This window comes from Saccopteryx bilineata, chromosome 2, assembly GCF_036850765.1.
Source record: "Saccopteryx bilineata isolate mSacBil1 chromosome 2, mSacBil1_pri_phased_curated, whole genome shotgun sequence".
Taxonomy (NCBI): Eukaryota; Metazoa; Chordata; class Mammalia; order Chiroptera; family Emballonuridae; genus Saccopteryx; species Saccopteryx bilineata.
Window position 1 is genome coordinate 255,575,860 of NC_089491.1, and position 60,948 is coordinate 255,636,807.

The 60,948-nt window shown below is 40.8% G+C and overlaps 1 protein-coding gene and 1 non-coding gene across 2 annotated transcripts; one reads left to right on the top strand and one right to left on the bottom strand.

The window, feature by feature from the left end:
* Positions 1 to 12,218: 12,218 nt before the first annotated feature.
* On the bottom strand, positions 12,219 to 12,294 carry TRNAF-GAA (transfer RNA phenylalanine (anticodon GAA)). Its single transcript has one exon. It is a non-coding gene; the product is annotated as a tRNA-Phe (tRNA).
* A 16,263-nt stretch (positions 12,295 to 28,557) lies between these two features.
* Positions 28,558 to 60,714, top strand: LOC136323209 (solute carrier family 5 member 4). Its single transcript, XM_066255025.1, has 15 exons — positions 28,558 to 28,708; positions 29,403 to 29,474; positions 30,780 to 30,884; positions 33,532 to 33,591; positions 35,335 to 35,439; positions 38,892 to 38,997; positions 45,663 to 45,743; positions 48,335 to 48,555; positions 50,160 to 50,299; positions 51,833 to 51,936; positions 53,344 to 53,494; positions 55,908 to 56,076; positions 58,125 to 58,340; positions 59,836 to 59,938; positions 60,321 to 60,714. Exons 1-15 carry the CDS (start codon positions 28,574 to 28,576, stop codon positions 60,533 to 60,535), a joined length of 1,983 nt encoding a protein of 660 aa, XP_066111122.1. The 5' UTR covers positions 28,558 to 28,573; the 3' UTR covers positions 60,536 to 60,714.
* Positions 60,715 to 60,948: the final 234 nt, after the last annotated feature.

Here is a 60,948-nt window from a genome sequence, read left to right on the forward strand (position 1 = left end):
TGCCTTTAGCTGTGCAGAGGCTTTTTAGTTTGCTACAGTCCCATTTGTTTATCCTGTCTTTTATTTCACTTGCCTGTGAAGACAAATCGGCAAATATATTGCTGCGAGAAATGTCAGAGAACTTACTGCCTATGTTTTCTTCTAAGATGCTTATGGTTTCATGGCTTACATTTAAGTCTTTTATCCATTTTGAGTTTATTTTTGTGAGTGGTGTAAGTTGGTGGTCTAGTTTCATTTTTTTCAGGTAGCTTTCTAATTTTCCCAACATCATTTGTTGAAGAGGATGTCTTTACTCCAATGTATGCTCTTGCCTCCTTTGTCAAATATCAGTTGTCCATAAAGGTGTGGGTTTATTTCTGGGTTCTCAGTTCTGTTCCATTGATCTATATGCCTGTTCTTATGCCAGTACCAGGCTGTTTTGAGTACAATGGCCTTGTAGTATAACTTGATATCCGGAAGTGTGATACCTCCCACTCTATTCTTCCTTTTCAAGATTGCTGAGGTTATTCGTGTTCTGTTTTGGTTCCATATAAATTTTTGGAATATGTGTTCTATATCTTTGAAGTAAGTCATTGCTATTTTAATCGCTATTGCATTGAATTTATAAATTGCTTTGGGTAATATAGACTTATTCTTTCTAACCATGAGCATGGTATATGTTTCCACTTGTTTGTATCTTCCTTGATTTCTTTTATCAATGTTTTATAATTTTCTGAGTACAAATCTTTAATCTCCCTGGTTAAATTTATTCCTAGGTACTTTATTTTATTGGTTGCAATGGTAAAGAGGATTGATTCCTTAATTTCTCTTTCTGACAGTTCATTGTTAGTATTTAAAAATGCCTCTGATTTCTGAATATTAATTTTATATACTGCCACCTTGCTGAATTTATTTATCAGGTCTAGTAGTTTTTTTACTGTGAATTTAGGGTTTTTTATATACAATATCATATCATCTGCAAATAATGATAGTTTTACTTTTCTTTTCCAATTTGGATGCCTTTTCTTTCTTGCTGTGGCCAGGACTTCCAGAACTATGTTGAATAAGAGTGGTGAAAGGGGGCACCCCTGCCTTGTTCCTGATCTTAAGGGGATTGCTTTTAATTTTTGCCCATTGAGTATGATGTTGGCTGTGGGTTTGTCATAGATGGCCTTTATCATGTTGAGGTATGTTCCCTGTATTCCCACTTTGCTGAGAATTTTGATCATGAATGGGTGCTGGATTTTATCAAATACTTTTTCTGCATCTATTGAAATTATCATGTGATTTTTCTCCTTACTTTTGTTTATGTGATGAATCACATTGATTGATTTGCGAATATTGTACCAGCCTTGCCTCCCAAGAATAAATCCTACTTGATCCTGGTGTATGATTTTTTTTCATATATTGCTGGATCAAGTTTGCTAATATTTTGTTGAGGATTTTAACATCTAAATTCATCAGGGATATTGGCCTATAATTTTCTTTCTCTGTGTTGTCTTTGCCTGGTTTTGGAATCAGAATTATGCTCTCCTCATAAAAGGAGCTTGGAAGTCTTCCTTCCCCTTGAATTTTTTGAAATAGCTTGAGAAGGATAGGAGTTAGTTCTTCTTTGAATATTTGGTAGAATTCACTTGTGAAGCCATCAGGCCCAGAACTTTTCTTTTTGGGGAGTTTTTTGATAACTGTTTCTATTTCATTTGTTGTAATTGGTCTGTTTAGGTTTTCTGATTCTTCCAGATTAATTTTTGGAAGATTTTATGTTTCAAGGAATTTGTCCATTTCATCTAGGTTATCTAGTTTTTGGCATAGAGTTCTTCATAGTATTTTCTTACAATAGTTTGTATTTATGTTGTGTCAGTTGTTATTTCTCCACTTCCATTTCTAATTTTATTTATTTGAGTCCTCTCTCTCTTTTTTTTTGGTGAGTCTGGTTAAAGGTTCATCGATCTTGTTTACCTTTTCAAAGAACCAACTCCTGGTTTCATTGATCCTCTGTATTGCTTCTTTAACCTCTATGTCATTTATTTCTGCTCTGATCTTTATTATTTCCTTCTTTCTACTAACTCTGGGCTTTACTTGCTGTTCTTTTTCTAGTTCTTTTAGATGTAGGGTCAAGTTGTTTATTTGCGCTTTTTCTAGCTTCTTGAGGTATGCCTGTAATGCTGTGAACTTCCCTCTTAAGACTGCTTTTGCTGTGTTCCATAAATTTTGAGTTGATGTATGCTCATTATCGTTCATTTCTAGGAATTTTTAAATTTTTTCTTTGATCTCATTGTTTACCCATTTGTTATTTAATAATGTGCTATTTAGTTTCCAAGTGTTTGAGTATTTTTCAGTTTTTCTGTTGTGGTTGATTTCTAGCTTTATGCCATTGTGATCAGAGAAAGTGCTCAATATGATTTCAATCTTCTTATATTTGTTGAGACCGCTTTTGTGCCCTAACATGTGGTCTATTCTAGAGAACGTATCATGAGCACTTGAAAAGAATGTATATTCTGCTGCTTTAGGGTGAAAGGTTCTAAAGATATCTATTAAATTAAGTTGATCCAGTGTGTCCTTTAAGTCTGCTGTTTTTTTGTTAATTTTCTTTCTTGAGGATCTATCTAGTGATGTTAGTGGGGTATTGAAATCCCCTACTATTATAGTATTGCTGTTGATCTCTCCCTTTAAATCTTTCAAAGTCTACTTTATATATTTAGGTGCTCCTATATTAGGTGCATAGCTATTTATAATGGTTATATCTTCCTGTTGGATTCCTCCCTTTATCATTATATAGTGACCTTCTTGATCTCTTACTATAGTCTTTGTTTTAAAGTCCATTTTGTCTGATATAACTATTGCTACCCCAGCTTTTTTTTTCATTTCCATTTACATGAAATATTTTTTTCCATCCATTTATCTTCAGCCTGTATGCATATTTTTTTAAGGTGTGTCTCTTGTAGACAGCATATGTATGGGTCCTGTTTTCTTATCCACGCAGCTACCCTATGTCTCTTGATCGGATCATTTAATCCATTTACATTTAAGGTTATTATTGATATGTAATTGTTTATTGCCATTTTATTCTTTAAAATTGTATTCCTCTTTTGCTATATTCTTTTTTCTCCTTTCATCTGTTTACTACAGGCCCCTTAGCATTTCTTGCAGCCTTGGTTTGGTTGTAGTGAATTCCTTGAGGGTTTTTTTTTTTTTTTTTGTCTGGAAAGCTTTTTATTTCTTTTTTAATTTTAAATGATAGCCTTGCTGGATAAAGTAATCTTGGTTGTAGGTTCTTGTTCTGCATTATTTTGAATATTTTTTGTCATTCCCTTTTGGCCTCAAGTGTTTCTGTTGAGAAGTCAAAAGTCATCCTTATATGGGCTCCTTTGTAGGTGATAGTCTTTTTTTCTCTAGCAGCTTTTAGTATTTTCTCTTTATCACTTAGCTTTGGTATTTTCATTATGATGTGTCTTGCTGTTGATTTCTTTGGGTTTCTTTTTAATGGAGTTCTCTGTGCTTCCTGAACATGTGAGATGTTTTCCTGCCTTAATTGAGGGAAGTTTTCAGCTATGATATGCTTGAACAAAGTCTCTATCCCTTGTTCTTTCTCTTCTTCTTCAGGAAGACCTATGATGTGGATGTTATTTCTCTTCATGTTGTCACAGAGCTCTCTTAGAGTTTCCTCAGACTTTTTGAGTATCTTTTCTTTTTTCTGCTCTGCTTCCTTGCCTTTATTTATCATGTCCTCTAACTTGCTGATTCAAATCTCAGCTTCATCCATCCTGCTTTTAATTCCTTCCGTTGTGTTCTTCATTTCTGATATTGTATTCATCATTTCTGACTGATTCTTTTTTTATTTCAATGTCCGTTTTTATATCTGCTATCTCTTTATTTAAGTGTTCGTAATGACCATCTATTATTGTTCTAATATCTTTGAGCATCCTAATAATTGTTATTTTAAACTCTGCATCTGGTAATTTGGTTATACCTGATTTGTGCAGGTCCTTTTCTGGGGATTTCCCTTGACTCATTTGTATTGCATTTCTCTGCCTTCTCATCTTCTCTGTGTAAAAGAAGGTCTTGGCCACTGGAGTCCACTGGGTGTGGCCTCTGTCTACAGGCCCGCCACCCCCTCTGCTGTTGCTGCTTAGGGCGTTTGGGTATTGGCATTGCCGGTACCTGCCCACTGGGGCTGTTGCTGTGGTTTCTGCCTTTCCTTCATGGGGTGTGACTGTGATCACATCTGCTCGGGTATACAAGCCTTGGTGCCCTTGGCCTTCGCCCTGCCCCCGTGGGTGGCATTATGCTTGGCCCTGAGGACAGTGACAAGCACCTTTGCTCAACTGTGGGTCTCCGCCTGATTCTGGGCTTTCGCCCTGCCCTTGCAGGAAGAGCCAGCTTGTGGGACTGCTGCAAGCCTTAGCTCCACAGGCCAGGTGGGACTGCATGCCCATGCTCAGTAGCAGGACTCCGCCTGTTCTGGGCTTTTGGCTCCACCTCCTGCGCCCTTGCTCAAGGGCCTGTCTCCACCCCTTCCAGGGTTCCCGCCCTTCTCCCACAGGCTGGATTACAGGCAGCCCACAGCTGAGCTTGACCACTTTTGTACACCCCCTCCTCCCCAGCCAGGCAAGACTGATCTCACACTTGGGCCCAGTGTTGGCCACCCAGCTTCCGCCCTTCTTGAAAGGACTTGCCACCGCCCACCCTCGGGTGAGCCCTCAGTCGTGTGGGTGTGGGTGATGCAGCTCAGACCCTAATATTCACTACTGTCTTCCTGCTACTCCGGTCCTCTCCTCTCTCCCCATTCCCCGGAGTCCCGGGTGAGTGGTTGTGAAAGAGGTGTTCTGTGCAGTTCCTTTAAGAAGAATTCTGTGTCTTAGAAGTCAGTTTCTTTTTCACAAACAGTATCCTGACTTGTTTCCAGCTAAATACTGCCCATACACCTCTTCTAGACTCTGGGGCTGCAGGCTGGGGCCTTGTTCCTGGGATTCAGAACCCTCCCCTCTCTACTAAACTCACTTCCTACCACGTGAGTCTCTCCTGGCTGCCATTCACTCTGGGGAGCTGGGCAGCCCTCTCCACATTTCCACTTTTCTCACCAGTCTTGGTGTGGCTTCTTCAGTGTTCCTTGGTTGAAGAGTCCTCTTGATTTTCTGTGGGTTTTTTGCTTTTAATGTTTTTCTCCAGTTTCAGTTTTAGATTAATGCTGGTCTCATAGAATGAGTTAGAACAGGGGTCCCCAAACTTTTTACACAGGGGGCCAGCTCACTGTCCCTCAGACTATTGGAGGGCCAGACTATAAAAAAAACTATGAACAAATCCCTATGCACACTGCACAGATCTTATTTTAAAGTAAAAAAAACAAAACGGGAACAAATACAATATTTAAAATAAAGAACAAGTAAATTTAAAGCAACCAACTGATCAGTATTTCAATGGGAACTATGCTCCTCTCACTGACCACCAATGAAAGAGGTGCCCTTTCCAGAAGTGCGGCGGGAGCCGGATAAATGGCCTCAGGGGGCCGCATGTGGCCCGTGGGCCATAGTTTGGGGACCCCTGAGTTAGAACATATTCCATCTGCTTCTATTTCCTGGCAGAGCTTGTAGAGAATTGGTATAATTTTTTTTAATATGTGGTAGAATTCATCAGTGAAACCATTTGGGCTTCGTTCTTTCCATTGTGGAAGGTTATTAATTTTAGAATCAATTTTTCTAATAGGTATAAGCTTATTCAGATTGGTTTTTTTCTTGACTGAGTTTTGGACCAACTATATTTCAATCACTTATTTATAGTATTCTTTTGTTATCATTTCAATGTCCATGGGATCAGCACTCTTTTTCTTTACTAATATTAGTAACTTTTTTCCTTAATTAGCTTGGCTAGAGCCTTATTAATTTATTGCTCTTTTCAAAGAACAAGCTTCAGATTTTGTTGATGTCTCTACTAATTATTCTCAATTTCCTTGATTTCTGCTTTAATTTTTATTATTTATTTTCTTCTGATTATTTTTTATTGAATCTGCTCTTCTTTTTCTAGTTTTCCAAGATGGAAGCTTATATTATTGCTTCTGGATCTTTCTTTTACCTAATATATGCATTCAAGCAGTAAGTTTTCTTCTAAACACTGATTTTTTTTTTTTACAGAGACAGAGAGAGAGTCAGAAGGAGGGACAGATGGGGACAGACAGACAGAAACAGAGTAAAATGAGAAGCATCAATCATCAGTTTTTTGTTGCGACACCTTAGTTGTTCATTGATTGCTTTCTCATATGTGCCTTGACCGTGGGCCTTCAGCAGACCGAGTAACCCCTTGCTTAAACCAGCGACCTTGGGTCCAAGCTGGTGAGCTTTGCTCAAGCCAGATGAGCCCGTGCTCAAGCTGGCAACCTCAGGTTCTCGAACCTGGGTTGTCCGCATCCCAGTTCAACGCTCTATCCACTGCGCCACTGCCTGGTCAGGCTAAACATTGATTTTTGCCATACACATAAATTTTGTTATATTTTTGTTTTCATTACTGAAAGCCTTTTTTTCCTTTTTTCTTTTATTTTTTTTATTTGTTTAGCAAGAAAGACAAAGAGAAGGACAGATAGAAACAGACTGGAAGAGAGAGAGATGAGAAGTATCATTGTGGCACCTTAGTTGTTCAATAATTGCTTCCTCATATGTGCCTTGATGATGAGGGGGAGGTGTCCAGTTGAACCAGTGACCCCTTGCTCAAGCCAGCAACCTTGGGGTTTTGAACCTGGGTCCTATGCATCCCAGGCCAACACTCTATCCACTGTGCCACCACCTGGTCAGGTCTGAAAGTCTTTTAAGTAATGTTTTGATGGGACTATTAAGCAGGAAGTTACATAAATACAAATAAACAATATATTGCAAATCTCATTTCTCTACTTTCTACCACCCATTTTAAAATGGTAAAACCATTAAGAAATCTCATTGCTCCAGTTGCAGAATAGTCTATCTTCTTCAAAGTAAGAACCATTTTCCTTATTAAGTAAGCAAACCTTCCAGCTCCATCACCACTACCACTACTCCCGCCACAGATGAAGGTCTGGAATACAGTGGACACTAAAGACATAGATTGTAGAAGATAAGATGGCTTTCTATCTTCCCAGAGATAATGGGGTCTGTGGGTTTTCATCTGTATTTTCACCAGTTAGAATTCCCCTAGGAGCCCTGGCCAGTTGGCTCAGTGGTAGAGCGTTGGCCCAGCATGTGGAAGTCCCGGGTTTGATTCCCAGCCAGGGCACACAGGAGAAGTTCCCATCTGCTTCTCCACCCTTCCTCCTCTCCTTTCTTTCTCTCTCTCTCTCTCTCTCTCATCTCTTCCCGCAGCCAAGGCTCCACTGAAGCAAAGTTGGCCTGGGCATTGAGGACGGCTCCATGGCCTCAGCCTCAGGCACTAGAATGGCTCTGGTTGCAACAGAGCAATGCCCTGATAGGCACAGCATCGCCCCCTGGTGAGCGTACTGGGTGGATCCTGGTCAGCGCATGCAGGCGTTTGTCTCTCTGTCTCCCTGCTTCTTACTTAAGAAAAATACAAAAAAGAATTCCCCTAGAAGCTCATGAGTTATATGAGAACCTCATCAATATCTGCACAAATGTCTACTCTGTTCTTCTATCCATTCAAATAAACCTCCCCTCTGAGGCCAAAATGTCTGTATCATTGACAAGTACTTCCTCCAGGCTCTCTGCATAATGGAGCTAGTGCTACTCAGGCTAAACAGAAGAGTACAGCAACCTTTTGTGGTCATGAAAGGGGGACAGCATAACCCATTCTTGTCACTGCCCTATGCTCAGATATGCACTCAATGACCTGTTTCCTTCATCCCATGTACTGTACCCACAAGGTTGATAAGGTAAATATTGTATGTCCAGTGCTGCAGGTAATAACACTGACACAGAAAAATTCCAAAACATGTCCATGATATATATCTAGTACTTAAAACATCCAGGTTTTTTATTTACATTTTTCACATGGAAAACAAGGTCTCTTTAAATTTTCTCCATCAATGGGTGAATCTTGGAAATGAAAAGAAGGAGAGGAGCAAGAGTTAGAGAAGAAAGAGGAAGATAATGTCTGAGGGATCTGTTCCTAGAATAAGCTGAGTTGGTGGTAACAATGATCACAGCAGCTATTCTTAGGCACACACTATAATGAATAGATATTATAATTTAATTTAATCCTCCCACAACCCTGTGAAATAAATAATGTTCTGATTTTCCTTTCACAGGTGAGGACCCAAAGATTAAGTGCTTATTGGAGCTGGGAAGTAAACTCAGGTCATCAAGGAGATAAAGTCTGTGGGGCCAGCATCTCCGCTGACTTGGATGTGGCTGAGCCTGAGGGTCTCTTTCCCAGGCCTGGGGAATGTCTATGAGACTCTGTGCAAGTCTGAGAGCCCACCAGCGCTGAGGGAGGTGGAGAAACCTCCCAGGCATTTTTGTGAGCAGAGCAAAGCAATGAGGAGGTTTTTGTTTCAGTTCTGCATGAGTCTGCAGCACTGTGAAAGCCTTTGACCTCCCATGATATGTAGCACAGTAATAGTCAGCCTCGTCGTCAGGCTGGAGCCCAGAGATGAGCAAAATCCCAGCATTGGTTGACACATCATTGGATCCAGAGAATCGGCTGGGGACCCCGGTTCCCTGGTGTTTGTCTGAATCTGAGTGGAATGTAAGAAGATACCGGGGAGGGCTCCCTGGATTCTGCTGAAACCAACCTATCCAGAAGTCACCAACATTGAAGCCACTGTTCAGGGTGCAGGTGAGTCTCACAGATGCCTTCAGGGATTCAGAGAGGGAGGCCGGCTGAGTCAGCACTGGCTGAGACAGGGAACCTGTAAACACAGATACATGTGGGTGCTGGGGTAGGGACCAGAGCTGACCTGAGATTCTGAGCCAGAGAGACTAACACAGATTGCATAGCTGCTCTGAGTTTATGAGGCATGCCCCTACCTCTGCAGTGAGAGAGGAGCATGAGGAGGAGAGGAGTCCAGGCCATGGTGAGAACAGTCCTCCTGAGCTGGAATTGGGCGGCCCCAGGCACCTCTTATCTCCTTCAGTGACCTCAGGGAGGAGGGGCTGTTCCTGTAAATTTGCTTTCCCTACCAGAGATCTTTGCTCCACCTACAGAACTAGCTGAAGTCTGCAACTAGGTTCTTTAGACAAAGGAGGCTGATGGGTGTGTCTCAGAGTTTGCCCCGTGGGAGGGTCTCGAAAGGAATCAGCTGCTGGGACCTTACACAGACCTGTGAGCCAGAAACTGCCCCACCCAGAGAAGAAACAGCTGCTGGGTCCCCACCAGCAAATACAGGCATCAATACCATAGATCTGGGGCACTGGGAGATTTCACAGCAGCGGGCACCCACGGTGCCTATCCTGGGAGAGACCCACAGCACCTCCTGCTGTCCACTGGAAGAACTTCAGTTTCTCCCTAGAAACAATGTTAATGGCGTTGGCCTGGGAAACTGGTCATTGTCATTCCAGAAACATCTGTTGACCATGACCTTTAGTGTCTCGTGGTAATTGATTTGTAGATTTTTATGTAAAAGAAATGTGAAATTTTTGAGCACCACGCCATGTGACCAAGGCTGCCGTGAAGCGAGTATACAGAGGACTCTAGGAACAGACATGAGCAGCCATTCAACAGGCAGAGGTGACTCAGTAATCTAGGTTTGTATAAAGACTGATGGTCCTATTGTTGAACAAATAAAGAAAATGAGATGTGGTAAAGTGTTCAAATATTCAGAGACATCAATAGTGTAAAGTGTTGGGAACTTTCTATGAAAGTAAGAAACATCCAAACTTGTACAGAATTTGTATAAGAGTTTATTTGCACCAAATTGATGGCAATTGCTAGGAAGCAAGGTCTCAGATGCTTCTTAGAATAACAGTTTGCAGTTTCTTTTATGCATTTGATTTTCAAGAGAGATGTAAGGAAAATCATATGAAGGTGGGAGAAAGCAAGGTGGGGATCAGATTATGGGATAGTTATGACATGTGCTTTCTTGAGGGTAATAGAAGGAGAGACACTGTGAAAGTGTGTTAACCTAGAGCCACAGAAACAATGGAAAATGGAGAGATCTTGCTCAAGGCAAAGGTAATCCATTCACTACAGAATTTATATGACTGGAGTGACAACCCACCGTGACCTGCTGAGTTAGGATTTTATGATCAGATCACACTGTGAGGTTACTCTTTTTCCTCCACACTTCTCATATTCCTGGGCCTCACATTTCTTGGAGGCCTTTGTTGTCAGGTCACACCAGGCTTCTTTGTTGCTGCTTCTCCTGATCAGAAGACGCTGTTCCTGACACCCTGACACACACCATGGGTCAGCACATCCTAGACAAAGAACCTTGAAAGTTCAGCATAATGGCTACTTCTTATCATACTTGGAAAAATACTTCCACCGTTTCAGAGTTTCAGAGCTATCGATGAAAAGCACAGGACAAGCTGTTACCACAGAGATGTGAAAGATGGGACGATAAAAGCCTGCTGAGGCTGAGGCAGGGGTTAGAGGACAGAGGGGGAGATGTCCCAGGGGCATTACTAGGCTTTGTCAACTGAGGATACAGTTCATTCATTAGTTCACTTCATCAGTCCCCAGATGTTCACCAGGTGAAAGCTAACCACTGTCTCTGGGGGAGCACTTCCAACAGCCAGGCTCTCTCCTACTTCCTCTCCCCTGGCAACCCAGCTTCCAGAGGAGCTTCAACACCACACTCACTGAAGAGCTCTAACACAGGGGTCCCCAAACTTTTTACACAGGGGTCCAGTTCACTGTCCCTCAGACCATTGGAGGACCGGACTATAAAAAAAACTATGAACAAATCCCTGTGCACATCTTATTTTAAAGTAAAAAAACAAAACGGGAACAAATACAATATTTAAAATAAAGAACAAGTAAATTTAAATCAACAAACTGGCCAGTATTTCAATGGGAACTATGCTCCTCTCACTGACCACCAATGAAAGAGGTGCCCCTTCCGGAAGTGCGGTAGGGGGCCGGATAAATGGCCTCAGGGGGCCGCATGCTGCCCGCAGGCCGTAGTTTGGGGACCCCTGCTCTAACACCTTAGGTTTCCTCCTATTGTGGACATTCAGTCAAAGTCCAACACTTGAATTTCTCTTCATTAGGTATCACAACAATGACTGCTCCTCTAAAATGTAATATGGGACGTTCACTTCACTCCATACTTTACTGAATTAGGAACTGCTGTAGAGATTTTTCATCTCATTTTTATCAGGCAGCCTTCTTGTTAAAGCAGCATCTCTAGCTTTTTAGTTAAGGGGCAGAATGTACACTGGGACTGTTTATTATTCAAAGGAACATAAGAGTTGACTGTCCACATGAGTCTTTACTTCTGATAAAGATAGAGCATAAACAATACAAATAAAAGGGAGGGCAGTACCTTGTGTTAAGGATTTCCATATTGAACATAATCAAGGTTTGGAAGACGCCCATGTCCTTCAATTAATTTATAGTCAAAGATTTACACAAGAAAGCTTGACAAAACATAATGAATGTGCATAATTCCTGTGGAAAATGCAAAAAGAAGCAATAAATCATAAGAAACCCTCGTAAGACTTATACGGTCCACTGAAATCACGCACAGGGAGGGAGTCCTGTGTGGTCTCACCACGTTTCACGAAAAGCAGACATCAAGATCTAACCCCACCAATGTACACCCTCCACGTTGCGCCTCCCCTCTCTTAAAGTATTCATCATACTGCTCTTTTTCATCAAATTTCTCCAAATCTTAGAACCTTAAAATAACTTACATGATTCCACAGTTTCTGAGAGTCAGGAAATTAGAGATTGGAAGTCCAACTACTACAGTCTCCACCACTAGTTAAGTGCGGGGGAAATCTACAACATTTTAGGATCATAATTTATGTACAATATTACCTTCATCCTTCTTGGATATTTCTTTTTTTTTTTTTTTTTTTTTTTTTTTTTTTTTTTGGTATTTTCTGAAGTTGGAAAAGGGGAGGCAGTCAGACAGACTCCTGCATACGCCCGACCGGGATCCACCTGGCATGCACACCAAGGGGTGATGCTCTACCCATCTGGGGCATTGCTCTGTTGCAACCAGAGCCATTCTAGCGCCTGAGGCAGAGGCCATGGAGCCATCCTCAGCACCCAGGCCAACTTTGCTCCAATGGAGCCTTGGCTGCGGGAGGGTAAGAGAGAGACAGAGAGGAAGGAGAGGGGGAGGGATGGAGAAGCAGATGGGTGCTTCTCCTGTGTGCCCTGGCTGGGAATCGAACCTGGGACTCCTGCACTTCAGGCCGACGCTCTACCACTGAGCCAACCGGCCAGGGCCCTTCTTGGATATTTCAAACCAAGAAAAAGAATAAACTTAATGGGAAAATAACCTACTGTTTTAAGACCACTCCTCACTTTATTGAGCAAAAGTTCAGCACTTTTCCATAGTGATTAATTTTTTTTTTGACAGAGACAGAGAGAGAGAGACAAGTAGAGGGACAGATAGGGATAGACAGACAGGAACGGAGAGAGATGAGAAACATCAATTCTTTATCGTGGCACCTGAGTTGTTTATTGACTGCTTTCTCATCTGTGCCTTGACCAGGAGGCTACAGCAGAGTGAGTGACTCCTTGCTCAAGCCAGCAACCCCACGCTCAAGCTGTTGAGCCTGCACACATCCGGTGACCCCGGGGTTTTGATCCTGGGTCCTTTACATCGCAGTTCGACACTCTATCCACTGCACCACCTCCTGATCAGGCTTGTGGTTATTAAGTTTAATGTATAATTAAATTTACAACACAAGTAAACAGTATTTCTCCTCTTTGCATGATATATTTAAACTTAAATTCCATTCAATAACTAACAGCAAGTGTTGATGACAGGTGAAGTGCAATCGCTGGTATCCTACATGCTTAACTAGACACGAAAATCTTCCACCTACAGTGGCCCTCCGCGGACCCCTGAACTCTCCTTAACTCTGTAAACTTGGGTGTCAACATCCATCATTTCCAACCTCCACAGCTACAGTTTTGAAGAGGAGGGTTGTTGTTTTTTGGTTTTGGTTTTTATTTTGCCTCCTATGCCCGTTCTCAAAATTAAACTTTGGTACTTACTGTTCCATTTCCCAGAATGCCATGGGCAAGGCCATCCCTGCTGCTATCACTCTGGGGACCCTAGAAGGGCAGGAAATTGTCCTTGAGGCTGACTGGGGACTCTGTGACGGAGGCACGAGGGAGGCCCGGTGGCCACTCACTCACTGACTGGGCAGAACAGTGCAGGCAGCTCTCCACATGCAGCACCGCCTTCGTCCACCTGCAGATAACCTGCTCAGATTCGGGCTATGGACTAACTATGTTCCTTTAAAACTATTGTTCTGAGCCTTTATATTTACTTGAAAATAAAACTGGGAGAGATTTCTGAATAGAGTTTTGAAAATTGGTTTGGCCTGACCTGTGGTGTCGCAGTGGATAAAGTGTTGACCTGGGAACGCTGAGGTTGCCGGTTCAAAACCCTGGGCTTGCCTGGCCAAGGCACATATGAGAATTGATGCTTCCTGCTCCTTCCCCTTCTCTCTCTCTTTCTCTATCTATCTCTCTCTCTCTCTCTCTCTCTCTCTTAAAAAAAAAAAACAAACAACTGAATAAAGTTAAAAAAATAAAATATTTTAAAAAACTGGTTTGGTTTTCATAATAACGTAGGTATATTTCAACTTTAACAAACTAAGAAGCATAAGCCAACACCTATAGTGCTTGGAGGTTTATGTCCCACTTCCCCATTTGTGTGTGTCACTGTGGGAAGCACCATTGTGCCAAGTCATACAGTAATAACCCGCCTCATCCTCAGGCTGGAGCCCAGAGATGAGCAGGAGCCCCGCATTGGCCGAGATGTCTTTGGATCCAGAGAAGCAGCTGGGGACCCTGGAACCCTGGTGCTTATCTGAGTCTGATTTGTAACTCAGAAGATACCGAGGCGAGCTCCCTGGCTTCTGCTGGAACCAGACTATCCAGTACCCCCAACACTGATGCCGCTGCTCAGGGTGCAGGTGAGTCTGGCTGATGCCCCAAGAGACGCAGAGAGGGAGGACGGCTGAGTCAGCACAGGCTGGGACAGGGAACCTGCAAACAGAGACACTTGTCAGTGTAGGGAGGGACCAGAGGAAGTTTCTCAGGAGATTGAGCATGAAGGGAATAAATTTCAGAACTGAAGCCTGGTCCTCAGACCTGTCCCCACCTGTGTAGTGAGAGAGGAGCACGAAGAGGAGAGGGGTCAGGCCATGGTGCTCACATGGGGCTGGGCTGCCCCAGGCCTCTTTTATCCCCTCCCCATTGGCATCACAATGGAGAAGTAATTCATGCAAAGGTGTCACCACCCTGATGTGCCTTATACAGGGTCTGTGACCTATAGATAGTGAATTCTCTGATGGGCAGGGCTGCAATGGCACAAGTGCTGGGACACACAGAAAGGACACAGCTGGAAGTTTGGGGTCTGTCGCCCTGCTTCCCTCCACCCAGAACTGCAGCCCTGGGGGAACTCCTCCATCTGTGCTCACCCTATATGGGCCTCCACTAACTGTCTCATGATGCTCCTGACAACCATAAAAAAACTTCAGTCTCTTCCCCAGGGCCTGAGTCTCTGTCATTCATCTTTCACCTGGGATTCCACACATACTGACTGAGACATCATGAGCCAAGCATTGGGTTCGGGTCACTGTGACAAAGACTAGCTGATTGTCCGTGTTTTTGAGGGCATTGCAATTCAAAAGAAAATCTTACAAGAAATCAATAACACAGTGAATATATAAAGTACCGTAGGGCAGAAGAGTAGCCTTAGAAATTCTCATAATTTGGAGTTTTAGAAAAATCCTCATAGAAGGCACTTTTTCAAAGTATTCTCAAAGGAAGCTGAGAGTGGTTCTCGTCATAGTGGAGAGAGAAGGAGGGGCATTTTAAGAAGAGAAAGAGGGACCCTGTCTCAGAGCAGGAAAGAGCACAGGAGGTTCCCAGAATGCAGAGCCTCTGAGTAGATGAGAAGGAGGAGGAGGGGTGAGGGGAGGTAGGGCGCTGCCCACTGAGAAGAAGGTGGAAGGTAAGAATTAGGTGAAAAATCATAGGAAAGGGTGGATTTGAGAGCTGTTAAGTAGACTCCGCCTGCAGTGGACCCTGGAGTGAGGAAGTAAGAAGATAAGGAGTGCACAGTGGGGCAGATCACAGGACAGGGGACAGCAGTGAACACGTGGGACACAGCTCCCTGCCCGGTGAACTCAGGCATGTCTATGTGCCTCCCTTTGGACAGTGAATGTTTAACACACAGCATTTCCCATTGATCTTTACATGTATGGGGTTGAGAATAATATGTCTTCACAGCTGTATCATTTCTGGACTCTCTTGCTTTTTCTCTTGTTTGGGAAAGAAGCAGCTCTTTTCTAAGCACATTTCTGAAGAGTAGTAAGTTATAAAATTTCTCCAATGGGGATTGACTCATGGTTCTAGATGGTTTTCCAACCTTTTAACCCACAGCCATCAGCTCATTGATGTTATTTTTCCTCTCCCGTGTTTCACAGGTGATAACAATTAAATATATGCCAATGAATAAAATGGAAAAGCATATCTGTTACCTCCATAGACATCTACTCCGTGTTCACTGTCCAGCACAGAAGTCAACGTTATCTATTTAATTATTTTTGAAGCTACATCACCCGTTTTCTGATCCTCATCCCTATAGCAGTCAGGATGGGCTACGTTGTACTATTATGATAGTTCACACCAATCTCAGTGACATACAAAACAAAACTTTACTTCTCACTACGCACCATGATCACCCCTGGCTGGTCATGGCTCTGCTCCACATAATTATCATCCCAGGAGGAGCTGACAAAGAAGATTCTACAGAAACGCTACTGCCCTCACAGCAGAGAGACCAGAGATCTTGGCAAAGCTCATGCTAGTTCTTCATCTCCTGCTCATTAATGACATTGGTCACTTCTGCTCATGTCATTGGCCAATGCTAGTCACACATCAACCTGAGTTCAGTGTGGTGGGGAGGTACAATATAATACCCCCACAGAGAGATGTGATAGAGATTGTGAAGAGTGGTGGAGTTTTACATGTTTGCATTTTACAGGTGGGAAAACAGAGTAAAGAAAATGGTAAGTGATTGTCGAAGTCAACACTGCCCAGTGCACTTCCTGCCGTGGTGGGCAAGTTCTACCGCCGCACTCCCAAATATGGCTGCTACGAGGCACAGAAAGTCATTAGGCAGTTGAAGTGCAACAATGTTAGTGAGAAATAGAATTTTAATTTTACTCAATTTAAATCAACTTAAGTTTAAGCATAAATACCTACATTCTGCTAGTGGAGACCATACTGAACAGTGGAGGTCTAAGGACCAAAATTTGAACAGAACCGAACAAAGGCACAGCTAAAATTTGAACCTGGCACACTGGTGAAAAAAAGGACATTATTATGCATTCATCTATGCTGCTGTTCTTGCCTGGGTCTCAATCCCATCTAGTCTGGCCACAAATTGTATTCCATACTCTGGTGGACAGAGTCCACGTGACTGGGTCACAGGCTGTCTGACCTTACGTAACTGTCTATGTGTAACCGTCCTGTCAGATGGGAACGCGGAAGCACAGAGAGATGACACATCTAGTTTCTAACCAGCTGAATGGCATAAGCAGGACTGAAAGTCCAAGGTGTCCAAGAGCTGAGAACATGTCCCTTTAAACCAGTGGTTCTCAAACTGGAGTAGTTACCCACCGCCGGGAGATATTTGGAAATATCTGAAGGTATTTTGTTGGTAATGACTTAGAGAGTAAGGTGCTACTGGCTTGTGATGTATGGAGCCCAAAAGATGTTTCTAAGTGTCCAACATACACAGAACAGCCCCCTCCACAGACAGTGACCCTGCCCTCATAGTCAGTACTGTCAAGCCTCAGAAACCTGTTCTGAACTAAATCACCTCCATGAAGTGATTTCAAAGAGATTAAGAGATTGTTCACCAAGATGCAGAATGAGCTCCTCTTTACTTTTTGGAAGAGTTTGAGAAAGATTCACATTAATTATCCTTTAAATATTGAGTAGAATTTACCCATTAAATTCTAATGTTACTATATCTTTTGAATTTCCTTTTGACTCCTTCTTTGACCCATTAGATTTTCAAGAATGTGTTTTTTAATTTCCATATATTTATAAAATTAAAATTTTTTCTCCTGATCTTAATTTCTAGTTTCATAGTATTGTGGTCAGAAAGATACTTGATACAATTTCAATCTTATTAAATTTGTTAAGACTTGTTTTGTGCCCCTGATACGATACATTATGCAGAATGTCCTGTGTGCAGTTGAGAAGAACGTGTATTCTTTGGATGAAATGTTCTGTGCATGCCTGTTACGTTTATCTGGTCTATATGTTGCTCAGTCTGTTTATTCCTTATGATTTTATGCCTGGATCTATTCATTGTTATGGAAGTATTAAAGTTTCCTAGTCTTAGTGTATTGCTATTCCTCCCATCAGTTCTGTTAATATTTGCTTTATATATTTAGATATTCTGGTGTTAGGTTCCTGTATGTTTATAATTGTTATATCCCATGGTAAATTGAGTACCTTTATCATTATATAGTGACTTTCTTCATCCCTTGTGATGGATTTTGACTGAAAGTATATTTTGTCTGCTGTAAGTATAGCCACCCCCACTCTCTTTTAGTTACACTTTGTGTGGAATAATTTCCCTATCCCTTCACTTTCAGTTTATATGTGTCTTTAAATCCATAAGCTTAAAGCAAGCCTCTTGTAGGCAGTAGTATTTTGCTGGATCTTGTGGAGGGTTTTTTCTTTTTCTTTTTTTCTTTTTTTGTTTTGTTTGTTTGTTTGTTTGTTTTGTTCAATCAGTTCCGCCACTCTATGTTTTTTGTTTGGGGAGTTTAATCCATTTAATTTAATTGGTAGAATTACTAATTATTTCAAATGACTTGTCTTTGAGTTCCCTGACTTTTTCTTCTGTATGATTAAGCCTGCTGTTGATTATTTTTTTCTTTTTTGGCCTTTGAATTTTTCAATTCAGTAATTATATTCTTTAGCTCCAGGAATCCTGCTTGGTTCTTTTTTAAGGTTTCTATTTCCTTGTTAAATTTCTTATTTTGTTAACTCAAAATGGATCAAAGATCTAAACATAAGACCTGAAACAATTAAGTACATAGAAGAAGACATAGGTACTCAACTCATGGACCTGGGTTTTAAAGAGCATTTTATGAATTTGACTCCAATGGCAAGAGAAGTGAAGGCAAAAATTAATGAATGGGACTACATCAGACTAAGAAGTTTTTGCTCAGCAAGGGAAACTGATAACAAAATAAACAGAAAGCCAACTAAATGGGAAATGATATTTTCAAACAACAGCTCAGATAAGGGCCTAATATCCAAAATATACAAAGAACTCATAAAACTCAACAACAAACAAACAAACAATCCAATAAAAAAATGGGAAGAGGATATGAATAGACACTTCTCCCAGGAAGAAATACAAATGGCCAACAGATATATGAAAAGATGCTCATCTTCTTTAGCTATTAGAGAAATGCAAATCAAAACGGCAATGAGATACCACCTCACACCTGTTCGATTAGCTGTTATTAGCAAGTCAGGTAATAGCAAATGTTGGAGAGGCTGTGGAGAAAAAGGAACCCTCATACACTGTTGGTGGGAATGTAAAGTAGTACAACCATTATGGAAGAAAGTATGGTGGTTCCTCAAAAAACTGCAAATAGAACTACCTTATGACCCAGCAATCCCTCTACTGGGTATATATCCCCAAAACTCAGAAACATTGATACGTAAAGACACATGCAGCCCCATGTTTATTGCAGCATTGTTCACAGTGGCCAGGACATGGAAACAACCAAAAAGCCCATCAATAGATGACTGGATAAAGAAGATGTGGCACATATACACTATGGAATACTACTCAGCCATAAGAAATGATGACATCGGAACATTTACAGCAAAATGGTGGGATCTTGATAACATGATACGAAGCGAAATAAGTAAATCAGAAAAAAACAGGAACTGTATTATTCCATACGTAGGTGGGACATAATAGTGAAACTAAGAGACATTGATAAGAGTGTGGTGGTTACGGGGGGGAGGGGGGAATGGGAGAGGGATAGGGGGTGGGAGGGGCACAAAGAAAACAAGATGGAAGGTGACAGAGGACAATCTGACTTTGGGTGGTGGGTATGCAACATAATTGAACGACAAGATGACCTGGACTTGTTATCTTTGAATATATGTATCCTGATTTATTGATGTCACCCCATTAAAAAAATAAAATTAAAAAAAAAAAAAAATTCTTATTTTGTTCATGTACTACTTTCCTGGTTTTGTTTAGCCGTCTATCATTGTTCTCTTGTTGCTTATGAAGCTGATTATTTTGAATTCTTAGTCAAGCAGTTCATGGATTTCCTTTTCTTTAGGAATAGTTACTGGAGCTTTTATTTTCATTTTTATTTTTTTGGTGGTGTCGTCTTTGCCTGATATTTTTCAATCCATGGAACGCAGCATTGGTTTCTATGCATTTGAAAGAGCAGCTGCCTCTCTCAGTTGATATGACTACTTTTGGCAGGTAAAGACCTGTTAGCCCAAGTCCTTAATCTGATGGGACCATCTCCAGGATTTCAGTCAAGCAGGGCTGAAGCCCAGACTCACAGCTATTTCTGATTCCACATTTGGGGTCATGAATGACAGGCTTATTCCCAAAGGTGCAGTCAGGTGTGCCTCATACCAGGTCCCTGAGAGTGTTCCTATCAGGTCACTGGGCTGGTTCCTTGTTGGACAGGCCTGCCTCTGGACCACAGCAGGGCAGGGCTGGAGCTGGGTCATGGGACTGCTTCAGGGACCACGCAGTTGGGGCCAAGGTTGGTAAGCCTGTTACCAAGGGTGTCTAAGGGTGCTTCTGCCAATTCCCCTGAGCAGTCCCCAGGGAAGACAAAACTGCCTCAACCACATTACAGCAGGGCTGAGCCAGGCCTTAGTACTGCTTCACGAACCACAGTCAGGTCCAAGCTCAGTGGGACTGTTAACCAGCGGCACTCGGAGGCAGGGCTCCTTCCAGGTCCCCTGATGAAAGGGGCCAGAGACACAGTCCTGCAGACAGCCGGGCTGAATCTGAGTCTCAGTTCTCCAGCAGGGACAACAGATAGCAGCCTGCCTCTGATGCATGAATCTGCTTTCCAAACTGACCCTCCCCGGTCTCAGGCTCCACTGGGGCTTTCAACCTTTTACCAGGATTCCAAAGCTCCCACCAAAGCACTTTTCTCTGTAGATGACTGCCCAATACCTGTTTCTGTGGGGCAATGTGGGTTGTAGATTTCCCATCCACCATCTTGCTTATGACACTCTCCTTTTTCCAAAATTTAGAATAAAAAATTCTGGGAAGCTGAGATAATGTCCACCAAGGAAATTTGAAGTACTTGCTATATTTCTTTAAAAATCCATGCTCAAGAAAAAGGTAAAGGGATTAAGCAAAGAAAAATAAAGCACTTATAGACACAAACCACAGTGTGGGGTTGGAGAAGGGAAAGGGGGTGGAAGGAGCTGGAGGAGGGGAGAGGGGGGTCGATGGTGATGGAGGGAGACTTGACTTGGGGTGGTGAACGCACAGTGCACTATACAGATGATGTGTTGTAGAACCGCTCACCTGAAACCTGTATCATTTATTAACCAATGTCACCCCAAGAAATTCCATTTAAAAAACTTTAATACATGCTCAATAAAAAAAAGAAAGAGGACAAATGAAACTACACATCACCCACATTCTCACTAAAACAATAAGAAAATGTTTAGACTTCAAATTACATGTAAGAGAAATGCATTAATAATTAAGTGGATACACAGATACCAAATGCCTGCAGGCTCTCTTTCATTCTTCCACCATCAGCCACAGTCGAAGCAGAAAGCAAGGTCAGTCAAGAAATCTGTGGAAGATAAAAGGGGAAAGCTAGCCGTGAGCAAGTCTAATATTAATTCAAAACCACTTTGAAAGGGGGAGATACAGAAAAAGAAGGCGGGGAAGCCAGAGCGTCGACATTACAGTAAAGGACGGTAGGAGACGTAATGCTTTAGGTGAAGAGGTAATTAAAAGGAAAGTGAGAGAGCTCTGTGAGAACCATCAAAATGAAGCAAAGGGGAAAGTTTTAGAGTTCTTCTCAATACAAGATTTTAAAAAGACAAGTGAGAAACAACCATCTCCCCATCACAATAAAAGCAACAGTTTATGGGGTAGAGGCTAGGAAAACATTAGATCAAACTGACACATCAAAATTCTTTTTTAAATGATAGAATACGAAAATTATTTACTAACTTATTCAGTGAAAATGGATAATGCAAATATATGAAAAATATTGAAAAATGAAAAAAATCCAAATGTTAACTTCTGTTCTTAAAAAACTACTGGATGAAATGCATACCTTTTTTTTTGGAAAAAATAAAACTGGTTTTATTAAAGGTAAAAAAAAATGGCCCTGGCCGGTTGGCTCAGCGGTAGAGCGTCGGCCTGGCGTGTGGGGGACCCAGGTTCAATTCCCGGCCAGGGCACATAGGAGAAGTGCCCATTTGCTTCTCCACCTTGCTTCTCCACCCCACCCCCCTCCTTCCTCTCTGTCTCTCTCTTCCCCTCCCGCAGCCAAGGCTCCATTGGAGCAAAGATGGCCTGGGCGCTGGGGATGGCTCCTTGTACTCTGCCCCAGGCACTAGAGTGGCTCTGGTCACAGCAGAGCGATGCCCCGGAGGGGCAGAGCATCGCCCCCTGGTGGGCAGAGCGTCCCCCTGGTGGGCGTGCCGGGTGGATCCCGGTCAGGCGCATGCGGGAGTCTGTCTGACTGTCTCTCCCCGTTTCCAGCTTCAGAAAAATATAAAAAAAATAAGGTAAAAAAATTTAAGCAGATCAATATCTTCAGAAAAAAAAATAAGGTGTTATCATTGAACTACTCTACAGAAAGACATGCGACTCAGGCAATTTAACAGGACATTTCTGACCAATCTTCAAAGATCAGATGATTCCAATCTGTTTGCTTCATAATTTTTTGCAAAGCACTAAAAAATGAGAGGAAATTTTCTCATTTTCATTAAAAAAATAAACATATAACACATATTTAAGCAAAACAAAGAAATATATAAAAAGTACATTTTAAGACCAAGTTATTAAATATTGATATAAAATTTCTAAATAAAAAATTAACAAATAAAATTCAATACCAAAATAGTAATACCACTACCAAGTGGGATTTATTTCAGAAATGCAAGTTTGGCTCAATATTAAGATATATTTGATTATAAAATACCATATTAATAGATCAAAAGATAAAATCTTATTGTCTCAACAGATTCAGAAAGAGATACTTATTAAACTTAACAACTATTCCTAATAAAAAACAGTTAAGAAAATAGAAACAGAAAGATGCACTTTTAATATGGTAATATATGTTCTCTCCCACACACATATAATTTGGTCCTAAAGTCAGCATCTCTGTTAATGAGGGATATTCTCACTAAGATCAGGAAAAGGGAAAACTGTCCATTACCTTCATTATTATTCAATATTGTTGGTAACTATTATTAGACAATGCAAACAAAAGTTATCAATGGTCAGGTCTAGGCCTTGAGGGGACCGCACAAGTAGACATTGCTAAAGACCTAAGATGCCTTATATCTTCAGGTGCTGGTGGCAGAAGTAACAGCAAACATACCCCCAGTGACCTAGTGTTGCTCATAAGTTGTGACAGGGAAGCAAATGGCTAGGCAAAGGATGCCAGGGGAGGGCTTGGCCCGCCTCCCTGGGGCCAAGATCACAGTATAAGCTCTGAAGCTATTATTTAAGATCTATGATAATAATTAGTCTCCCTCTCGGGCTGAAGTTCAGGGAACAACAATTGTCTCATTTATAATGCTTCTTGATGCCCAACTGCATCAAAATTACCTATGTTTCTAAGGCTTCCATTGCAGAAAGCAGTGGCCTTCTAACCAAGTGACCAATACAGTGAGACAGAGGCTTGTGAGTCTAATATCACAGCCCACCTGCTTCCTGGGGGCCAGAGGAGAAGACAGATCCTGTGTGCTCCCAGGGCCCCCTTTACTTTAACCCCTTGCAAATGCCCCGTTTATGAAGGACTGAGGGTGGGAGCTCTAGAGAAAGTTAAGGATGCCTCAGAGCTCTGCCTCCAGAAACCTGACTGTGGGGATAATGCCCACCAGCTGTGCCTTACAGACCCGCCCCCCCCAACCAGCAGCCAACTTACTCTACCCACATGTATTCTGGATCTTCACCATCTATCAGCCCTTCCTGGACCCGATATGGGCAGGCTCCATATAAAAAAAGACCCAAATCTGCAACCAGACCCAGGAGCTCATGGGGTGATGAGGGTGAGGGTATCACAGACAGAGGAAAGTCACACACCAATGAGGATACAGTTTGCCCAAATCCCCTAGAGCCCCTGAGTGGTTTACCAGCTGTCACAAACCTGCACTCTCAGAACATCACACAGTGCCCCCTGCTGGCCACAGGACCCACATTGTCCAGACACTTGTGATAACACTAAGCATGTGGGTAGAGCGTCTTTTCCGAACTGTAATTATTCCTGATGTCACTGCCCAAGACCACGGAATGAGAAGAAGCCTCATTAGATGCACCATTGTAACAGTGATACGCTCACACCTGGGTTTTTATCTTATAGGAAAACTATCTTCTCTTTTCAAAATGTCAATCTCTGTCAACTGTAACCCTGCAGCCCCAACTTTGCCTGCTGTTTCCAGATGCTGCACATGTATGTAACAAGACAGTTAAGGAGTGCAACAAGAGCACACCTATGGGGAAATGGCCCTGTGTGCATGTTGAGGGGTGCAGGGAAGTTGGGCCAGAGACTCCAAAAAGTCTGATGCATAGGTTTGGATCTGTAGGGTGAGTCAAGTGATCTCCTTGGCAGAGAGGAAGAGCAAGCCCTTGGATCAGAGGTCAAGGCAGGTGCCAAGACCAAGAAAGGCGTGGAGGCCAGATGCCAGTGACCTTGGTGATTGGTTAACCAAGTCAGAGAGGTGGGCCCTCACAGCGTGTGAAACCAGCACCTTCAACTGGAATAGAAAAAAAAATCTGGAAAAATATATATTCCCTTAGTTAACTCTATATTCCTTTTCACCTTTTTTATGAGTATACATATTTTAATCACCACAAATATATTTGCAATGGTGTTAGCTATATACATTTACCGATTATGTGGTTCCAGACATTTTAACATATTGTTTTTAATATTCCTGAATAGCATACATCATTGTCATTTGAAACCCAGCCCTTGTCCTTCCATGAGCCAGTTAAATGGTGCTCTGTGAGGTCCCCACATGCTAGGTGAGGCCAGGGGAGCTCAGGGTTTGTGTCTCACTTCCCCACCGGCCTGGAGCACTGTGTGAGTCCTGAGGCTCCTGTCCCATGCTGAGCAGTGGTCATCAACCTCCACCTCAGGCTGGAGCCCAGAGATGGTCAGAGAGGCCATACTCTGATCCAAATGATATCGTATTATGTCATATCATATCATCATATCATATCATCATATCATATCAAGTAATACATTAATGACGCATTTGGGAACCCAAAGAAAGAGAATTCTGAACCACAGAAAACCACAGAACCAAGTTGCTTATTTTAGAACCAGTAAAAGCTCGAGAAAAATTGAGTAGAGCTCCCAGACTTCTGCTGGAATTCAGGCTTCTGTTATCCAATTCGAAAAATACCACCTATGATTCCATTGATGCCCCTCCTCAGGGGACACAGCTGCAAAGCCCCCAACAGTGAACAAAAGTCTCTGCTTGCCACTGTCTTGGAATTGATCCAACTGGGAGTGGCCACTAGCCAACTCTCCATGGTTAGTCCCACAGCGCCCCCTGCTGGTTCCATTAGAGCTGTCTTTCCTCAAAAACTCTTACTCCTGGGACTTTCCTGGTTTTAACTGGGTTACCAGAGTTTGCAATGCACATTATTTTTATGATTCCAATGTGCCCACCACTATCTTAGGCCTTAATGTTATGATGATCAACACAGCCTTTTACTACGTGACTCTTAATATTTGGGTCTTCCAAAGGAGGAGGAACTTGATCTAGCTCTAAAGGAATAGCAGAAAAATCATTGTATGAAGAAGAAACAGAAGGCATAAAACCCCTGTAACATTTAAGATCAAGGGACATCCAAGAGGTGGCGGAAGTCCTCTGTGCATGCCACCTGTAGAAGGTGGTGAAGTGGGAAAGACTAGAAAGAAAGGAAAAGAACAGAGAGAGTGCAGCTGAGAGGGGGAAGGATGCTTTATATGCCCTTGGGATCTGGGGCTTCATATACTTGAAAGACATTGAACACTTTAAACATAGCAGTGACATTCTCAGGTTTCTGTATTTAAATATTCTTTTAATAACGTAATTTTTTTTGTTCATTTTTCTGAAGCTGGAAACAGGGAGAGACAGTCAGACAGACTCCCGCATGCGCCCGACCGGGATCCACCCGGCACGCCCACCAGGGGCGACGCTCTGCCCACCAGGGGGCGATGCTCTGCCCATCCTGGGCGTCGCCATGTTGCGACCAGAGCCACTCTAGCGCCTGGGGCAGAGGCCACAGAGCCATCCCCAGCGCCCGGGCCATCTTTGCTCCAATGGAGCCTTGGCTGCGGGAGGGGAAGAGAGAGACAGAAAGGAAAGCGCGGCGGAGGGGTGGAGAAGCAAATGGGCGCTTCTCCTGTGTGCCCTGGCCGGGAATTGAACCCGGGTCCTCCGCACGCTAGGCCGACGCTCTACAATAACGTAATTTTTTAAATAACATAAATTGGAGAAACTCAGCAAGGAGAGGGTGTGGTTGTGTGCAAGTGTCCATGGCAGGGAAACCACGAGGACGTGAGCTTGAAATGTGATTAGGAGTAGAATCTAGCAGGCTGGTGAGCACACGAATCTGGCAAGTAAGGGGAAGAAAAGGTGCTCAACATCACTAATCATCAGGGAAATGCATATCAAAACCAAAATGAGATATCACCTTATGCCTGTTAAGATGGCTATTATCAAAAAGGCAAGAGGTAACAAGTGTTTGCAAGAATGTGGAAGGTACACTGTTAGTAAAAATGTGAACTGATTCTGTCATTATGGAAAATACTATGGAGCTTACCCAAAAGCTTTAAAGTATCGATAGATCTAACATGTGATCCAGCAATCCCATGTCAGGGGGTGCATTTAAAGGAAACAAAATCAGTATCTTACAGAGTTATCTGCAGTACCATGTTCATCACAGCATTATTCACAATAGCTAATATGTGAAAATGATCTAAGTGTCTGATGACAGTCGAGTGGATAAAAAAAAATGTGACATACACAATGGAATATTATTTGGCCTTAAAAAATAAGAAAACCCTCCCATTGTAATAACATGGATAAAATTAAAAAACATTCTGTTAAGTAAAATAAGCCAGACACAGAGCTACAAATACTATATGATCTCACTTAACATATGGAATCTAAAAAAGACAAACTCAAGTAACATCATTAAAATCTCCATATTACCCAAAGCAATCTATAGATTCAACACAATTCTTATCAAGATACCAATGGTATAACTCACAGAACAAGGCCAACTATTCAAAAAACTTATATGGAACCAAAAAAGACCCCAAGTAGCCACAACAATCTTGAAAAAGAAGAACAAAGTTGGAGAAATCACATTTCCTGATATCAAACTATGCTACAATGCCATAGTAACCAAAACAACATGGTACTGGCATAAAAACAGACATATAAATCAATGGGACAGAATAGAGAGCCCAGAAATCAACCCACACCTTTATGTTCAATCAATATTTGACAAAGGAGGCAAGAACTTACAATGGAGTAAAAATAGTCTATTCAATAAGTGGTGTTGGGAAAATTGAACAGATACATGCAAAAAAAAAAAATGAAAGTAGGCCATCTTCTTACAGCCATACACAAGAATAAACCCAAATGGATTAAAGACTTAAATATAAAACATGAAACTATAAAAATTCTAGAAAAAAGACATAGGCAGTAAAATCTTGGACCTTTCTCATAGAAATATTTTTCAGATATATGTCCTCAGGCAAGGGAAATAAGAAGAAAAGATAAACAAATGGAACTATATCAAACTAAAAGTTTTTGCACAGCAAAGGAAACCATCAACAAAATGAAAAAACAATCCACTGAATGGGAGAACATATTCACCAATACATCTAATAAATGCTTAATAGTTGAGATTTATAAAGAACTTATAAAACTCAACATCAAAAAACAAACAATCTGATTAAAAGATGGGCAAAGGACTTGAATAGACATTTTTCTAAAGAGGACAGACAGATGGCCAATAGACATAAAAAGATGCTGAACATCACTAATCATCAAAGAAGTGCAAATTAAAACCACAATGAGATATCACTTCACACCTACCAAAATGACTATTATCAATAAATTAACAAACAACAAGTGTTGTTGGCAAGGATGTGGAGAAAAGGGAACCCTCATGCCCTCTTGATGGGAATGCAGATTGATGCAGGTACTATGGAAAGTAGTATGGAGTTATCTCAAAAAATTTAAAATGGAGCTTCCTTTTGACCTAGCAATCCCACTTCTAGGAATATATCCTAAGAATCCCAAAACACTAATTTGAGAAAATATATGCACCCCTATATTCATTGCAGCATTATTTACAATAGCCAAGATCTGGAAACAGCCCAAGTGTCCATCAGTAGATGAGTGGATAAAAAAGCTGTGGTATATTTACACAATGAAATACCTTGCAACCATATAAAAGAAGGAAATCTTATCTTTTGTGACAGCATGGATGGACCTGGAGAATATTATGCTAAATGGAATAAGCCAGTTAAAGAAAGACAAGTACCTTATGATTTCACTCATATGTGGAATCTAATGAACAATATGAACTAACAAGCAAAGTAGAGACAGACTCACACATGGAGAGCAGGCGGACAGTTGTTGGGGGTAGGGGATTGGGTGAGGGAGGTGGAGGGATAGAACAAAAAAGGACCAAAAGAAGGAAAAACTCATGGACATGAACAATGTCATGATTGCCAGAGGTGGTAGTGGACAAAGACTTGACTTGTTGACTTGGGAAAGAGAGATAGGTAAACACACAATATTGTGTACAGATATGTTGTATTTTGCACCTCAAAACTGTATAATTATGTCAACCAGTGTCACCTCAGTAAATTTAATCTAAAAAATAAATTTAATAAATTTAAAAAGTCAAGCTCTAAGAAGCAGAGACTAGAATTATGGTTTTCCAGGGGGTGGTCAAATTCTCATAAAGACTCTGTATTTCCACCCAGTGAAAACCCCACTCTCCACCTCCAATTGTCACCTGACTTCTTGTCTCTCTCCTTTCATTCTCACACTGCACTTAGCCCAACACTGACTGCTGGAGGCCAGGGTCTCCGAGCTCCGGATAATAGGTTTAAAGGTCCCATGCCCAGGAGCTAGTTCTGATAGTGTACCTCACGTGCTCAAGACTGATCATTAACCCAGATCCTATACAAGGAAAGAGCCATTCCTGGGCATGGGGATAGCACCACCTGCAGTCATGGCTAGCACAGTAAGCCCCAGCACCGTGAATGGGACTCCTGACCCTCCTGAGATGTCAGAGCGCCTCAGAAATGCCGCCGACATCTCCGTCATTGTCATCTACTTCGTGGTAGTGATGGTTGTTGGACTGTGGGTATGTAGAAGTCCAATAGGGATTTAGGGTGGGCACACGGCTTGAGGGTAAGCATCTAAGGGAGGCAAAAGTGTGGTGTGACAAAACTCAGATAACAGTAACTACTGTCACAGATTTTATTGTCTTTCTCAGAATCATTTTCTTGTGTGTGACATCAATAACGCTTACACTGACTTAATTTATTCTCCCTAACAGCCCCATTGTATGAACGGGGCCAGCACTAGGTACATTAGACTTAATCTGTTCAGTATCTCCAACATGTGGAATAATGAATAAGGACATTATTTTTCTTCTCTCACTTCTTTTCCTTTGTTATTTGCTCACTTTCTAACTTAGTTGAGTTGGATACTTAATTCACTGATGTTAACTCTTTCTTTTAGTAATGAATGAATTTGGGGCTACAGATCTTCTTCCACCAAGTTTCAGTAATACCTCACATTGTTTTCATAAATGAAAGTGAATAGAACAATTAGGACAAACATTGAGAAATATAATTTCCTGAAGTTCCTGGGTTTCTCTGAAACTATGATTTGGAAGTTCTTTAAAAATTGATGCTATATCACAGTTTCCAGGAAAATGTTTCTCTCTTCAGGAGAGCTGGAAATGATCACTTTCATAAGCACCATGACCACAGTATTTGGGGCATCTTGGGTACATTGGATGTCGTCTGTCATGTGTCTTCCCTTCTGCCCAGGCTATGCTGAAAACCAACCGGAGTACTGTCGGAGGCTTCTTCCTGGCTGGTCGAGATATAGCCTGGTGGCCGGTGAGTGGTCAGAGTTTCTAAGAGATGAATTTCCTGTGTGTGTGTCTAAGAGTAAATAAAGAAAACATTGGGAGGCCCTGGCTGGTTGGCTCAGCGGTAGAGGATCGGCCCGGTGTGTGGAAGTCCTAGGTTCAATTGCCGGCCAGGTCACACAGGAGAAGCAATCATCTGCTTCTCCACCCTTCCCCCTCTCCTTTTTCTCTATCTCTCTCTTCCCTTCCTACAGCCAAGGCTCCATCGGAACAAAGTTGGCCTTGGTGCTGAGGATGGCTCCATGGCCTCCACCTCAGGTACTAGAATGGGTCCGGTTGCAATAGAGCAACGCCCCCTGGTGGGCATGCAGGTGGATCCTGGTCAAGCATGAGCAGGAGTCTGTCTCTCTGCCTCCCCCCTTTCACTTCAGAAAAATACAAAAATAAATAAATAAAACTGGGTGAAGAAAACGTTGGTTATGTTGATCATTTCTGATATGTGTTGGTTGCCTACTTGTTAGTGTCTCTTTTCCTGAATCCCTCACCTCGGGGCTTTACCCCATCATTCCATTAGATGACAGTGTGTCACCAATTATGTGATCAGGTATAGTGTGGCATTGAAATATATTAGAATTTATGGGCCAATATGCAACTCCGCCACTAAAGCACAGAAGCAGCCCTAGTCAATACATAAAAACAAAGAGCATGGCTGGGCTCCAATAAAACTATTTATGGGCACAGAAATGTGAATTTCATATAACTTTCCATATGACAAAATAATATTTTTTCAATTTTTTTTTTTTTTTTTTTTTTTACAGAGACAGAGAGTGAGTCAGAGAGAAGGAGAGATAGGGACAGACAGACAGGACCAGAGAGAGATGAGAAGCATCAATCATCAGTTTTTCTTTGCGACACCTTAGTTGTTCATTGATTGCTTTCTCATATGTGCCTTGACCGTGGGTCTTCAGCAGATGGAGTAACTCCTTGCTGGAGCCAGCGACCTTGGGTCCAAGCTGGTGAGCTTTCCTCAAACCAGATGAGCCCGCACTCAAGCTGGCGATCGCAGGTTCTCGGACCTCTGCATCCCAGTCGGACGCTCTATTCACTGCACCACCACCTGGTCAGGCTTGATTTTTTTTTTAACTACTGTATTCAAAAATGTAAAAGATGTTTTCAGCTTACCAACCCAGAAGCTGGATTCAGCTCACAGCTTATAGTTTGCTGGCTCCTGCCCTAAGCAGTAGTGAAGGAAACATCTCAGCATTTACTTGCTTTTAAGAAGTCTGATTTGAGGCTCATAACTCTGACCCTAGTCTCTTCTCTTGGATTCCAGATGGGCGCCTCTCTCTTCGCCAGTAACATCGGCAGTGGCCATTTTGTAGGTCTGGCTGGGACCGGAGCCGCTTCCGGAATCGCCATTGCAACATTTGAATGGAATGTAAGTGACATCATAAGCTTTTTGCTTAAATGAAAAGAAAATCTAAATAATTTATAAACCTCTATCCAATGTTTTCCTAGGAGTCTGCATGAGATAAACTCCTCTTGAGTGTGATTTCTATACTTTTCTCTTTGAGCACATTCCGTGTTTGAACTTCCTGCCTGGGCCACTCCAGTCGCGCTCCTGCCTCTGAGATTTCGCTGAAGCAGTTATTCCCCCAGGAATGTAACTTCTATATGAGTCGGTTCCCACTTTCACTTGACTCCCTTGATCATTTTAGCTCTCACCTGTTTCTCTTCTCCTCGAGCTATTACACTATGTGTCCGGCTCTGATTTGGATGCAGGCAACAACAAAAACTGTAAAAGCAACAGTCCCTTCTTTTGATAACTTACACCCTCGTGGGAGAGACAGGAATGCATTTACTACTGTGTAGTAAGTACACGGAGAGCAGCACGTGTAGAGTCCTGAGAGATCTCACACAGGACAGTGTCCATCCCAGATAATGGGTAGGGCTGGGCACCTGAGGAGGGAGCTTCCAGGTGCTGATGCCATAAGGATGCCTAGAAACTGACCAAGGGGGGCCTAAGGAAGTGACAGCAACAGTAGGGTGATTCTACAAGACTTTTTGTAATTGAGTTCTTAATCATTCTACTGCCATTTATTTCATCAGTAGGAGCTATGTCCCCTTAATTAGACCTTAAGTGTTTTAAGGACAGGGACCACCTCCTCTCATGTCACTTATATCACCCCATCATCTAACACTTGGCTGAACACATGCCCTAAATATTTCTTGAGCTGCGTGAGTTTTTTCTGTTCTTCTCTCTTATCCTTTGTAGTGTGTGCATGCTCATGTGTCTGTGTATCAGTCAGAGGAAGGTGCTTATGTGGAAGAAAGTTGGATCATAGTAGTAGTGTGGACAGACAATCTCTGGATGAACTCTGGAAGTGACCTTGAGTCCTTCCAAATACCAGTGCCCCTCCTTTGTTGCAGATTTTGCCCCTAGTTTTACTCCAGCAGTATCAGGGACTCCAGAATGGAGCCAGTCTCCAGAGATAAGAACAAAAGGCACTATGGCCCCAGCAGGTGTAATTATAAGGCTGCCAATAACCTGGCTCTTTTAGCCTGTGACCTTGGGCTTTTATAACCTCTTTGAGGCTCATATTTCCCTTCCATAGGACAGGATTAGTTGTGCTTGTCATATCTGCCTCACCTGGTTGTTTCACGAGCAGCATGAGTGATATCTGTGAAGACTTTGTAAACATTAATATTAATGTGAGATTATGCCACTATCATTATTATAAGGGAAAAGACTTGGGAATCACCGGAATATCCTGTATCTTCAAATTTCTTTCTTATTGTGTTGTCACACTATATGTAATTCCTGCCATTCAATAATAATTCCTTTTGACAAAGATGGTATGACCTTCCAGTGCTCTCTTACCTTCTGTTTATTTTTCACTTTGCATCTTTTGTCACATCCTGAGCCCCAGGAAAATGGCCTCTGGATCATGAAAACAGAGATGGGCTCTGTCTGGTTGGCTCAGTGGTAAAGCATGGACCCAGCAAGTGGATATCCCGGGTTTGATTCCTGGTCAAGGCACACAGGAGAAGCGCCCAACTGCCTCTCCACCTCTTCCCTTCTTCCTTCTCTCTTTCTAGCTCTCTCTTCTCCTTCCACAGCCATGGCTCGGTTGGAGCAAGATGGCCTTGGTGCTAAGGATGGTTCCATGGCCTCGCCTCGGGCACTAAAATCGCTCCATTGCCAAACAACATAGCAATGCCCCAGATGGGCAGAGCATCTCCCAATAGGGGGATTGCTGGGTGGATCCCAGTCGGGGTGCATGCGGAAGTCTGTCTATCCGTCTCCCTGCTTCTCACTTAAGAAAAACTTTTTAAAAGAAAACTGAGATGAATCATAATTGGTTGAGTGGGATAGAATCTGAGCAAACTTATAGCAAGTCATTGAATAACATCATTTTGTTCAATGTTGCTTCATTGTGTTAATGAAAAAAAATTGATCCCCGGCAGAGGTTACTGTCTGTGTAGAGTTTGCATATTCTCCTCACATCTGTGTGGGCATTCTTGGGGCACTCCTGTTTCCTCCTATGTCCCAAAGATTTGAGGTGAATTGCTGTGTTTACGTTGTCCCAGTCTAAGTGAATAGGGATGGGTGTGAGTGCACCCTGTGACAGAAAGACGTCCTGTCTAGGGTGGCGGTCCCTCTCAGCACCCCAAGCTGCTGGGACAGGCTCTGGCCACCTGTAACTCTGAACTGGAATAAGTGGTTTGGAAAATGCTGATCTTACTCATGTTTATTCATTTTTCTTAAATATACGTATAGCTCACATTTATTTTAATGTTTAATATTAGAAGCATTTGGAATCTTTATTTAGAAGCTTGGTGGTGTTTTTGTGACTAAAAATATGCCATAGGAACTTAACTCTTGTGTATATCAGTTAGCCTGTGGGAAACTTGATACACTTCAAGTTATATATCATTTTGTTTAAAGTCACAGTTCCAAGAATCTACCTGTGACATCAAGTAAGAACTTAGCATATTTTATTTTCAGACTCAGAGGTCATGAAGTGACAAGGTCCACAAGCCAAACCTCTCTAAGTTCACACTCTTTTGTTGGTTTCTTGTAGGCCCTGCTGCTGTTGCTGGTCCTAGGGTGGGTCTTCGTCCCCATATACATCAAGTCAGGGGTGAGTGTCCGCAGGTGTTCTCAGCACATCCGGCAGGAGTTCATGTATTTGTTCATTCCTTCTACTCCTTCATGAAACCTGAGTAATGCCATTTGTACCAGGGTGTCTGGGCTTACCTATACAAAAATCCACTAAGTACTGCTGCTGCCAGCAGTGCCCTGGCCATCCCTACTGTAATGGTACCCTTTTTCCCACAGCCGCACCAACACATGGCATTTGGACATTTGTAAAGAGGTTTCTTTTTTAATGATGGGCGGGATAGACTACAGCTATGGTGGCTCCCCTTCAATCTGGGTATCTCTGTCTCCATGAGCCTCGCTCCTGCACTTATTCCTTCTGCTCCGGTGCTCAGACCATGGGTGCTCTAGCCTGAAATAAATCCCGAGTTTGAGGGTATTGGTGGGCAAGCCTTCTGGCTAGTCTCCTGCAGGAACCTGTATATTCCCTATTTGCTCATCCCAAGTCTCTTCTGGCTCCAGGCTTAAACAAGCTTTGTGTGATGGTGCTGTCCTTGGTGCAAGGACCTATAAAAATAATCATGACTGGAGCCACCTTAAAGTGGAGTTGGGGCTGCCATCCCAGAGGAACCGCCTGCCCATCTTATGCCTCAAACCTTTGGGATGTTCAAACAGGGCAAAATAACCATTGGACTGGGCCTAAAGCAACTTTGCATCCCAAAGAACTGTTTGCAAAAATAACAAGAAAGCAGATATTCTGACTACTGGACCGATGACTATGGGACTGAAAACTAAAAACATTGTTTAGAATTAGGATCACTGTTATATTAACAGCAGCGCCAGTAGAAATGCATTCCTTCTATTTATGCAATTGTTCCATTCCCTTTCTCATAAATACCTATTGCCTTTGTCTCTTAATCAGAATACTGTTTGGGCTTCTGCCTGTATCAGTGCTTCCCAAGTAGCTTTTCTTTAATCGCAAATAAATGCTTATTGCCTCTCACTTCACAGGACTCCTGCATGTGTTATTGGCTTACCACCTTTTAGGGGTTCCTCACAGTTTTGAGCCACCAGGGATTCCCTTTCTTGTTTTTGGTGATATTGTATAAATATTTATTTAATGTCCTTTTATACTGGGGAAGATGATGACATCATGAGCTCAGTCTGCTGTGATGCAACCAGAAAGCTGTACCTTTTCTGCTACCCAGTCACAGTCGCTCTCATATTTCAGTATTGACAACCACAGGCTTTTCACTAAGAGGGAATTTAATGTAAATCTCTTCCTGCCAATAAAAAAAAAATCACAAAAATATATAGCCAAATGTATATTGGCAATTTGTTCGATTATCAATTTACTGTGTAACCATAATTGTGGCTTATTATTTACAAGTAATGTTTTTACTAAACCATCACATTATTGGTGAAAATAATAAAAGTTATTTGTTGCATGTTTACTATGCATTTGGCAGTGGTATGGATATTTTACATCTTCTATCATATGAAAACCCTACTTTACAGATGAGATTGTGGAAATTCAGAGAGAGAGTCATTTGGCAAATGTTATACTTGTAGTGAATGTCAGCCCTGGAAATATATCCCAAGAAGTTTGATTTCAATGTCTATGTTCATTCTAGGCTTGCAGCTCTCTCAAGACATTGTACCTTTTTACACTGATTTCCCAAGGTGCCACACTCAAGCTTACCTGCCCAAAGGTGCTTTCTAAATGCTGAATAATCTGAATGTGCTTGAATCTGCAGGTAAATCCCGGTGATGTCTGTCTCTGCAGGTGGTGACCATGCCGGAATATCTAAGGAAGCGATTTGGTGGGAAGCGACTCCAGGTCTACTTCTCTATCCTCTCCCTCTTCAACTGTGTGGCTTTGAACATCTCAGTGAGTTCAATGCTCCTGGCCTTTTAACTTCCTGAGATTGAGGTGATGGGATCAGAGTGCTAAAATCACAGAGCTGGGCGCGTGTGTGGTCTATCAACTATAGACAGGGGTAAGCAAGATGAATGTCTTAAACTACCTGTGGTGTCTCTACCAGGTTTTTATGGGGGGAAAATAGCTTCAGAGATCCTGCATACATAGAGTAAAAGACTTATGATTCATGAAAGGCTGCAGAGTGTAAAGCCATCCTTGTATTAAGGATATGAAAAACTGGATGTACAGAAAGAACAATTGTCTCATTCAAGTAGCACAGCTATTTAGCACAAAAGAGGAGGATCCCCTGGTCCCCTGCTCCTCCACTGCACATTAACTTCTTTGCTTTCTTTGTCTATGTTTTCATTTTCAGCTTGATTTCTGACATGTGAGAAGAAGTGCTTTATATTATTATACTGACTTTTCTTACATTTATTTTATCTAAGACTGCCTTTGTACAAACCATGCATCACGAATAAGTGTTAAAAGAATTCTAAAATTCATTTAAATTAAATTCCTTGAAGATAATCATTGAGGAAAGAAAGGGAATCTAAAGATTCAGCAGCACGTGAGAAGACAAAGAGTAACTCATTCGCTTTCATATGTCAGTGACTAATGGAATAATCTCCTCAAGTTCATAGTCTATGCAGCTCATGAAAGAAGCTGACCCTCACTATTGCTGTTGATCCGAGTCATTGGAAATAAACCAGCTGCTTAGATTAGATGGCATGAACCTTCCTAATGCAGAGTGAGCATTTCCTAGTGCTTATCGCATATTGTTGAGCTCCAGGTCAGGGGTATCAAAGATTCCTGTGCACGAGGAGTTCACAGTGTGGCTAAGGAGATAAGAATTTAACCGTGAAATTGTTAGCGCTTTGTGACAGTATCTGAAAATATTTCAAATGTGAGCTTGAGTAGAGTGTGGACAAGTGTAAGAGATATGCTACGGATACCCAGGAAAGGGGTAGGAATGGAAGTCATCCTCGTGGAGTGCTGGGGGGTGGGCATTACACAATTGCCCAGCAAAGGAAAGAGGAGAGGCCAAGGGAAGCAGAGAAGCTTGTACTCTTCCACAAGTGGGTGAGAATCACTGATCTACCAGTTTTCTCTGGCTTGGACCTCAACAGCTTTGTGGTCCTAAAGGTCATGAACAAGGTGCTAGAACAGGATGAAGCCCTGGGGATGCAGCCTCTTGTGGCAGAAGAATCCTGGTGGGAGGGAGGGATGCAATGACAGGGAGCTGAATGGAGGAGCAGGGAAGGCCACGGGCATATGTGTGACTGACTGTGCAGGCCCTGTGGTCAGCTAAAGAGATACAATAGCAGGAGTCCATTCTTACCTACAAGGTTATGCTTTAAGTGATATTAATAATAATTAATCATATATACAACCTTTTGTGTACTATTACACTCTGATACAGAATCTGTCCTGGTTACTGATTAAACAGATCATTATAAGGAGTTAAGACAGGTCAGTTGTCACAGTCCTCCCCTACCCCAGGTTCAAAAAAGATCATCTGGTTCATTGGTTCTCAACCTCCAATAATACATATATTGAGAATTTATTGCATACAGATATTCTTTCAGAAAACCACACTGCAAATTTTAAAATCAAGAAATTAACTTTAATACTAACTATTATGTATCTTACAAACTTTGTTCAGAAATTGACAATTGTCCCAATGTCTTTTAAAAAAAAAAAAGAAAATCCTGGATTAAAAATGGTCCTTTTTATTAAAAATATTTTATAATCATAGTGAATATAATTAATTCCATCAAATTGCACAGGATAAAATGGCTACAATAGCAAGTTATGTATAACCAAAATTTTTTTAAATCACTGGTAATATAAGCTACTTACATATAATTTCAAAACCATAAATTTAATGCCTTAATTATATTATATAAAGAAACAAATTTAAGAAATACATAATAAGATAATGTTTGTTAATATGTAAATGATTAGACATGAATACACAAGTCCTAATGCTGTGGTTAAATAGTTGCCCCACCCCCACCGCCATCTAGATCAGTATAAATGCATATAGATGCAGGTACATTTCATGGTAGCTCAAATACAATGAGTGACATCTCAGTAGGTGATATCTTTTCTAAAAAGGGAAATAATTTTTTTGGTAAATATCCAATTTTGTAAAAATTTTTTCTCTGTTTACACAGTCATTTCATTTCTTGAAAACCCAGAGATAACAAAGTTGTAGGAAGTTCTTTGTGTATGTAACACAGAGTTAGGTTCTAAGCACAGATCATCAAGAACAGACTTTTCACCAACATGAACATCCGGTGAGATGATAAAAAGACAGATTTTATTTCAAATCTAAGAGAAGAAAAAAATCTACCATTGCCTCTGACACCCTTTCCAAACCCAAGTTCTACAAGGAAACCTGCCTCTAATTCTGATTCTGAATCCTGCCACCTTATTCCTGTCCCTCACCTCACTCATGCTTTCCTGCTCCTTAGATTTTATGGCCCATCAGCACATCGTTTCTCTCTCCTTCCATTGAACTCCCCAAGCAGAACTCTAACCCTGGCTAAACCTTGTTTCCCACGTACTCTGTGCCTGCACCCAGGGATGTTACTTCTGTGTCTCTAGCTAACATGCTTATATGCTACTTCTCAGGTTTTGCTTTGGTTTGGTTTTTGATATAGAACCTGCGAGGATCAGAGTTGAAGGGACAAATCCAAGTGCCACCATCACAAGTTGCTGAAGAAAGATCAGGGAAACTGGAGAGGACACTTTGGGGACCCAAGGGTCCAGACAAAGCTGGGTGGACATTACCTTTCAACTTAGTACTCTTCTGTAGAACTCCCTACCACTCTTTAAACCTCAACCAATAATCCTTTAGTCTGTGTTTTTTAATGATATTCCTCCCAACACATACTCCATCCTCTCAATGACCATCTCAAACTCTCCACATTTTTTAGCTCTAGATCTTTGGCCTCTTATCAAAAAGCCTTGTCTCTTGCTTTACTTAGAAAATTTAAGCATGAATCACTCATCCCCTCCCACACCCTATTTAAATAATCTACATTTGCCTCATTCTTTTCTTCTTCTACTACCCTAAACATGCTCAAATATTTACTGAACAATAACCATTGTTTACTCTGTGACTCCTCTGTCTATTACCCTAGTTCTAATTGGTGTTTCTCTGCTGACATTCATAAATAGTAGTCTGTACAAGCTGGGGTGTAGACGTTTCTCACTTTCCATTCACTCACTCATCATTCCTCTCTATGGTCAGTCCTACAATGATCCTCTGAAGATAAGATCTGGCTACCAAGGAGTTCATAACTAGACTTTAGCAAGAACATGCATGGCTATAGTAAATGTTAGTGGGAGGTCATCAGTGAAGAGTTAAGTGATGCAGTGTGTTTTTTTTTCATTGCTGCCTATTCCCTTAATAGTCAAACATATTTTCTGGAGCCATATTCATTAAACTGGCCCTGGGCTTGGATCTTTACCTGGCGATCTTCATCCTCTTGGCTATCACCGCCATCTACACGATCACTGGTGAGTTCACCACATATTTAGCTCAGTCATGCTATCCTCCACTCATGTAACCCAACCTGCAATTAGCAACCTCAGCCTTAGCCTTTTCACTGTCAAAGTATGGATACCCCTTTATTCCCACTCAGAGTCAGGCACAACCTAGAAACACAACTAGAGCAAAAGAAACAGAATCCTCAGTATTAGGTATGAACACCTTGGTCGAGGATAATGATGTGGTAGGTGAGGCAGGGAAACACTAATTTGGTTCAATTATGTGTTCACTACCCAGATTGGCATTTGGAGTCCAGTATATCTTACCAATGGGGGAGGGGGGTCAAGATGAAATAGTAGCTCAAACATGTGACTAACAAATCCAAGGCAGGGCCCAAATGAGTACAGGATACCTGGGCAAGGTGATGGGCTCTGAATGGCAGAATCAGAAAAGGAGAACTGGAACCATGGGCTGGTTGTAGGGAGCTGGTGGCAACAGTCCAAGCAGGTTTTCATGAACCAGATACACTGGGGTAGTGACCCATGCATACTAACTTATGAAAATTAAACTATCCCAGTTCATTTGGGAAAAAAGAAAGAAAACTTGAACAATAAGACAGTTCTGGGGCTATTTTCATGGATTGAGCATATGTTTCAGAATAAGTGAGAGATGAGGGCATGAACCTCCTGTTTTCAGGATCGAGGAAATTCTGGTTGACTAAAGAGTCTAGCGCAGGCATGGCCAACATACGGCCCACGGGCCGCATCTGGTCCGCGTAATGAGTTTATGCGGCCCGCGATTAAATTTTTAATACTCTTCGCTAATTTAAAATCTCAGCTACTCAGAAGCAGAAGAGTCTTTGATTATTGGAAATCGAGATATTTGAGAAGATAGTGATATGCAGAAAAGAATTCTTCATGTGCCTAATCTAGGGTTAACTTCCAATAATTGGTCGAATGGATTCGCGATACTTCTATTTTTTTAAAAAAATTTTTTCATTATAAAGATTTACAACTTTTGTACTCATCTGTACTCGATATGAACTGTTTGACATTTAGCAGCGACGTGAAACCCACATTCTTTTAGGCGGAGTTTGCCAGTGTGCACCCAAGGTCAAACAATTCGTTATTTTTGTGGTAAAGTGTGCTGAATCTGGGTTCTCTGTTCTGTTCCATTGATCTATATGCCTGTTTTTATGCCAGTACAAGGCTGTTTTGAATACAATGGCCTTGTAGTATAACTTGATATCAGGAAGTGTGATACCTCCCACTTTATTCTTCTTTTTTAAGATTGCTGAGGCTATTCGTGTTCTTTTTTGGTTCCATATAAATTTTTGGAATATGTGATCTATATCTTTGAAGTATGTCATTGGTATTTTCATTGGTATTGCATTGAATTTATAGATTGCTTTGGGTAATATAGACATTTTAATGATGTTTATTCTTCCTAACCATGAACACGGTATATGCTTCCACTTGTTTGTATCTTCCTTGATTTCTTTTATCAATGCTTTGTAATTTTCCGAGTACAAGTCTTTAGTCTCCTTGGTTAAGTTTACTCTAGGTACTTTATTTTTTTGGTTGTAATAGTGAAGGGGATTGTTTCCTTAATTTCTCTTTCTGACTGTTCATTGTTGGTGTATAAAATGCCTCTGATTTCTGAGTATTGATTTTATATCCTGCCACTTTGCTGAATTCATTTATCAGGTCCAGTAGTTTTTTGACTGAAACTTTAGGGTTTTCTATATACAATATCATATCATCTGCAAATAAAGATAGTTTTACTTCTTCTTTTCCAACTTGAATGCCTTTTATTTCTTCTTCTTGTCTGATTGTTGTGGCTAGGACTTCTAGGACTATGTTAAATAACAGTGGTGAAAGAGGGCACCCCTGCCTTGTTCCTGATCTTAAGGGGATTGCTTTTAATTTTTGCCCATTAAGTATGATGTTGGCTGTGGGTTTTTCATAGATGGCTTTTATCATGTTGAGGTATGTTCCCTGTATTCCCACTTAGCTAAGAGTTTTGATCATGAATGGGTGCTGGATTTTATCAAATGCTTTTCTGCATCTATTGAAATTATCATATGGTTTTTCTCCTTCTTTTTGTCTATGTGATGAATCACATTGATTGATTTACAAATGTTGTACCAGCCTTGCCTCCCTAGAATAAATCCCACTTGATCATGGCGTATGATTTTTTCCATATATTGTTGGATCCGGTTTGCTAATATTTTGTTGAGGATTTTAGCATCTATATTCATCAGAGATATTGGCCTATAATTTTCTTTCTTTGTGTTGTCTTTGCCTGGTTTTGGAATTAGAATTATGCTCACCTCATAAAAGGAGCTTGGAAGTCTTCCTTCCTCTTGAATTTTTTGAAATAGTTTGAGAAGGATAGGAGTTAGAATATTTGGGAGTTTTCTTTGTTGGGAGTTTTTTGATAACTCTTTCGATCTCATTTGGTGTAATCGGTCTATTTAGGTTTTCTGATTCTTCCAGATTGATTTTTGGAAGATTGTATGTTTCAAGGAATTTGTCCATTTCATCTAGGTTGTCTAGTTTTTTGGCATACAGTTCTTCATAGTATTTTCTTACAATATTTTGTATTTCTGTTGTGTCAGTTGTTATTTCTCCACTCTCATTTTTAATTTTATTTGAGTCCTCTCTCTCTTTTTCTTGGTGATTCTAGTTAAAGGTTCGTCAATCTTGTTTACCTTTTCAAAGAACCAGCTCCTAGTTTCATTGATCCTCTGTATTGTTTCTTTAGCCTCTATGTCATTTATTTCTGCTCTGGTCTTTATTATTTCCTTCCTTCTACTACATTCAGGCTTCACTTGCTGTTTTTTTCTAGTTCTTTTAGATGCAGGGTTAAGTTGTTTATTTGAGCTTTTTCTAGCTTCTTAAAGTGTACCTGTAGTGCTATGAACTTCCCTCTCAGTACTGCTTTTGCTGTGTCCCATAAATTTTGAGTTGTTGTATGCTCATTGTCATTCGTTTCTAGGAATTTTTTTATTTCTTCTTTGACTCATTCTTAATCCATTTGTTATTTAACAATCTGCTATTTAGTTTCCATGTGTTTGAGAATTTTTGAGCTTTTCTGTTGTGGTTCATTTCTAGTTTCATGCCATTGTGATCGGAGAAAGTGCTATGATTTCAATCTTCTTAAATTTGTTGAGAGCACTTTTGTGCCCTAACATGTGGTCTATCCTAAAGAACGTACCATGAGCACTTGAAAAGAATGTATATTCTGCTGCTTTAAAGTGAAAGGTTCTGAAGATATCTATTAAATTGAGTTGATCTAGTGTGTCCCATAAGTCTGGTGTTTCTTTGTTAATTTTCTTTCTTGAGGATCTATCTAGTGATGTTAGTGGCGTATTGAAATCTCCTTCTATTATAGTATTGCTGTTGATCTCATCCTTTAAATCCATCAAAGTCTGCTTTATATATTTAGGTGCTCCTATATTAGGTGCATAGATATTTATAATAGTTATATCTTTCTGTTGGATTACTCCCTTTATCATTATGTAGTGGCCTTCTTTATCTCTTACTATATCCTTTGTTTTAAAGTCCATTTTGTCTGATATAAGTATTGCTACCCCAGCTTTTTTTTCATTTCCATTTGCATGAAATGTTTTTTTCCATCCTTTTACCTTCAATCTGTGTGTATCTTTTGTTCTAAGGTGTGTTTCTTGTATACAGCATATGTACGGGTCCTGTTTTCTTATCCACAGAGCTACCCTATGTCTTTTGATTGGATCATTTAATCCATTTACATTTAAGGTTATTATTGATATGTAATTGTTTTTTGCCATTTTATCCTTTAAAGCTGTATTCCTTTTTTGCTATATTCTTTTCCCACTTTGATCTGTTTACAACAGGCCCCTTAACATTTCCTGCAGCATTGGTTTAGTTGTAATGAATTCCTTGAGTTGTTTTTTGTCTGGGAAGCTTTTTATTTCTCCTTCAATTGCTGGATAAAGTAGTCTTGGTTGTAGGTTCTTGTTCTGCATTACTTTGACTATTTCTTGCCATTCCCTTCTGGCCTCAAGTGTTTCTGTTGAGAAGTCAGATGTCATCCGTATGGGGGCTCCTTTGTATGTGATATCTTTTTTTTCTTGCAGCTTTTAATAGTTTCTCTTTATCGCTTAGCTTTGGTGTTTTAATTATGATGTGTCTTGGTGTAGGTTTCTTTGGGTTTCTCTTTAATGGAGTCCTCTGTGCTTCTTAAACTTGTGAGAGTTTCTCCTGCATTAATTTAGGGAAATTTTCAGCTATGATATGATTGAACAAAATCTCTATCCCTTGTTCTTTTTCTTCTTCTTCAGGAACCCCTATGATGCGGATGTTATTTCTCTTCATGTTGATGTTGTCACAGAGCTCTCTAAGAGTTTCCTCAGACTTTTTGAGTCTCTTTTCTTTTTTCTTCTTTGCTTTCATGCCTTCATTCCAGTTTTCCTCCAACTCGCTGATTTGATCCTCAGTTCTACCTATCCTGTTTTTAATTCCTTCCATTGTGGTCTTTATTTCTGATATTGTATTTGTCATCTCTGACTGATTCTTTTTTATACTTGCTATTTCTTTGTTTAGGTGTTCATTATGACCATCCATTGTTGTTCTACGATTCCTAAGCATTCTTACAATCATTATTTTGAACTCTGCATCTGGAAGTTTGATTATTTCCATATCACTCAGTTCATCTCCTGAAGGTGTCTCTTGTGGTTTCATTTGGATTGCACTTTTTTGTCTTCTCATTATGTCTATGTTTGGGTGTTTTGCTTATAGAGCTGGTTGAATCTAGGCTTAGTGTTGTCTGCCTCCAGTTTTTAGCTGTGTTATTTCTAGGTCTTCTTGGGTTGGTATCAGCTATTATTTGTAATCCACTTTCGGACACTTTCGGATTTGGACAGCTTTGAAGTCTTGATTTGTTTGTTTTCTTTTTTCTTTTTTTTTTCTTTTTTTTTGTATTTTTCTGAAGCTGGAAACAGGAGAGACAGTCAGACAGACTCCCGCATGCGCCCGACCGGGATCCACCCGGCACACCCACTAGGGGCGACGCTCTGCCCACCAGGAGGCGATGCTCTGCCCCTCCGGGGCGTCGCTCTGCTGCGACCAGAGCCACTCTAGCGCCTGGGGCAGAGGCCAAGGAGCCATCCCCAGCGCCCAGGCCATCCTTTGCTCCAATGGAGCCTCGGCTGCGGGAGGGGAAGAGAGAGACAGAGAGGAAGGAGGGGGGGTGGGGGGGTGGAGAAGCAAATGGGCGCTTCTCCTATGTGCCCTGGCTGGGAATCGAACCTGGGTCCCCGCATGCCAGGCCGAAGCTCTATCGCTGGGCCAACCGGCCAGGGCTTGTTTGTTTTCTTAACAGGTGATAGTCTTGTTTACTGATCTCAGCAGGGGGCTTCCTTGAAACTGTATCCAGGAATGCGATAGGTGTAACCTGAGACTCTGAAGGCCTCTTTCACCAACTAATCTCTCTGGGGGCAGGGCGTTTTCTCAGCTTCAGTAGGGGGAGGTGTATCTCAGATCTCCATGGAGACCTGAGTTACTGTCCCTCCTCCCCACTTCTTGTTTTCAGCTGTGTCTTGTTGCACTGGGGGAGATGTCTGGAGAGCTTTGATCTGGAAGCAATTCAGTACTGTTTTGTGGGGAAGGATCAGTCCCTCCCCCAGCTATGGCACAAATGAGTCAGCTTTTTTTAGATCATCTCCTGCATTCCTTAGCCCCTCACAGTCTGTCCCTCTCTCTTTCCTTTCCACTTGGGAGATAAGCTGGTCTTTTCAACACACCTCACTCCCTGGTCACCAGGCAAGTAGCTGTGAGCAGTATTTTCTGCTCTTTTCCCTGAAGTGAGATTCCCTCTGGGCTCTCAGCCTCACCCTTCCCCTCCATTCCTGTAAGCAGGGGAGATTCAGATGTTCCCTACCAAGTTTTTGTGGCTTCTTCTTTGCTCTTTGGTTTTTGAGAGCTGTTCTTGTAGTCCAGAGTTGGTTTTTCATGCTGATTTTCCTAAATTGATTTGTATTCCAGTTTGGTGGTGAGAGCTGGGCATCTGTGCATCAGCCTACTCTGCTACCATCTTCTAGAGACCAACATTTTAAAATTTTAATATTTTGTCCAGCCCATGAAAAAAGTTTTCTTTCTAATCTGGCCCGGGGGCAAAAACTGTTGGCCATGCCTGGTTTAGCGAGTCTACAGTTGAAAAAGAAGTTGTGGTCAGTGCTGAAAGTTGTACAGCATTGCAGCAAAACACAAGTCAACAATAGTATCTGATATTTAACTAATGAAACAATGATATGTCCCAACACTAGAGCAAAAATGGCTTCACCCAATATTTAGAGAGCAAGTATGCTGCGTGAAGTAGAGCAAACTGAGGGATTTTTATGGGAAACTTTCACAATATTAAAACATTTCTTTTTCCCCTACTTAATATCCAAAACTCACACAAAGGGAGAACTCCTCTATCATTCATAGAAACTTTGAGCCAGAGTTAGGCTGGGAAGACAGAAGAATCAACAAGAGAAAACACTTCTAAGGAAATAGTGATGCCAAGAGGAACTTGGTAGCCCAACCAGGAGCTTTTGGTGTGTTCTCTGCTGAATCATTTCCAGGGTTTGGGAAACAGAGGACCTAGGGGTGAAGGCAAGTAGGTGAGGGCACATGAATAAAACATTCTGGTTCTTTTGTGCTCTCCACAGGGGGCTTGGCCTCAGTTATTTACACAGACACCCTCCAGACCTTCATCATGCTGATTGGTTCATTTATTCTCATGACATTTGGTAAGTGAATGACAGTGTGCCTCAGCAGCCAGAAATCATGGGACTTGTATCTGTTTAGTCTGTCTGTTCATTATTGCTGCCTTGTGGTTCTATCTGGTCACATTTTCCCTTCATTTATATAATTCACATGATTGAAATGTCTATTAACTTCTTTCTTGCTGTTCTATGGCAACATGAAGAAATGAGGGAAAAGAACTGAGTTTCCTTTAAAAAAATTGCTCAGGTTAATGATCTTGTTTAATCTTACTACCTTTGTGTTCAGAATAAACAAAATTAGTATGACTGAGTTGATAATTTTACACAATATTGGTGCATTGAACTCATGAACAGAGACCCTTCATTCACATAAAATTTTCATAAAATAAAGGCTTAATTAAATATTAGAAAAATTAGATAACTGAATATGAACTTCATTAAGACTGGTTTGTTTTAAGTGGAAAATTTTTAAAGATATTGCTAGAGTCTGTAAATACAGGTTGGATTTTTCTCTGTGACTCTCACGTATTTAGTGTCATCAGTTTATTCTCATGAGAAAGTCATACCAGCAAGTATTGTTGGTGAATCTAATATACAGCTTGCTAGTTTTTATTTACTTTATTATGGTATTTGTTTATCTTTGCAAAGCAAATACATGCATGAAGTAAAAAGATTATGGGGTAAAAAATGTCTTTTCATCCCTCCCCTGTGCAGCAATCATATTCCACACACTCAAGCTCCTCTGTATACAATTCTGCATATGCATACACCTAATCACAAAGCTTGAAAACATATGAGGCAGCCCTGGCTGGTTGGCTCAGTGGTAGAGAGTCGGCCTGGCGTGTGAATGTCTCAGGTTCAATTCCCAGTCAGAGCACACAGAAGTGCCCATCTGCTTCTCCACCCTTCTCCTCTTGCTTTTTTTTTTTTCTCTCTCTCTCTCTCTTTCTTACCCTCCTGCAGTCATGGCTCAATTGGAGCAAGTTGGCCTTGGGTACTGAGAGTGGTTCCATGGCCTCCACCTCAGGTGCTAAGAAGAACTCAGTTGCTGAGCAACAGAGCTATGCCCCAGATCAGTAGAGCATTGCTCACTAGTGGGCTTGCCAGGTGGATCCTGGTCAAGGTGCATGTGGGAGTCTGTCTTTTCCTTCCCTCCTCTTACTGAAAAAAAAAGAAAAGAAAACACATGATGCAAAAGCTGATAGATTAGGTGGTGGGCACATAATGCAATATACCAATCATATATCATAGATATATACACTTGAAATCTATATGATCATATTAACCAATGTCACCCCATTCAATTCAATTTTAAAAAGCTGAGAGGATTGCAAAGACAAATTCATAATGATAGTTGGTTTTGACATAACATGGGTACCATTAGTCACATATGGCTACTTATATTCAAATTAACTAAATAAATTTTAGTTTTTCATCTGCATAGCCATATTTTAAGTGCCCAACATATGGCTGGTGGTTTCCATATTAGACAGCACAGATACAGAGTAGATCATTGCAGAAAATTCTGTGACCCAGTTCTGTTCCAGAGGCAACTATTAGTACCAATTCCTTGTTTCTATGTAGTCAGCCAGAACTTCTATGCTAGGCTTGCTCATAGTTCTTTGGTTTCTGGCCCCAGTGATGCAATACTTAGCACCAACCTCCCGAAGTCTCATGTCTTTCATCCTTAAGATGAGCAGGGAAGAGTCTCTCACATCCTAAGGTCCCTCATGTGTTTTTGTTACAAACCATATTCCCCTCATCAGAACAATTTCTTTGCATTGTCTGTATCCTCCACTATGTTGAGTTCCTGCCTTACACATTCATTTTGCACAGAATCCCAGCACCATGTTTGGTACATACAAACATACTGTGCTCAAATACATGAAATAAATTGTCAGCCTTAACTCTACAGCAATGATACTCCAATGAATTTTGCACAATTTGAACTTATACTAAGTGGCCCTAGATGCCTGGGCTCATCTTTCTAGGATTTCCATCCATTTTGGTTCTTTTCTATACCTCTCTAGCTTTTCTAGACCCTCAGTGGCTGAGTCTCATCATTTCCCCTCACCACACATAATCTGCTTCCTCCAATTTCTGCTCCTTCTCTTTTCAATTTTTTATTGTAACATAGGTAGAATTCAGTATTACTCCAGAAAATCTGACTAGGCGTAAGGTCAGACTAGCCAGGCTCTGTGTCAGAGCCCTTTCAGAGGCATTGGGACTTTCTGGTGACTGATTTTGGTAGGCTCACTCTGTTAGTTCACCTTCAGGTTTATTTCTGCTCTGATGGTTATGAAACATCAACATCTGGCTGGTGGTTTGCAGTTATGTTTTTGTTATAAGGTGAGGTACTAAATCAAATTTTTCAAAAACACCATAACAAAAAAAGTTAAAAGGTGGTTTGCTTTCTGAACTTTGTGAAAGGAAATCTGATAGCATAGTTGGTACCAATGGAGGTACTGGAAAGACATAGATCCTGAGAGAAGGATAATGAGACTATGACCAGGCTGATCAGAGGTGCTGAGTATCTCCACCACAAAAGAATAATTACGAAAACTGGGTATTGCATATTTTTGTAAAACATTTTATTTCATCTAATGCTCTTTCAGCATTTGAAAAAGTTGGAGGTTATGAGAGTTTTACCGAGAAGTATATGAATGCCATCCCATCCGTCATTGAAGGGGACAACCTGACCATCAGCCCCAGGTGCTACACTCCTCAGGCAGACTCCTTCCACATTTACCGAGATGCTGTCACTGGGGATATTCCATGGCCAGGAATGATAGTTGGAATGACCCTCACAGCTCTGTGGTACTGGTGTACAGATCAGGTAAAGTGTGTGTGTGTGTGTGTGTGTGTGTGTGTGTGTGTGTGTGTGTGGTGTGGATATGTTATGTTGTTCTTTTTCTTCTCCTAGAAAATCATATAGTTTCTATTTTGTATACACACACACACACCATTTAAAAAGTCAAACACTTCTACAAACCTTGTGCAAAATAATTTTCTGATGTCCCTCTTTCTACCATATTTCTTGCCCTTCAAAGGTAAACACTTTTGGCTCCTTCAGTCACTTGTTTTGGGGTCTATTTCTCTTCCCTAAATCCTGGTACTCAATGTATGATCTGTGAACCATTGGCATGAATGACACACCTTGGAGCTCATTAGAAATAGATACTCTCAGATGCTACCCAGACCCATTAGATCAGAATTTGATCATAAACTTGACCCCCAGGTTGTTCAAATAAATATTTTTATTGATACATCTTAGTTTTCCAGTGTTAAGATTTTTCTATTGGCTTCCCATAATGAGAGCTGAAGATTTAGCTTTTCTAATGTTCCATCCTCAACCTCACACAAGCAGACCTCTTATCCTCCCATCCTCCCAATAAATCTAATTTGCAATTTTGGTGAAATCAGTTACCAGGTTAATCAGGTATGCAGTGACTCATCACAATGGACAAAAATAGCTCCACACACAATAGTACTTTGTAGTGAATGCTGAGGACAATAGAACAGGTCACACCCAAAGGTTCAAGAATAATTTCCAGCTTCTCAACAGTACTAGTTGAAGTCAGAAGACAATAAATCAACAACTTTGGGGAAATTATTTCCAACTTATATATGTGTTTTGGAAAATTGGAGCGTTTTACCAAATATTCAGGATGCCCTACAAAAGATACCCTTATTTAGAGGTGAGAAACCTGAAATTCACAGAAGTCAGGTACTCATTTAAGAGGAGTACGGGCCCTGGCCAGTTGGCTCAGCAATAGAGCATTGGCTTGGCATGTGGAAGTCCTGGGTTTGATTCCCAGCCAGGCACACAGGAGAAGTACCCATCTGCTTCTCCACCTTTTCCCCTCTCCTTTCTCTCTATATCTCTCTCTTCCCTTCCCACAGCCAAGGCTCCATTGGAGCAAAGTTGGCCCAGGAGCTGAGGATGGCTCCATGGTCTCTGCCTCAGGCACTTGAATGGCTCTAGTTGCAATGGAGCAATGTCCAGATGGGCAGAGCATCGCCCCCTCGTGGGCATGCCGGGTGGATCCAGGTCGAGTGCACACAGGAGTCTGTCTCTCTGCCTCCCTGCTTCTACTTCAGAAAAATACAAAAAGAAGAGAAATAGGGATTCAAGTCCAGCTTTTACTCCAAAGCTCATTATTCACTAGTCATCATCCCATTTCTTTTTTGTTTTTCAAGAAAGAATAATCTTTATTCCTTGGAAACACATTTGTAAAAATGTATCAATAAGATTAAAAGCTTCAGAACACATTTATTTGTACACTGCACATACACTGAGCATCAGGACATCTGCTGAAATGGAATATTCCTGTAAACAGGAATATTTCTTATTGTAACATTAATCCCTGGGAAGAGGCACACCCCTTCTTTAAAGTCATCCTCTGGTTGTTTCATGACAAAATCGTATTTTCCTGGCAGGTCATTGTACAGCGTTGCCTGTCAGGCAAGGACATGTCTCACGTGAAGGCAGCCTGTGTCATGTGTGGGTACCTGAAGTTGCTGCCCATGTTCATCATGGTGATGCCAGGGATGATCAGCCGCATCTTGTTTACAGGCAAGTCCTGAATCCACAAATGCTAGTTTGCTCATTTTTTATGCTTGAGTTACAAATAGTGGTTTCAATGTATGAAAAACCTTAGTAACTAGAAAACACATTATGTTTGGAAGTAAACACAAAATTCTAAGAGGATATTAACACATTGTGCAGAAGGTCAGAGCAAAAAAGTTTTCTGTATAGGACATTCTATTCTCTTATCTATTTTATACTGCATGCCTATCTCTTTGTAGACATTTGAGTTTGTTTTGTCTTGCTTCCATGAGTAGCTAGGATTTAAGCAAGTCTAGAGGATAATGCAGGAGCATGAGGTAGAACTGGGGAAATGGGAGTTATAGGTGAGCTGAGGTGGTTCAGTCCAGGACGTCACTGACTGAGAGGGTCTTGGAGATGCACTGTCACTTCTTAGTCCCTCTAAGCTGATACCCACCTTCACTACTTTTGAATTGGGTTATTGGGAATGTTTTAATTTCTGAGTCAGCTGAGAGTAACTACTAATGTTGAAAATTTTCCTTAAAAACTTTTATTATGAAGAGTTAAGGAAATATGGCAGAATATTTCTTAGCTAATCTAGATTTCTGGTTTCTCTTGGGGCAATCTATCAGATAACAATGAATTCACTTCATGTTTTCTCAACTGGGCATCAGTTTATTTAGCTGAAGACTTGTTAAGATGAACATCAAGAGACCAATATCCCTTCCTACTGCAACATTGTAATAAATACTGGGTGGATATCCAACAAATAGGGAGTAGCCAAAGATATTATTGTATACTATCTCAAAACTCGGTAAAAAAACAAAAACAAAACAAAAAAACTTGGTGAATGCTGAAGTTATTATGTTAGATGTAAAAAGCAGACTGTAAACTATTATTTCAACAATTACCATAGTTATGCAAAAAAGACATTTCTCTCCAGAAGAAGATTAGAAAGGAATGAAAAAAATCTAAAAGAAGCTAATATGCTAAGGTATTAGTATTATGGGTGATTTTTTATATCAATTTTTGCTATCTGTTTTCATAATGTCCTTTAAGCAAAAATATCACCAAGGTACTATGCAACTACCACAATGAATGAGACATCGTCCCACATGGATAGTCACCCCAACAACATCACAAGTGACACCTCTTCTTAGATATGGGAGAAAGACACTGGGCTAAATGATCTGACGAAGGATTAACTTCCTGAGTAGTGGTATTGTTGCTTTATCACTGGAGTTCTGTGCTTCTGGGAGGATTTATGCTGTTGTACTTCATCCGAAGCATGGAATCAGCTCCTTCTGTTTGCTCCTAATGCTCTATCTGGACCACATCCCAAAACAGAGCTCTGCCCCATAGGTCAGTGCAAGGAGAGCTACAGCTGTGAGACACTTAGAAAGTTGTGTTCCTGGCAAAGGGAAACCAGACTGGTCTTATAAAGTTTAATGCCAAACCTTCAATTTCCAGACCCATGATCTTACAACTTGCCTCTGTGTTGGTAGATGTTATGTGTTTGGGCCCCACTCATTGAACCTACTTATCTGAATTTCTTTTCAGATAGGGTAGCCTGTGTTGTACCTTCTGAATGTGTGAAACACTGTGGCACTGAAGTTGGCTGTAGTAACTATGCCTACCCAATACTGGTGATGGAACTAATGCCTGATGGTAAGAAAATGTTCATGCTCAGATAAATGGATAAGGGAAGTGTGATGATAAATAAATAGGTAGGTAGGTATGTGATTGATAGATGATAGATAAATAGATAGATAGATAGTGAAACTTTTTTCATCCTTAATAAGGAAGGAAATCCTGCCATTTATGACAACATAAATGAACCTGGAGGACATTACAGTATGTGAAATAAGCCAGACACAGAAAGGCATGATGTCCCTTGTATATACAGAATCTAAAGAAACAGAGAAATTGAATGATGGTTGCCAGGGGCTTTGGGATAGGGGAAATAGGAAGATGTTGGTCAAAGGGTACAACCTTTCAGTTATAATATGGATAAATCTGGAAATCTACAGTACAGCATGGAGACTATAGTTGATGTGTTGTATACTTAAAATTTGCTAAAAGAATAGATCCCAATCATTCTCACAACAAAACAAGATAGTAATGACTATATGAGATGATGAATATTTTAATTAGCTTGACTGTGATAATCATTTCACAGTGTATATATACATCAAAGCATCATGTCATACACCTTAAATACATACAGTTGTTATTCATCAATTATACCTCAGTATAATTGTGCCTACTATGTGCCAGAAACTTCCCTGGTGCTTAGAAAACATTAGTGAGGTAGGCACAAGGTCACCTACCCCTTGGAATTCACATTCTAGTTTCATGACATAGGAGATCAAACATACACATGAAATAAGTGAATTACTAGGATGCAGAAGGTGATCTGCTGTGATCAGAAACAGCAGGTCATGTGGTTCAGAAATAACCAAGTGATGTTATACCTTAGGCCCATCAAAAGATAGCTAACCTTTCTATGACATTTCTTCTCCCTGACACACATGTACATTGTCTGAAAGAAGGGAGCATAACCCACAAGGTACATCACCCATCCACCTATTCAACGCTTCATCCTAGGATGTTCAGTGGCATTATTCTAGGCAGAGGAACTTGGAGGATGAAGTTGCCATAATATCTCAAAATTTTTTGCTTGTCCTACTAAAGATTTCTTCAACAGAACCACCTACTAGGCTTTTCCTTCTTCAGTTCCCTAAGTCTCCAAGAAGCTAGCAGTTCTTCCACATAAAAGGAAAAAAAGACAGTATAACACTGTTTCCTTTCTTCCAAACACAGGTCCCAGCCAATGATCTCTAAATTTATATTTAGAATTAAAATTCTATACTGGATTATTATCAAATCACCCCAAGAAATATGCAGAAAATGCTACATGATGGCATGTGTTGATAAGCACATCAGTTAATAAATGTTCCAGGTGACACTTTCATCTTTGAATGACTCTGGTTTGGCAAGGTAACCATAGATCATGGCAGCCAGTTTGCATGTGATTGCATCCTAACCAGTGATTGCATCCTCTTCTGGCCCCAGGACTGCGAGGCCTGATGCTGTCAGTCATGTTGGCCTCTCTCATGAGCTCCCTGACCTCCATCTTCAACAGCGCCAGCACTCTCTTCACCATGGACCTCTACACCAAGATCCGGAAGCGGGCATCAGAGAAGGAGCTCCTTATAGCTGGACGGTGAGAGAATCCTGGCTTCCATCTAAAATTTTTCTGAAAAAGTAGAAATATGGAAGTGAAACAGAGCTTCCTCATCTTTGGGTTTCCGGAAACTAACCGTAGAGTTCTAGAGTAGGTAAAGGAACATTAGAGGTCATTTGATCCAACTTTATGTCCTTCTAGATACAAAATTTAGGATCATACTTTTAAATGAAATAGTTATTTTGCAGACTTCCAAAAAGCTCTGATTGTCTTTTATTCTTCCCTTCACACCCTCTCCCAACCACATCTTCATGAAATTCCATCAATGTTTTTCCTGGGGTATAAAGTTTCTACCTATTCTCATAGGTTAATGCATCATTTCTAGAAGTTTCCATGCATATTACATGAAGGAAATAACAGATTAAAGGGATCCACGCTGTACTACAGAGGAGTTTACCAACTGTTTTTATTTTAAAATGAAATGTTGAGAGAAACTAACCACCTATTTAAAAGACTGTGCTTTGTTGAATATAGCAACAATTGTTTTTGGTAAATTAAGCACTTGGAGAAATTACAAGGGTTCAGTTGATCCAAATCTTGACTTTGGATAAATGCTCCAGGAGAGGAAGACCAGTAAGCATCTGTGTTTCTGTGATAGAGAAAGTGTTGGACTAGAGGTCAGTAGGCCAAAGATGCCCACTAATAGGAATACGATCTTGTGTATAAACGCCTTTTAATTCTCAATGATCAATTAATGAGTTTTTCTTTTTCTCTCTTTCATATTAAATGCCTACTATTTCCCAACATCCAAATATAAAAAAAATGACATATATATGGAAAATAATTTTATGCTGCATAGGACTTATGCCTTTGTGGAGAAGATAGACAATAAATATATTCTATATCCAGTGGTAAAAAATTCTAGGAAGAAAATTAAAGCAGGATTAAAGGATCAGGCTCCTTATGACAGATGCTCAGAGAGGCCTCCCCGAAGAAATGATATTTGAGCAGAGTCCTGGGGAAAGTGTGCCAGGAACCCCAAGGCTCAGTAGGGAGGAACAGTAAGTGCTACATTCCTCCACAGTCACGTGGGGTGCGTGTGAGAACAACAGGAGATGAACTTGGCCCATGACGAGCAAGTGGGAGAGTGATAAGAAACAAGGTCAGAAACGTAGTGAGAGGGGAAGTGATGTAGGCCATTTCAGCTATAACAGGACTTTGGATTTTATTGTACACGTGAGTGAAAACAACTGAATGTAAAAGAGCAAAAGAGGCACCTAATTTGCTTTCCAATGATGATGACAATAACAAAAGTAGGTGTTATTTATTGACTCTTTACTGAGCTCTAGTGTGCTTGGACTTTGTATGGTTTATCACATGTATTGAATAGTTACCGAAAGGGTTACAGAGGTTTTGTAAAGCTTAAATGAGACATGGGCCTCAGTCTTCTGCCCAAACGCTTGTTCCCGGTTCTCCCTACTCCCACCTCTCTGTTTCAGGTGAGCACAGACAAGCAATGACCTTTCACAGAGAGTCCAGTAAACTGTTATTATTGGTTTATTCACATGACAAGTACAAAAGAATATTGCAAAGCTTTAAAAAGTGACTCAGTCATGGTCCCTGGACCCCGGGAGCCTCTAATAGATTTGTACTGCATATCAATATTTTAACCCATTCTTTCTACCTGCCAAAGTACTCAAGTAGTAAAATGCACAAATTAGCATTTCTGGCCAATTCACTCAGCATTCTAGGAGAGAAGATATTTTTATTCTAAAGTGTGCAAACTGACTCAGTTTCTCTCAAGCTAGAAAAAAAGAGCAAAATAGGAGTTTAATTTTTTTAAGATTTTATTTATTGATTTTATAGAGGGCAGGATGGAGCAAGAAGTATCAACTCATAATTGTTTCACTTTAATTGTTCATTGATTGCTTGCTGTATGTACAATCAGCCTGGGGTTTCAAACCAGCGACCTCAGCATTCCAGGTCGACGCTTTAGCCACTGCGCCACTACAGGCCAGGCTGGAGTCTAATTTCTTTATCATTCAAATAATTATTTAGAAATGGTGTTGTGTTTTTCCTAATTGATACAATGTATAAAATACATTAGAGAATTATTAACCACATGCTGATATTTAAACTGTTTTTATAAATGGATTTTTAATCTCACAGTTGAAGCTATTATATACATATATAGGTAAGCTATTGCTTTATTGACATTTTACTAATGAACAGTCATTAAGCATGACATGGCCTGATGTCAAGGAGCTTGACTTTCTATGGAAAAATCAATGAATGGCCACAAGAATGAATTCAAGAACTATACTGCTCACAAAAATTAAGGATATTTTATCACTTCATATTCATTTTGAAATATCCCTTAATTTTCAGATGAGTATAAACAAAACCAGCAATGCTTTTGATTAACACTGAAATTATTCTGTTTTCTTCCCAGGTTGTTTATCATTCTTTTAATTGTCATCAGCATTTTGTGGGTCCCTTTAGTACAAGTATCTCAAAATGGACAACTATTTCATTACGTGGAGTCAATTTCTAGCTACCTTGCACCTCCAGTCAGTGCTGTCTTCCTGCTTGCCATCTTCTGTAAAAGAGTCAATGAACAGGTAAGTGAAAATGAGGGAGTATTTCCTTCCTGCTGGAGGGAGAAAAAATGTCTTTCACTAGTAGAAAAATGCCTTCTTTCCACCGAATTTATACAACTCAAGGCACATCTCCATTTTAACTGTGGTCAGCCACAATTCCTGACTCTCATCCAAGTGTGAAAATAGGTACTGCACACTCATAGTGGTTTTTGTATTTCTTACAAAATATATACATACATGGCACAGTGCCAAAGAATACAAGAGTTGTAGTAAGACTGCCAGGATCTAATCCTGCCTCTACCACTTAATATCATTGTGATCTTTTTATTATTATTATTGTTATTCAGTGAGAGAAGGGAAGGCAGAGACCGACTCCCGCATGTGCCCCAACCAGGATCCACTCGGCAAACCCACTAGAGGGCAAAGCTCTACCCATCTGGGACATTGCGTCGTTGCTCAGCAACTGAACTCTTCTTAGTGCCTGAGGAGGAGGCCATGGAGCCATCCTCAGCACCCTGGGCCAACTCTCTCAGATCGAGCCATGACTGTAGGAGGTGAAGAGAGAGAGAAGCAAGAGCAGGAAGGGTGGAGAAGCAGATGGGCACATCTCCTATGTGCCCTGACTGTGAATCGAACCTGGGACACCCATACGCCAGTCTGATGCTCTACCACTGAGCCAACCAGCCAGGGCCTATCATTGTGATATTAAAAAAACCATTTGACTATGTAAAATGAAGATAATCACAGTGCCTGCCTTATAGGATTGCTGTAAGGATTTAAAAAGATTTCTTTAAACATGAAATGCTTAGAAGAAAAGCTACCTCACTATAATAGTTCGAAATACATTAATGTATAATTGCATAAAGAAACAATTATTATGGACCATGTACATTTCACACTTTAATTGTCCCCAGGTGTTAGCCTTATTGTCATAATTTTCAGATGAGGATCAGATACAGGAAATTAATATCTATGTGTTCTCCACATGTTACTTTGTATTAGTAAGTGGGATCTTGGGATTCAGACTCACATCTTCCTCCATCCAAAGCGTATACTCTTAATCTCTATGTAAGACAGTATCCACTAAACATAACATCTTAATCAAGGGAACAGGGGACATATCTCTCCACCCCCACCACTTCACAGAGAAAATGAATGCTTTTAATTGTCAAAGGCTTAGTAGAAGTATCATAATTAATGTCAACTCTGTAAATTGTGTAACATAAGGCATAGTTCTTTTTATTCTACAAAATGTTGCCTGTTTTTAAATCTATATATAAAATAAAAGTCAAGGTAAACATAAACTTGGGTTAGAGTAGACAGTACAGGTTTCCCCTGCTATCCAAAAGGATAATGTTTTTATGAAACCTTACCTAAGCCTAAAAAGCATAAAGTGAAGAAGTTTACCACTAATTTATACGGAAAATTTTTTGAGCATTTCAAACCCAAATAATAACCTCTCTTAGGCTTTTCTGATACATTGGGACTTATCTTGCTAATGGAGGCATGAGACAAATCAAGATAAAGCACGATACTCACAAACACAGTTCAAATCCAGGGCATCCTGATGCTGAGAAATGGAGTGTGGTTCCAGGGAAAAAGCTTGGTGGGGTCACTCTCATTGCTCCGGTCAGTGCACGCCACCTCTATAAGGGCGCACTGAAAAACAAATGCTAAAAAACTATTTCCACATTTTGCCTTTTTTTGTAAAAGTGAAAATCCTCTTTGAATTTTTTTCGGTTAGCAGAAACGAGTCCTAATAATGTAGATTTTTCACAAATGCAAAGTGACATATAGTGCAAGCTTGAGAAGTGGGGGATACCTGTAGTGTCCTGGAAGTTGGAGAATTAACAGTGCAAGAATGGTTCAAGACCACGGAGAGCAACAGCCCACTAGTAAACACATGCACTGGCACGTTTTCCCTACTTTCTGGTGACCTTGTGTTCAGGGTTAGCCATGTGTTGGTTCTAGGTGGAAAATGCAAGTAGGATGATAATTGTGACCTACTAAATAAAATGAGCTTCTCATCTTTTCTAAATATCCTGATTTTGTTCTTGCTTCTTTTGCAGGGAGCCTTCTGGGGTCTAATCATTGGACTTGTGATCGGCCTTATACGTATGATTACAGAATTTGCCTATGGAACAGGGAGCTGCGTGGCTGCCAGTGACTGTCCCAAGATCATCTGTGGAGTGCACTATCTGTACTTTGCCATGATTCTATTTGTAATTTCCGTACTTGTCATCCTGGGAGTCTCCCTGTTAACAAAACCCATTCCTGAGATACATGTGAGTAATGACTAATAGATAGATGCTTATTTTAAAATAAGAGTTCTTTACCTTCTAAAGTTTCAACTGGTGTATAAGTCCGAGGCAACAGAATCATAACACCATTAGACCTAGAAGGAACCTAAGAGATTATCATGCAATTATTCAACTAAACAATAATTTGCACCTGATATGTTAAAAGCATAGTGAATTAAGAAATGTGTAATTAGCCCTGGCCAGTTGGCTCAGTGGTAGAGCATCGGCCTGGCGTGCAGGAGTCCGGGTTCGATTCCAGGCCAAGGCACACAGGAGAAGCGCCCATCTACTTCTCCACCCCTCCCCCTCTCCTTCCTCTCTGTCTCTCTCTTCCCCTCCTGTAGCCAAGGCTCCATTGGAGCAAAGTTGGCACGGGCACTGAGGATGGCTCTGTGGCCTCTGCCTCAGGCACTAGAACAGCTCTGGTTGCAACAGAGCAACGCCCCAGATGGGCAGAGCATCGCCTCCTGGTGGGCATGCCAGGTGGATCCTGGTCAGGCACATGCGGGAGTCTGTCTGACTGCCTCTCCATTTCCTACTTCAGAAAAATAAAAAATAAAAAATAAAAAGAAATGTGGAATTAGGATATGGGCTTCATCCTCTAATAACTCCAGAATGCATTTAGGAGGTAAATCTGAACATTCACTAAACTGAGCAATGAGTGTTGCCTAAGAGACTGAAAACTACTTCGTAGGAGGGCTACCATCTGGGCTGGGCCTGTTTGGGGGTAAGTAGAATTTCATAGACAGGTGGATTATATTTTTAAAAACCTATTTGACACTAGAAACAATTTTCTTAAAATGACCTAGAGCTGGTTGGTATTTATTCATTGCATCCAATCACAGATTTTATATCTATGGGACCAAAAAAGTTGTGTCATAGCATAAATGTTATTTATTTTCAAATTTTTTATTCAACATACAGACTAAGCATGTAAATCTTAATTATATTTACAGAAAACAATTAAAATTCTACAAAGTTTGACAGTTTTTAAATCATGGTCAAGTTGACAAAAGTTTGGATGTGGTCAGGAAAACTGGCATGTAAGGGTATAAATTTCTATCAGAACTTAATAAGAGTACCTAGATACTATCTAAACATGAAAGATCCAGAAATGAAACTTAAGAATAAATTTAAAAGTTATCAAAGTAATAATGTCTAACCAGACAAAGTAATAATGCTTTAGCTAAGAGCAGTTGAGTAACAGAACAATGAGTAAAGCCAGGGTATAATGTGTCAGATAAATCTTTGACTTTTATGAAATTCTAAACCCAGCAGTAGGAGTTTTAAATATATTAGAGAAATAGTTAAAATAGTGTGTTTTGGTGAATGAGTGTGATATAAGACCTTCTCTTGGTTATCTATATTTTCCTGTGCTGTTTGATGTTTTTGGGTTTTTTGCACTGAACAATAAATGTGCAATTGTATTAATGTAAACATTTGCTCATCACTAATGTGCTTGTCTGTGTCCCCTGGGCAGCTGTATCGCCTATGCTGGGCTCTTCGGAACAGTACAGAGGAACGAATCGATTTAGATGCAGAAGACAAACGACATGAAGAAGCTGATGACGACGTTGATGAAGGTAATATCTGGTTCACATTTGGTTTCAGAACTACCATTCTTCTTTGAACTGTTTATTCATCTCTCTGGTCCATTTACCTGGAGTTGTTTGTAGGATTTTCTCTATTTCAAGAAATTCATTCATACTAAGGATATTAAGCCCTGTTTTATATAAAATGTGAATGTTTTCCTCCAGTTTGTCACTGGTTTAACTTGGTTTTTTGGACTTTGTGTTATGCAAAAGTGTTCTATTTTTATATAACCGGAGTTATCTGTATTTTCTCAGGGACATTCTCTAACACATAGAGGTAGCTGTGATTATTCTTCACAGTCATCTGTACCACCTTGACGAGAGTTTTATTTCCCGTGTTTTGTGATCATTTGTTTATCTTTCTTTGTTGCAGACAATCCTGAGGAAACTCGCGGATGTTTCAAGAAAGCTTATGACATATTCTGTGGTTTTCAGAAGAAAGGCCCCAAGCTGAGCAAAGAGGAGGAAGAAGCCCTGAGGAAGAAGCTGACGGACACGTCCGAGAAGCCGTTATGGAGGACTGTAGTGAACATCAATGCCATCCTCCTCCTGACTGTGGCCATCTTTGTCCACGGCTACTTTGCCTGAACTCCATCTGAGCCACTAGAATACTTATTAAGCAAAGGATATTTTTTATTTTTCATCTCTAGATTTCGTTGTGTTGAAAAAGGAAAATAAACAGTTTGTAATTTTATAACTATAGACCTGACTTTTAGCTTTTGCTATTCCTTTGTGTTAATAAATAAAGAGAAAGAGTTGGTAATTCAGAAAGCCAGTGAAATGACTGCATCTCTGTGTGTAAACTAGGAGAATTTGGATCTCAATCTTTGATTTTTATAGTTCACCAGAAGATTGTCCTATGTTAAACTTGTTTTCTGTTATTTCCAGAGGTTTCCTCTTAGAAAGGAATGCTTCTCCCAACTCTGCCTCCCTTAGTAACCTCCTCATCTGAAAAACAGTGACATTTTTCTCCCATCTTTACCTCACTGATCTCAATGATT

Coding starts and splice junctions, on each gene's coding strand:
- LOC136323209 (XM_066255025.1), top strand. CDS start 28,574: ATGGCTAGCACAGTAAGCCCCAGCACCGTGAATGGGACTCCTGACCCT. Junction 29,475..30,779: donor GAGATATAGCCTGGTGGCCG/GTGAGTGGTCAG, acceptor CTTGGATTCCAG/ATGGGCGCCTCTCTCTTCGC. Junction 56,077..58,124: donor GTAAAAGAGTCAATGAACAG/GTAAGTGAAAAT, acceptor CTTCTTTTGCAG/GGAGCCTTCTGGGGTCTAAT.